General features: G+C 41.8%; 1 protein-coding gene across 2 annotated transcripts; it reads left to right on the forward strand.

The window, feature by feature from the left end:
* The first annotated feature begins 3082 nt into the window (after nt 1–3082).
* Nucleotides 3083–40050, forward strand: SSR1 (signal sequence receptor subunit 1). 2 transcript variants are annotated; one of them, XM_075555239.1, is made up of 9 exons: nt 3083–3247; nt 7811–7923; nt 11281–11368; nt 12485–12747; nt 14903–14979; nt 15258–15336; nt 16527–16620; nt 20775–20838; nt 39383–40050. In XM_075555239.1, the coding sequence occupies exons 1-9, from the start codon at nt 3169–3171 to the stop codon at nt 39408–39410; spliced, it is 885 nt and encodes a 294-aa protein (XP_075411354.1). In that variant the 5' UTR covers nt 3083–3168; the 3' UTR covers nt 39411–40050. The 2 variants fall into 2 exon arrangements, with proteins under 2 accessions (XP_075411354.1, XP_075411355.1); XM_075555240.1 differs by lacking the exon at nt 39383–40050 and having other exon boundaries at nt 3084–3247; nt 20775–21075.
* Nucleotides 40051–54648: the final 14598 nt, after the last annotated feature.

Genomic DNA, 54648 nt, shown 5'->3' on the forward strand with positions numbered 1-54648 from the left:
ACATGCCAAACATTAGAGGCTATTTGCCAGCACATGGTGGGAGGTCAAATGTATTCAGCCTTCAGACTACTGGCTGGTCCCACCACAGGTGGAGCCCACTCCCTGCTGTTAAGGAAAATGGATTACTTCTCCCTGAAGGCTTTCAGCCATCAGTCTGGTCCAATGTGGGTGGGGTTCACACCCTACTGATAATTGTTTCCATGGAGAGCCAGAGAACAGGTCAAACCTGTTCAGTGACATCCAGTTAGGCTGCCATCCTGAATCTAGGATCTGTCCATCTTGTCACATGTGTGGCCCCAATCTCTCCCCTTCCTATTGCGTGTATACCCCTAGATCATCTCCCTCTCATTACTGTATTACCTATAGTACAAACCCTTCCTGTGACATATGTCTTTACCTACAATTAGGGTGCTTGCACGCCCTCCCCCCCAAAAAAAGATATATAAGCCTTGGTTAGTAGTAAAGAGAGCTCTCTCCCTCTGGCTCTCTCCCCCACCCTCACTCACCTGTCCCTCTCTCCTTGTCCTCTTCCCCCCCCCCCCCCCCCCCGCCCCATCTCCTGCCCTCTGGCCCTCTCTCTTGCTCCTGCAATTCCCACCTTCCACATCCTCATGTGGACCACCGAGCGAGCGGGGCTGAGGTAAGCATGCTACTATGAAATGTGTCTGACTCCATTATTTCAATCTCTCTTATTCTCTATGACTTTACTATAATCTTTACGTATTCTCACTGTACAATTGCGCCTACTAGACCTGTGGTGATTTGTTAGGGGCTGGCTACCCTGACACTGGGCAGGATTTTATAGGATGGGATGCAATGAAATCACATTGTTGCCCAGTGGAGTTGGGCAACCCCTACCTACTTCATAACATTTTCAAGGCTGTGACCTTTCAAAAGTTAATCACCAGCCTTTTTTTTTTCCTTTTTTGCCTATGCCTCTGGCTGGGTTCTATTTGAGCTCTTAACCATTTAATAATTTAGTAGATGAAATTCTTAATTCCAGAAATGAAGGATTGGAAGTAAATGCAGGGAGAGCTGTGGGTGGGCACCGAGGAAAGCTACTGATTGTGGGAGAAGGCAGATTGCAGTCAGAAGCCCTGGTGATGGAGTACATTAGTTGGCTGCTAACAGCAAGGTTAGCAACTCATACTCAATTAGTTCTGTCTGCTCTTTGAGACAAAGATGAGGCTTTCTACTCTTGTACAGATTATAGCTCCAGAAACCCAAGGGAACAGTTCTACCCTATTCTGAAGTGTCACTATGACTCGGAACCAATTCAATGGCAGAGTTGAGTGGATTCCATCTGATAATACAGAATTGGTGATGACTGAGAAGAATGTCTTAATCCAATCCTCCCAGAAACCACATCATTGAGTTGGTTCCACCTCATAGCTATCTTAGAGTTTCCGAGGCTGTAAATCTGTATGGCAGCTGATAGCCTCAACTTTCTCTCGTGTAGTGACTGGTGGGTTTGAACCAGTAACCTTAAGGCTAGCCATCCTATGCTTATAAGTCAACACCACCAGGAACCCTTCGCTGAGCCACATCCTCCGGCTTTTTATACTAATTGCACAGTCATCGGTCTCTCTTTTGTCTTTATTGTTTTTCCTAATCTCATCATTAGGTGCCCTCGTGGCACTGTGGATTAGGCATTGGTCTGCCAATCATAAGGTTAATGGTTCCAACCCACAAGATGCTCAGAAGGAGACAGAAACTATCTGCTGCTCCTGTAAAAATGCAGTTTCAGGAAAACCTACATATGGTAGCTATTAGCACAAATCCACTTGATGGCAGTGGATGCTTGTTTAAGAGTAGACATACTTTATGTGTCCCCGTTGTACCTTCAGTAGCTGATTGTGTGAAATTCAAGTCTCAAATAAAATGGATAATCAGTCATTTGGTAAATTAATGGAGGGGAAGTCACTGTTTAACTAAAATGGGATATCCTCACAGATTCAGATAATGCCTTAGGAGCTAGTGGGAGATCTACTAAGAATCACTTAAGCATAGGAATGGAGGGCACCTCCTCCACCCAACCCATCTCACCCCTGGGGAATCAATCAGTCCTCTGGATTTTTGTTCCTTACTAAGGAGAGAAGTTATTTTAAGTACAGTACAACATCTATAACTTGTTGTTCCAGCCACCATTTCTCTTTCTGGTACAAGGTGAGAGTTATCAAGTTAAGTGGGAGATGTTTGTCAAAAATCCTTTCACATCCAGAGCTTAAGCTGGGTCTGATTTGAAAGTCATGAAACAAAGTCCCTCAGAGTTAAGGAAGGTGCTTTGTCCACGTTAGTGGAGAACACAGCCATGCTGGGCCACATCACAGCAAGGTTCGAAGTCCCGAGGCTTTGGCACAGTGTGGCAGCTTTGGCGGGGCTCAGGGGCGGAGGTAGCCAGGGGCTTGGAGGATGACCCTCTCTGGGAGTCCCTGGTGGCATCCTGTCAAAGAATCTGGTGGCATTGCACTCTGGTCCAATCCAACGCTACGTGGCATTCAGATGAACTGCACGAAATACCAGCCGATGGCAACCAGAGCAAAACGCACAACGGCCTCGCCTCGAAGGAAGTAAGGAAACTTGGTCACCCATTGCTGCAGGTTTCCTACAAGCCAAGCGCTCTTTTCGGCTTTCCAACGTCTGGACCCAGTACTCAAAACAGCACACACTGATTAAAACTGCTTACTTTGAAGGAGAGTGTGGGCAGATAAGGGGCAAAGATCTTGGCACAGTATCTGTTTTTATGCTTCCTGCATTCGTTTGAATTAAAAAACAAAGCAGAAACAAATTCGGTTTTAAATGCCCGTTGCAAGCAAACCGTAGCGCAGGCGCGGCGTCATTGAAATACAGTCTCCAACGCAGGCGCCCAAAGGGCGGCCAGGCAGGGAGAGCAAGCCGCCGCGAAAGGGCGGGACTCCAACGGGAGTTCGGCTCTCGCGGGAATTCCCGGCCGCCGGTCACGTGACTCCCGCGCCTCCCAGGTCCCGCCTCCCGGAGCCCAGGAGCCACGTCGGCGGAGTTGCTGGGCCGGGGGCGGGGCACGCACCACGCTCGGGTCCGCCATGCGGCCCCGCCCCTCCCGTCCAGGGCCCGGATGAAGAGTAACGCCATTATCGCTGGAGCCCGCGAGCACTCACGCACGGCGACCGGACACTGGCCGGCCGCAACATGAGACTCCTCCCCCGCCTGCTCCTGCTGCTCCTGCTCACGTTCCCTGCCACCCTTCTCTTCAGAGGCGGCTCTGGAGGTATGGCGGGGGCACTGGGTGGTGGGCTGGCGGGCAGGGAGACCGCAGCGACGGCAACTTTGAAGTTGGCGGCGGCCACGACTGGGGGGCCTGGAATCCACTTCCCACCATGCCCCGACCCACAGGAGCGCCCAGCCTGCTGGATGAGGCCCGGCGGGGGGCAGCCGTCCGCCGCCACGCGGAACGCGGGGAGCTTCGCCCCGCGACCTGGTCCCTGCGGCCTGGGTCTCCTGAGCTTGCTGCGGGGGCCCGGGGTTCGGCGAGGGCCGGGCCGGGTGGGCTCGCGCCGAGTGGGCAGCGGGGGATGGCCTTCTGCAGCCTCTCGGCCCGCCCCCTCGGCCTTGGGCTGACGTGTCGCTAGTGGCCGCGCCAACCGCTCATTCATTCATTCATTCTCCCAGCTCTGCTGCTTTGCTCCCTTCAACTCTTAGAAGCGAGGCTTTTATTCCGGCACCCAGTCTCCCTGTGTGCCTTCTCGGCGGTCTCGAGCCCGGAAAAAGCCCCCATCCTCAGCCCTGTGCCCGTTCTACTCCCTCTGCTGTAGGGTGTCTCGATTCCCCCCCCCCTTTTCTCCAACTGTCTTTTGTGGAGAAACATCATTTTGTGCTGGAAAAGTAGGCTTCGCAGTTGATGGTTCCTTTTTTACACAGGTTTATTCACGTTCAACAGTTAACGTGGTCTGAAAGTAACTCGAAGAGAGCAAACCTCTCACAACCTGGATCCTTGACTTCTTTTTTCCCTCCTCTTAATACAGACGTCCGGGTACGTTATGTATCTGTAAAAATGAAAGTACTGCGCCATCTCCGGAATTTCTCCACGTTCTATAAGTAAAGCAGTTGTTTGGAAAAGGCAGAAGCCAAAGCTGCTAACGCGTTCGTTTTCAGGTTGAAAGAGAAATTCTTTTCCTCCAAGATCTGCTTGCTGGTTGGTTCTCCTGTACCATTTTATCAAGAAAACTTGTTTTAGAATCCAGACTAGTTTCAGGTTTTCAAAACTTTACAGAAACATCAGGTCTGTCTCTAACCTAATATTTTGTAAACCTTTTTGTTAAGGAAGTATCTTCAGAAAATGTTTTCTCGTTATTTTCGAAATTGAATATTGTTAGATTTTTTTAGACACAAAGTCATGTTGGTTAGGATTAAAGTTTTTAATATCCAATGAAATGTAGTGTGCAGAGCGTGTGCGTGTGTGTGTGTGTGTGTGTGTGTGTGTGTTTAGAAGCCCTCAAATTTACCAGGGTGAAACTAAAGATCTTTTATGGCGAACATGGATGTTGGTTTTTGAAAGTGATTGAAAGTTATGAGCACACTCAACGTTTCTGATCAGCAAGCAGTAGAAACTGCCTAGTTCATAATGTGATTGAGTGGTAGTGTTCGGTAATAGTTTTTGCAGAAATCCTAACCAATAAGAACTCAAGGAAGTAAGAGTGCCTGGGGCCCTTACTACCAGCTGTTTTCCCTGGGATTGCAGCATGTGCAGATGCTGCTTTTCCCACATTTTCCCCACCTCTACTGAATTGCCACATCATCATTCTTTGTGAGAAATACTGAAAGACTCACTAAAACTGATACTCTGTTTAGGAACTTGCCTGAAATACATTTAGTAAGACTTAGGTAAAGTGCTTTTTAATATAACGTTATGATTCAGGATTTATTGCCATTACAGGCAATAGTCAACTTTTGTTTCATGTTGCTAAGTGTCAGGAAATTTTTGGAAGAATCTTAAGACTGGTTTGAAGCCATATGTACCAATTGGTGCATTATTTTTTACCCCTGCTGTTAACTCGGGAGTTACTAATGCAATTTTTACCCAAAAGTATGTGTTTAATGCAAGCTTGATTTTTAGCATGGGTAGTGTAGTCCTTGGAATTATATGCTGTCAAACTCAAGAATTTTAGCTGTAGCCAACAGTAATAACAATGATTCTTACTTAGACTTCGAGAGGACTGTTTTCTTTAAGACTTGAGCTTTTTGTTTACTGGTAGAATTAATTTTTAATTAATTGTTTAAAAGAACCACTTGAATTTAATTGTTTTCTTTGGTTTAAGGACACTTTTGTCCTGTAGTTATTTTTCAAACTGTGTAGTACTTACTAAAACGTTTGCTCTTGAAAGGATCATGCATTTGTTAATTCTATTAAAATAAATCTTATTAATATTTTTATGTGCCGTATAATCTGATATTATTCAAGTCAGCTGGAAGGTTACTGCTGTGTATACTTGAATGTAAGCTAACCCGAGTATAAGCCGAGTTACCTAATTATGACCTGGGAAACCAGAAAAACTGATTGACTCGAGTATAAGCCTAGGGTGGAAAATGCAGAAGCTATTGGTGAGTTTCAGTTACCAAAACAAATTAAAATAAAATTACTAAAAATTGAGACATCGGTGGGGTAATGTATTTAAATATTTGACAAGTCATTTAACATTAGTAAACCAGCACAGTAAGTGGAAAAATAGGTTCAACAAAAACAATAAGGTATCAACAATGATACGTTAAGAGTACTATTCCCTGAGCTAAATCAGCAACCAAGCTAAAATGTAAAGAGTTAAAATCCTTCAAAACTGGATTCCTCATCATCATCCGTATCCCAATGCAGAGATTCGGCTGGTGTGAGATCATAGACACTGTCCTCACTGAGATTGCCATCATCATCACTGCTGTCATTTTCATACAAAGCGCAGTCTTCACTGCCATCCATAGCATTACTAATACTACATTTCTGGAAGGCACGTCTCACCATGTCTTCTGGAATGTCTTCCCATGCATCTCGAACCCACTTTGTCAGGCTTCATGAGATTTGCTCCTTTTGTTAGTCGGACTTGACCGGATGACATCCATTCATGCCACATCCTTAGCACACGGTCTTTAAAACGCTTATTCAAAGATACATGGTCATAGGACGGCTCTGATTGGTTAGATGTGAGTAAACAGGCATTCAAAGCCCTGCAGTGTCAGCGGAGCTTTGAATGAACAGCGGAGAAACGGTAATCACCCGTGACATAAGGGGAGAGGGCAGCAAAATGTTACACCTTGCTGGAGTACCACTGACCCGTGTATAAGCCGAACTCAAGTTTTTCAGCACATTTTTTGTGCTGAAAAACTCGACTTATACACGAGTGTATACGGTACATTTCTTAGGGAAAGTTTGGTTGCCTATGTTGTTACAGCGACCCTGTGTACAATAAATAGAAGTAGCTACTTCCCAGTCTTGGGCCATCCCCACAACCTTTGCTACGTTGGAGCTCCATTGTTGCAGCCAGTGTATCAACCCATCTCATCAAGGGTTTTCCTCTGCACCAACCCATTTTCTACCAAGCAAAATGTCCTTCTCCCAGGTCAAATCCCTTCTTATCACATGTCCAAAGTACCATATATACTCGAGTGTAAGCTGACCCGAATATCAGCCAAGGCACCTGATTTTACCATTAATAACATGCTGGAAAATTCAGCTTTTACTCAAGTATATACGGTATATGACATGTCTTGCCATCCTCAATTCTAAGGCACACTATATTTCCTTCAAAGCAGATATGTTCTTCTAGGACTCCATAGTGTATTCACTGTTGTTTTGCCAACACCATAACTCAGAGGTATCAGTTCTTCATTCATTTCCTAGCATTAGGCAGCTGAAAAATACCATAGCCCTCAAAATTACACTTTTTACATTTAACACTTTAGAGAGGTCTTTTGCAGCAGATTTGCCCAATACAGTACTTCACTTACCTTCTTGATTGCTGTTTCCACGGGAGTCGATTGTGGATCCGAGTAAAATGAAATACTTGACAAAGTATTTCTGTTTTGAGGACGCAACTCTACCTCACCCTGAGAGACTCTTGTAAAAGACAATGGTTTCCATGAAGTTGTCAGGGTTTTGTTGTTGTTTTTTTTTTTTCCAGATCACCAGGCCTTCCTTCCCAGTCTTCCTTAGTGTGGAAGCTCCACTGAAACCTTTCTATTACGGGTGACCCTGCTGGTATTTGAAATGCCAGTGGCCTATGTTCTAGCATCACAACACACAGCCACCACAGTGCAACAAATGGATAGTCTGGCTATAATTGTCTGTACCCATCAAAAGACAAATCATTGTTGTCATGTCAATTCCAACTCTTAGTGATCTTATAAGAAAGAGTAAGATTGCTCTATAGAGATTCCAAGGCTATAAATCTTGACTGTAGCTAACCGTCACATCGTTCTCCTTTAGCTAGTAGATTCAAACCACTGACCTTTAGGTTAGCAGCTCAGTGCGTAATCCACAGCACCACCTGCATGTATTCCTGTTGCCTGCATTCATTCAAAACCAAACTCAACTGCTCTTGAGTCACTTCTGACTCGCCAGCTCTATAAAGCAGGGTAGAACTGCTCCTGTGGGTTGCTGAGACTCTAACTCTATAGGAGTAGAAAGCCTCATTTTCCTCCTGAGGAGCAGCTGGATTCAAGCTGCTGACCTTACAGTTAGCAGCCCACTGTGAAACCGCTAAGCCACCAGGACTCCTATTGTCTGTACTAGGTATTAGGATCTTTTCAGGGCAAAGTTTAACTAGCTTGTTTTATATTTTGTTAGGCTCATTAGCATTGGCTCAGGATCTTACAGAGGATGAAGAAACTGTAGAAGATTCAATAATTGAAGATGAAGATGATGAAGCTGAGGTGGAAGAAGATGAACCCACAGATCTGGTCAGTGTTGTATGTCATATAGTACATCTAGAGTGAATATAATACAAGGGGCATTCAAAAAGTTCATGGAAAAAATTCTTGAATTTGTCATCATTTTATTGGGTACTCCTACAGCTCTTATAACAATTCATACAATTTTATCAAGCTCATTTGTACATAGGTTGCCATCGTCATTTTCAAAACAATTTTTTCTATTTGATCCCTTGGTATCAGTTCCTCTTTTTTCCCTCTTTCCCCACCCTCCCACCCTGTGAGCCCTTGATAAATTATAAATTATTTTTATTTTCATATCTTCCACTGTCTACTGTCTCCCTTCTTCACCCATGTTTCTGTTGTTCGCCCACCCACCCCCAGGGGTATGGGAGAGTATGGTTATATGTCGATCATTGAAATCAGTGCTCCTTTCTCCCCCCATGAACTTTTTAAAACCTCATAAATCTGGAATTTCTTTGCTATAGAAACATTTGGTATTTAAATTCATGCTTTTAAATGCCTTGTTACTGTAATCAAAGTGGATTAAAATTAGGACATGGGACCATTTCACTGAGGGTAGATTGCAATTTCCTAAAACAAGGATTTTTTTTTAATCAAAGAAACATTTATTAACAAAAATACCAAAATATAAATGATATTGTTTGTGGACATATCTTCCACTTGGGTCTATAGACACTTCTGAAATGGTGTTTCCATATCTCTAATCCTTCCCCAGAGTGTTCTGCACTCTTCGATCTCTACAAGATCAAAATGACTCTTGGCATCCTCTCGGGACATTCACATTTTGTGTTCCTTTGAAATGTTACTTGAGTTTTTTGGGAACAAAAACAAGTCTGAAGGGCAAGATGGAGGCTGTCGAGTGAATGGGATAAGGTTTACCAATGCCGTTCTCATAGGACAGTGCTTCCTACTCTCAAAGGATGAGCAGGTTCACTGTCCTGATGGGAAAAAGTTCCTCAGTGAAACGTCACTGGTCTTTTTCTCATCAATGTAATTTTGTTCCCAATTTTGTTAAAACTTCTTTCCAATAAACCCCCATGATTGTCCAGTGTCCTTTGATAAAATCAAGATTACCCCTCTGGAATCCCAAGAAACAGTCGCAATAATATCTGAGATGATCTTTCTGCCTTGATTTTAACTGGCTAGCAGATCCCTTCAAAAGCCATTGTTTTGGTTGGTGAAACAAAATTTTTTACCTCTAGGACTTATTTCTTTTATTCATTCAGTTAGCAAGTATTTATTGAGTGCCTTCTAAATGTCAGGCATTTTTCTGTGTGTTGTGGGATGAGGGACAGACCAACTTAAAATAGGTCCTAAAGTGAATAACAGGGATAGAAAAGAATTCTAAAAATTCTTTCCACGGGGGAAGGACAACCGCAAAGTGGGTAAAGGGAGACGTTGCACAGTGTAAGATATGACTAAATAATAATTTATAAATTATCAAGAATTCATGGGGGAGGGGAAAAATGAGTTGGTGCAAGGGCTTACATAGAGAGCAGATGTTTTGAGAATGATAAGGGTAACAAATGTACAAATACGCTTTATGCTGTGGATGTATGTATGGATTGTGATAAGAGTTGTATGAGCCCCCAATAAAATGATCTTTTAAAAATTGTTTTCCACTCCAAAATTTTCATTGTAAAATTATACACTGACAGTATGAACATTGAGCTGGAACCAAGATGAAGCTTCGAGCAAACCTACCCTACACAGTTTTTTCTCTTATGTTGCAGCGGCTATTTACCGCTTTGAAATCTGTTCACTGCTGTTCAGTCGTAGCAACAGCATTGCTTTCCATGCCAGAAATGGAAGGCCATCAAGGGAGAATTCCTCCATATTTTCTCCTTCTAAATGTAGCTCACCCGCCCTTTGTACATCTTGTCTTTAAGGATGATGAGTAATCCTCGCTTTCTTCCAAAGTTGACCTACCGTCTGTCCTCTCGTTTCTGTATACTATGGGATCTTGGTCGAAATTTCCTTTCCTGCGTAACTGCCTGCATTGATTCTCTTGGTGACTTGTTCCTATTAAGCTACACATGTGTTTCTGTGCTGTGCTGCGACCTTAAACTACCCCCCACTTCTCGTATCACTAGCACTCTTCCAAGAGCAGTGTGTACAGCTTGTCTCCACTTCTCACTTCATGCTCTGCTCTGTTCATGTGCCCTGGCCTCATGTCTCAAGTAAAACACTTCTCACAACCTGATTGCCACCTTCCGGCTCTGTCACCTGTTTGAGCTCCTTTCTGTAACCCCTGCTGTTAGTATTTCCTGCCCAGTGCTGTTTTCTCTGTGTTCACCTTAATGATGTGTTTCCTGTAATTCTGCCTTTGTTGTTGAGTGGTTGGTTTCTCCATTTATATGTCTTCCATTTGGTTGCTTTATGCCCTCACTGCCACACTGCCATCAAGTCAATTCCAAGTCGTACTATGTTATAAAATTTGTTCAATTTTTTTCCAACCTTATTGAGGCATAATTTACATACAATAAAATTCTCTAGTTTTATGTATACTGTTCAGTCCTGCCAAGTTGTGGTACTAATTATCAGGAAAATTATATTAATCAGCATAGAAATCTTCATAGATAACAACTCAACTCATGGCCATTGAGTTGATTTGGACTCATAGCGATCCTGGAGGATAGAGTAAAACTTCCCCCTTTGGTTCCCCAGACTTACTCTTTGTGGGAGTAGAAAGCCTCTTCTCCCAAAGAGTGAGTAATGATTTTGAACTGCTGAGCTTGTGATTGAAAGCCAGTGCTGGGGGTCAGCAAAATGTGGTTTCCTTAGCCAAATCTGGACTTGACCATTTTTTTAAACAAGCCCTGTGCCATTGAGTCCATTCTGACTCAGAACCACCATGCGTACAGTTTCTGAGACTGTAGAGCTTTTACAAGAGCAGATAACCGCACTCTTCTCTTGCAGAGCAGATGGTGGGTTTCAGCCACTGAACCTTTTGATTTGGTATGCAAGTTGCAGCAGCAGAATTTAGTAGTTGCAACAGGGACCTTATGGCCTGCACAGCCTAAATGATTTACTGTCTGGCCCTTTACTGGAAAAGTTTGCCACTTTTTGCCCTCGAACCTTATGGCTCAGAGTTGCCAGTTCCAGTAGCGTCAGTGATTCCTGAGTGCTTGCTGGAAGTGCAAGACTTCAGCTTTCACCCTAAACTTGAGTCAGATCTGTTAGGTCCTCCAGGACTTAGTGTGCATATTATAGCCTGAGGTGCCCTCAGTGATGACACACAATGAAATATGCCACTGCTGTTTCCAGCAAAGCTTAGGAGATGGAGCATTTTATCCCAATTCTCTTAAACATTCGTGTGTTTTTCCCACAGTGTAATCCCTTTTTAATCCTGTTTTTTCTTAGGCAGAGGACAAAGAGGAAGAAGACTTGTCTGGTGAACCTGAAGCTTCACCAAGTGCAGATACAACTATCCTATTTGTAAAAGGAGAAGGTAATAGAGAAAAGGGACAGATTCACTTTGTGCGAAATACCGGTGATGCTTAAGGAAGTTTAAATTAAAACTGTACATGAATGAATAAGCAAGCATACCTGAGAGGTAGTATTCCTAGCATTTAAACTAAGAGGAAATAAATAATGCCCACTTTAATTAGAAATTGTCTTTCGATTGTGATTTTCTAAATGTTTTTCCAGTTGTCATAGCACAGCAATTTTGTCAGAGTTTAAATGATAAATACATTTTTAGGAACAGACGTATGCTTATAGTTTATTGAGGGCTACGTGCTGGAGTGTTCTCAAATCTAGGCAGGTGTTAGGTGTAAGCTTAACAGTAACCCAGTGATCATTGTTTCTTTTATTTCCATTTTCTACGTAAGGAAATGGGTTTAGAGAGATCACAAAAATGTATACAGAGTTACCAAGTTAGTAAATAGTCTGTTGTGGAGACAGGATTCAGACCCAGATTTGTTTAACGCTGAAATCTGTGATGGACGGTTCTGCAGAGGACAGTTTACTAGAGACTTAATAAAAAGTTTTTTCATTTTCTTGCTCTTTCTAACTTTGTTTTATTCCTATATACTGTCCAGCCTTGTTCCTAAAGAAATACCATTTGTTTAAAAATTCATTTTTCTATTTTTGTATCTGCCTGCTTGGATCTTACTTTCAGGTTTGTATTTGACTGCTTTCTTAAAGTATGCAGGTATCGTCTGAATTTATATAATACAGTGGTGAATATTACCATTTCAGATAAGGTTCATGGAGCCTCTTAATAGACTTATCCTGTCATTCTGTTTTGCATTATCTGTGTGAGATATGAGATACTAGTCTATTAGAACTAAACATCACCTTAGATCACATATGCGTGGTTTGGATATGATCTGGTCTAGAAATGAGATGCTCAGTTGAACTCTGAGGTTGGACTATACTAGCTTAGAACCAGCATCCATCAGTTCTTAGCTAGTGCCTAACTGGAGTGCTTTATTGAAAAGGGTACCAGAAAAGGTAGCCACACAGAGAGGGAAAAGGTGCCAGCATCCACTAGTAAAGTTGAGTTCATATTTTATACTCATTGAGTGTTTCCTGACTTGTCTGCCTCTATTTTGTTTCTTAGATTTTCCAGCAAATAATATTGTGAAGTTCCTGGTCGGCTTTACAAACAAGGGTACAGAAGACTTTGTTGTTGAATCACTCGATGCTTCATTCCGTTATCCTCAGGACTACCAGTTTTATATCCAGAATTTCACGGCCCTTCCTCTGAACACTGTAGTGCCACCCCAGAGACAGGCGACTTTTGAGTACTCCTTCATTCCTGCAGAGCCCATGGGTGGGCGACCCTTTGGTCTAGTCATCAACCTCAACTACAAAGATTTGAATGTAAGGCCCTCTAAATCTATTTAAAGAGATAGGAGTGGAGTGGGGAAATTTGTGTTTCCATATATATACTCTTATATTTGTGCATGGTATAGTGCCTGTTTTGTAGATGGCAAAGATAAACTGCTTGTCTGTGTCTTCTGGTCAGAATTCACTGAAGAGATACAAACAGGCACCATCACACAGTGGTACCCAAAAATGGGTGGGTGGGGGGATTACCTCACTGGCATTGAGTCAGTGCTGACTCATAGGGGCCTCTTGTGGGCTTCCCGAGACTAACTGTTTAAGGGTGTAGAAAGCCCAATTTTTCTCCCTCGGAGGAGCTGGTGGTCTCACACTGCTGAGCATGCGGGTCACATCCCAACCCATGACCCCCTACACCACCAGGCGATAAGTGATAAAAATTGGAGATGGTGCTATATTACTAGTCTTTAAAGGAAAAGATTATATAGGATGCCACATCCAGAGGGCAGTATACTTATTCAGATGTTAATTTAATGCCTGTTCATGGATTTAATGTGTGCCGTTGATACTTGGATTTTTGTCCAATTTTTTCCCATTTACTGCTTCTGTTTGTAAGTTTGGGGAGCCCTTGTGGCATGGTGGTTAAGTGCTCACCTGCTGTTCAAGCCCACCAGCCACTCTGCGAGATGAAGGCGTGTCCCTCTGCTTCTGTTCAGGTTACAGCCTTTGAAACTCTATCAGGCAGCTGGTTTGACTCTGTCCTATAGGGTAGCTAGGCATTGGAATTAACGTTAGAGCAATGGATTTTGGGTTTGGTATTTTAAAGACTTTCTGAAACTGTTCCATTATTTCATATATTTAATAGAGAAAATATAGTCAAATATTTTAAAGATAGTTTTAACAGCAATTTTTATGGTTAAAGTTTTAATTGTTGTGAACCAAATGGCTTAATACAAGCTCTAATTTCATTTTAATGATATTTATTGTGTATATTTTATAGCCAATGAATGAATGAGGGAAACTCTGGAACTTTACTGCTGGCAATCGATCTCTCTAATGTCAACTGTTCTTTCCTTCCAGAGAACCCGTTTAAATCATTGCTTTCCAAAACTTTTTCAGAGAAGGAAATTATCTTCTCTTGGAAACCAAACTAATCTTTTTATTATCCTGATGTCCATGAGGCTTTCTGCTTCTGTAAATAGTGAGAGTCTCAGAACCCACAGGGCCGTGCTGTTCACTCTGGCCTCCATGAGTCAGAATGGACTTGATGGCTACATGTCTTCTTTTTGTCTGAGTTAAACTTACCTTGTTGCAGTGGACTTTTCTTTTTATACCTAGAGGAGAGGAAGGGGTTTTGATTCTTCTTATCTTTCACAGTAAATAGGTTGAGGAATCCGCTTTCACTTTGCTTTTAGGTCAAATTAACAACTTTAAGCCTCCAGGAAGTGTATACAGGGTTCAGTCCATGTTAATTGTGACTTTCTTTCATGTGTGCTGATCCCTGGAGTTGTCTGAAGTAGAGGAATGAATGCAAATTACAGAGTCATCAAGTGAAACTTAGAGTTTAGCGATAGATGAGCATTTTGAAAAGGGACTAATTTTGTGTGAAGTACAACAGACCCAGAGCAGTGATGGAAGAGTGAAATAGGATATTAAGCTCACACAAAGATCTCTGACAGTTAAAGGATCACAACAGAATAATAATTTGGTAAGTGTTGACAATCATCAACCCATTCGTTACGATTAATTTTCATTCCTTTGCCAATTGGGATCATGAATTTAAACTTTTGCTCAGGTCAGGTTTGGGGAATGATCCACTACTACAGCAGTTTTCATGTTTATTTTTTCCTTATTTGCAAGCAACTAAATTAGGATTTCTTATTTTTATTCTTATTTCCCAGTTTTCTCGCATGATTTACCCATTATTCCCTCAGAGACAGTGAGGGAACGCTTTAGCAGAGTGAGAGGAGGTTTTTGTTTTGTTGTCAAAGAAAGTAACTAATATTTAGTCCCTGACATGGAGCTAGCTGTGTATTAATTTTGTCTTTAAATTCGTCTTCTTGGCCTTCTCAGTGTTTGGTATATTACTGTTCTGTTGGTGAGTTGGTTTTTTTAAATCAGCAGTTTTCTTCTTCTTTTTTTTTTTTTCCATATATTTCTGATTTCTTGAGAATTTTTTCCCCCTTTCAACCAGGGCAATGTTTTCCAAGATGCTGTCTTCAATCAAACAGTTACAATTATTGAAAGAGAGGATGGGTTAGATGGAGAGACGTAAGTGAAATTGCAATTTTAAGTAAATCTTGAATCTGTCGGGTAGGATTAGAAAACTTTTTTAAAGTGATAAATCATATGGACTGTAGATTTAGTGAAATTCTGTGTTGATACCAAGTTAACTATCAATTTATATGATAATTCATTTTAGATTACAGATTGGAAACTTTTAGAATTAAGTATCTTTTCCTTACAAGTTACTTAGAAAACATGTTAGAGTTGTAATTCACTATGGGATTTCCTACTAAAGCAAATGTATTCTTTTTTTTTTGTATCAGAATCTTTATGTATATGTTCCTTGCTGGTCTTGGGCTACTGGTTGTTATTGGCCTTCATCAACTTCTAGAATCTAGAAAGGTAATTATAGATGAACACTGTGTTCTTGTACTTGCAGGTGTGTTACCTTTTTAAAGGAAGACCTGAAGATTTATTGTAGTTTTCCATGTATTTTCTATATAAAACAACCAAGCCTTCAGTATATATGTTTGGATGCTATGGAGATCATTTAAACAAACTGCAGTGATAATTCTTGAAAAGACATCTTTTCATCTGAAAATGGAAAAAATAAAACTTGCTGTATTTTGTCACTGATACTTCTTGCTAAGGGACAAAATGTTAACATTAACATATCTGCTGTAACCCTGGTTTCTCACTCTGGCTTAGTAGCTCTTTCTTCTGCTATGTCCTCCTTCCCCTCCCCTCGCCTTTCGCTCATCCTCCACCATCAGCGCTTTATACATTATTCCTCTCAATGGAACAATAGATAAATATATGAAAATAAACAGGAAGCGTTGTGTAAGTATTTTCACAACAAATACTTAGTGCTTTCCTTATTTCCATAACTTTTTTTGGCCCGACTTTCATAATAATCAGCATTTTTGTTACTAGGTTCAACTGTATCACTGAAGCCATTTTTTAATCACCTTTCTTTACATTCAGAACTTTAATTTGTGGGCTGGTACATAGATAGCTTTGGGGTACTTGTGAGATGTTTAGTTTAAATGAGTTTTTATCTTTTTGTCTTGTATATGCCAATTAAAAACATTTATCTGACAGTACAGTAACTGCCTTCCAGCAACATTTTGGTAGTTACCCTGAATTTTGTAGAATGTGAAATAAATATTTTTTTAATTAAGTTGGATTCACAAAGGGAGAAATATAGAATTTCTGATTTGGCTTACCAATTATATGAAGCTTTACAACAAAGGAAAATAGTCTTAAGCTCAGAATAAATAATTGCTGTATATGCTTGAGTATAAGCCAACCCGAATATCAGTCGAGGCACCTAATTTTACCACAAAAACGTTATTAAAAATGTGCTGGAAAACTCTGCTTATACACGAGTATATGTGGTATTGTACTTTATTCTGTTCTTTGGATTTATTCTGTTCCTTATAGATAATCATGACTTGCCTCTACTTAATAAAATGCTTGAATAAGGATATATTTTAAAGCTAGAGAGGAACGTTTTTGTCTCAACTAAGTTACTTAAGTATATGGATCGATTTTTTTTTTTAATTATAGTAAACATTTTCATTTTTTTTTAGCGCAAGAGACCGATACAGAAAGTAGAGATGGGTACATCGAATCAGAATGATGTGGATATGAGTTGGATTCCCCAGGAAACTTTGAATCAGATCAGTAAGTACTCTTAAAACTTTGCTGGGAAGATTTTCCTCTCATTGTCTTAGATTTAGCAAAAAATGTTTGGTTGATGCCATATGAAATTCATCTCCATTATTTCTGTGAGTCTAGTATAAATGATTATTATGATTTTAAAGACTTCGTTTATTAGTTTTTTTATGCTTTTAATTTAGAAGTGCTTCCAAACTTACAGTTGATGTACAGATATATGAAATCTCTATATTCTTAATCCTTTTCCTGTCTTTTCTTTCCTGTTGCTTCAGTGCAGAGTAGAAGAGGTGAGGCGATTTATTTTTTCATAGTGTCTGTAATAGCACTGGGGGCTATTGCATAGCATGTGGATATAGCAAGTTTAACGCGTGACAGAATGGTTTTCTAATACAATATTTCCTGGGAAAACTAATTGCTAACTACACTTTGAAAGAGTAAACCTAAATTCAGTTTGATTGCATATGCATTTAGTTAAAATACTAATCTGTATGAAGTTTTTTTCCTCTCTAATTATAAAAGTCTTTAAAAAAATTTTGTTGCAAAAATAATATGACCATCCTGTAGAAATCTAACCAGTACAAACGTGAAAAGCTCAGATCCCCCTCCTTTTTCCACTAATCCCATTTTGGTGTTAAGTCTGTATGCTATTTCAAGTGTTTGCTCTACATATATAAACATGTGTCTGATTTCTCTGTGAATGTTTTGTACAAATGGGGTCATTCTGTTCGATTTTTCATGCTTTGGATTTCTTTATGCTGGTTACATATACATTATTTTATTTCTTTTAATAACTACGTAAGAATCCTGTGCATACACATGTGCTGATTGTTTAGATCTGTTCTACATTGCAGGATATATGCTATTGAAGTTATTTTCAATTTTTCATTACTACAAATAACACTAAAATGTGTGTGTGTGTGTGAGAGAGAGAGAGCGAGTGTGAGAATTTATAGGTTAAGTTCTTCAAGTGGAATAGCTAGGGCAAACAAATGGGAATTCCTGGGTCTTAGCTAAGGTGGTATAAACTTGGTATTCCAAATAGAAAGGAGTCGAAAATGTTTCACAAGTGGAGCACACAGGGCTGTAGGTGACTATCTGACTGACATGCATGCCGAGCAGGGTGGAAGAGATACCATTCATAGTCGGTGAATGCAGGACAGGGAGCGCGGATGACTGAAGAGAGTAAGTTTGGATTAGGTGTATGAGGCATCTGCAGACATCTAGATATGACTGTCTGATAAAAGTTGGCATTTTGGAGCCCAGTGAACCAAAATTTGGAAGATCCTGGGATAGGTAGCGTAGGGGTTCATAGTGGAAGGTAAGGAATGAATCATGTTTCTCAATAAGGTCAAATTGCTCTTATTCTGACAGGTTAGCCCAAAGTATGGACTGAGAACTGTGTAGAGTTCACCAGAATTTCTTAACATTAGAGTATATTTAAAAGTCATTAAAAGAGAAATTTAAATATCTTAAAAAGAATTGTCTATCTACATAAAACGTTTTTTAAAAAGACAAATTATAACGATTTTGAAAAATGCACTTTTCCAAAAGAATTCTTCCATGACAAGTGTACTGGGATGTTATTTTATTCTTCCAGTCTCCCTGACATTGTCCTCCATGAATAAGAATGACTGCACTCGGCGAGTTGTAAATCTGTCCATAGATAATGAGTACTGAATCGTACTAATATGCTAGAACCTGAATGGTATGCTAACAGATATTTAGGATATTACTATGTTCTTGGGAATTTATATTCCTACTTGAAGAAATAAAACACATTTAGGTATTAGTTGAATAATCGAAAGTGATGTGTGATTAGGTGCTAAAGTGAGTAAAAAGACCACTTGTGTAAGTTAGGGAAAGATATCCTATAGAGTCAGGAGAGTGTGGGAGCAAAGAATTTAACATAGATCTGATGCCTTCTCTGTATGTGACATTTACTTGCAAGGTAAGTCACTGTTACCATTTACTAATGAGAAAATGCTTCTCCAAAAAAGTTAACCCCCGGCCAGACTTTGCACCTGGATTTGTCTCATTCTAAAGTCCATGTGTTTTCCTATGCATCATGCCAAAGAGGTGAGAATTTATGCTCAAAAACGGTAGAATTAAAGTTATTAGACTTTATAACTATCTTGCTCAAAATCTGATTGTGCGCCCTGAGTTTATTTTAGGATCGTGGATACAGCCACCATAGATCCTTCTATTCTTTCATCCCTTTAAAATCCTAGGTTTTCAAGAGCTTTCACAAAATAGTAGCGGTTCTGCACAGCATGAGTTATTAGAATTATCCAAGTAAGATGCTAAAATTTGTATCAAATTTAAGGAACTTAATGTTGCATTATTCTCTGTAAGTTAATCTCTTAAGATTTGCTCATTGGTTTGGGAAATTTGAAAATAACTGAAAGTCATGCAACATTCATTCACAAACATGCCCCTTTCTGTTAGCAAAGTCTGATAATCTGACAATTCTAGATGCTGCCTCATCCTGAAAAATTAAAGGAGTCTGGAGAATTGAGTTGGGGATGTAAAGATATAAAGGAGAGAGTAGACAGGAAAAAAAAGTGTAGTTAGCACAGATATGATTGTTTGCCCTTTTAAGTGAATTTAAGTTCCTTAAAAATTTTTCTTTTGTTTTAAAAATGAAAAAAATTATAATGACATATAATCCTACCATGAGTCTGAATTGACTTGACATTGATTTTGGGTTTTGACAGTGTTATGTAAATTTCCAAAACATCTTTTTAAATAGACCCAACAGAGATTTTCAGACCATTATAACAGCGGAGTGATGCATTTCATCTTGCCTATGTTGTATTTCTTTTCCATATAATTAAAGGTTTTATTTTGAAAGCGAAAATATTTTGGTCTTCAATAATTGTTGGGTTTAGTTTTTTAACTCTTTGGGGAAATAGTAGGTGGATAGCATCATTATATACATGTAATTAGTTTTTCTTTGCAGAAATAAAATGCTGCTGTGGGGCAAAATGACCCCCAAATGTCACCTTATTCTGGTTCTCACTTAACCTGCTGCTGAACTTTGATGTGGTAAACAGCAGATCAAGTGTTTCAGTTGAGTAAGGGTAATCGGCCGGCTGAGTATTGAGTAGGCACTGCAAGACTGCACAGCTCCTTTTCACGTGTTCCCTATGTACAGTCTTATTCAGGTGACTGAAATTGTTGGAAGTCATTGAGCACGGCAAAGAAATGCCGCTGCACATCTGGGCGGTGGCCTTCAAAAAGTTTTGGTTGGGGGGATTTGACTTAAAGATGATGAGATTTCCCCTGAACCTTCTAAAATCTCCTTGTACTTGTTCACATGTGATGTTCATCCACATAACTTTAATTTTAAAAAGTATAATCACTTATTGCTAATAATCAGACTATTTGATATACCCGTAAGCAGACTATACTCACTTCTCACATATCCATTGTTTTGTTCTGACATTTCACATTTACTACAGTAGCAGAAAGTTTGTTTTGTTTGTTGACCAAAATGCATCTAGTAGTAATGGACATCAATATCCAAGACAAGAATGACACTAACTGGTGTGATGGTTAAGGCTATGTGTCACCTTGGCTGAGTCATGATTCCTAATGGTTTGATAGCCATGTAATGATGAAATTGGGTATTTCTGTAATGATGTCACCCTCATTTGGCAAAGTAATAGTTTAACATAAGGAATAGAGGAAAGGAAGGACGATGTCTATGTGTGCAGGGTGGTTTTAGTATTGAAATATTGAATCACTTCCTTTATCCTGCTTGTTTGTAAAAGTACCAAAAATTAAACCCAATGGCATGACTGTATTTGTTGTGGATATCTAATCTTTAATCTGTGACCAACCTAAAATTTTTGAGCTGCAAATTCATACCTTTTAAAGTATTGCTAAAACTGTTCACTTGTGCATGTTAACTTGGAGAATTAGAGAAGTTTTTGCATGGTGTCTTCAACATTATAGAACCAAGGTTTAGATCTTTTGACACTTTATTACCAAAGTGTTTGGTTTCAATTGTTACTTTAAAGATGTCTAAACTTTTAGCTAGATGAATTCATTATTAAACGGTATTCTTAACATATGTGTTATGTTAAACTGAATGATAAAGCTGAAGGAAATGCTTACTAAATAGTCAGGAAAGCGTAAAACTTTCTCTTTTCTTCCAGATAAAGCTTCACCACGAAGGTTGCCCAGGAAACGGGCACAGAAGAGATCAGTGGGATCTGATGAGTAAATGTTCCTTTGTGCAACAATTCAGTCTTTACTTAACCTGCCCTAATGTTTTTCGGCCTGATGGAAATTAATGCAGAGAAGCCATATCACCATAGACGGCACCTACTACTTATGTGTGGATTGCGCAGTCAGAGTCTGTGGCGAGAAAATTGCTGAAAGTGCACTGCATTCGTTTTTCTAAAGTAACAAATTTGGTTTTTTTTTAAACCATTAAAATTTATGTGTGTGCGTGTGTATGTGTGTGAGCAGTCGGTATTACCAGAAACATTGTTGAACTACCTGAAGCATGCTTTTAGAATACTACGTGTCCCGCTGTTGTCTCCTCGTACTGATCGTTTCGGATATTCCCTTCCCTCCCAACGCAGTCGCTCTTTGCTCAGCCGGATTAGAGATGGCATGCTTTCACCTGTTCTAGAGGAAATCATTTCTTTCTTCTGTAGAATAATTCAAATCCCCATTGATGGCACAAACTGGCATTTTGTTTTCATTCTTCCTGTCTTATGTAGTATTCTAAAGGTATAAACAGGAGTAGCTGCTTTTTAGCAATAGAATTGTTTCGGTATTTTGCTTCTGTTTATTACAATACGCACATTCATAAAACTCCTCAAATGAACTGAAGGAATTTGGGGACCTTTAGAACAAAATTGTGAAATGTGGAAATTCCGCTGACTTTGATATCTTTAAAACTCTACTCAACCCTTCTTTTTAGCAAACAGGAAAGTAGTATCTATACCACCTGCCTTGGGCTGTCTGTCGTCGTTCTGTTTCTGAGCAAGAGGAGAGGTCTGCAATGGTTTCTAGATCAATTCAGTATTTGTGTTGTTTTAAGAGACCTCTCTTTCTCTTTAATAAAAACCTACTTTAAAAAAAATTTACATTGGTCTGAAGACTAAGCAGAAAGTCAAGTTACAGACCTAAAGAATAGTCTAATTCTAATCTAAAGAAAATGACTGATTTTTTAAACTTGTCAACCAATTGGTGATTTTGATTGTGGCGTGGAACTTTTTTGGATAGTCTGAAAAATGCTAAAAATGTGAACACTTATAATTGTCAGAGCAAAAATAAAGGTGGACTCATGAGTTTCCCTATAAACAAAGGGTCAAGTAAAATGGTAAGGACGCATAAGAGGCTTTTCCTTTTGTCTTTAAGCCATATTCTCTCAAATACATCTTCAAAAGGAAATATTATTGTTTGTTTAATTTCTGACATGTCTTTATTCTCAGTATAATCCCCCACCTATCTGAGCCAGAACCAATGAAAACAGAAGTTATTCTGTAGTCCTTAATCACTTAGCAAGGAACAGGCTAAGATACATTACCAATATGGACATTCCTGGCCTATAAGCTTCTATACCAGCAATACAACACGTTTGAGTTTTTAATTAGGTTGTATGATCAGTAGTTCGTTTTGGAAAAGCTTATGAGTGTTAAGACATTGCATGATTTGTTATTTAATGTATTATAAGAGACCCTCCACTTTGTCGAAGAATATATTCTAAAATATTTTTGTAGATAACCAAATTGGTGAATTTATTAGAACATAATAATGCAAAGAAGTATAGTTTCCAAATGTAAATGGCTTCTAAGGTGTTCTGTTGGCTACCAGGTAGCAAGTGGGCAATGACAAAGCCACACTCAGTGACTGATGCCCAGCCTTCCCCCTGTACCTTTCAATATCAGCCTTTCCCCTCTGAGGCCCAGAGTAATGCCCCAGAAACATAGAGTTAATTCATTATCTTGCTTGCTATTTGTTTTTTCCCCCTCAAGTTTAGAAGGGGAATAGTTGAAAGTGCTTAAAATCCAGATGTCAGGGGTCTAGCATTAATATTGTATTTAGCAGAAGCTAACTCCATATGATTGGAATTCAATTCCACACATGGTTTGTTCAAGCACACTTATAAGTAGCCTATATTTTTAATGTCTTTTGAAAATGTAAATACATGGATGAATTTTTGTTTTGTTTTGATATATTCATTTTGCTACACTAACTATGGTTTCAAAATTTACCTTTTGAACAACTTGGCTCCCTAATCTGTAAGATGAATTTAAGGATCTGTATATCACACCTGTCTCTCAGCTATGCGAACATAGTGTCCTCATAAGACTTGACTCCATCTTTATGGTATAGCTTCATCATTCACTGTGGTCTGTCTTGCTGTTTGCTGTCAGTGGCTTTTAAGACTTCCCTCTCAAGTGTTGTCTGAGGAGACGGTGGGGGAAATGGAACATCAACTTTAGAAAGGTAAAGAAAAGTAGAAATCAGATGGCAAGAAACCTTGACTTGGCTTTTAGTGAGATTTCTTAAGTAGAGATCAGAATATAGTAGCTGATTAGGAGAAAAAGGCAAATTTAAACTTTAGGGGAAAATAAAACATTTAAAAGTACTTCCCTAAAAGATATGTTCTTAGTGAATCAAACTAAAAATGGAATTTTGGCTCTCAGGAAAAGGAAAGATGGCAAAGTGGCATTGAAGCTTTGGTTTAATGGCTCATGTTATTTTGGACATGCACTAGGTGGGCAAAATGGTACCACGGGTCTTCAGCACTCATCTCCTGTAGTATAGTGATCTACAGGCCCTTTGTATGAAGGGAACTTTTCTTGGTCATTGCATTTGAATAATGAAATAATTCACCACGGTTTTTAGTGGCACCAACTATAGCTCTAGTTCTATTAAATAAAATCCCACTGCCTTTGAGCTGCTCTCTGGTTTAGTGCCAAGCAATCTACTCTGTAAGCAAGACCTCTTTTACCAGTGCAAGTGGAGTATTAGGTTTTGCTAAGCTGGTGAAAGCATGCCTTGAAGATACTGCAGGTTTGCTTCCAGGTTACTACAATAAAGCCAGTCATACCACTTTTGGTTTTCCAGTACATATAGAAGTTACATTTACACTATACTATATATAGCCTATTGAGTGTGCGATAGCATTGTGAAAAAGTTCTAAATATTCTGAGAATTACCAGACTGATAGACACAAAAACAAGCACATGGTGTTGGAAATGGCACCACTTACTTGGCTTGCTTCCCAACAAGGTACTCCAAGGCCTTCAGGTTTTTGTTTTGTTTTAAAGCTTCAGTACCTTGAGGCACAATAAAGTGGCGAGTGCCTGTCTTAAAACATCAACCTTAAAAGATGGGGGAACTAAAGCACTGGGAACCCTTGAAATAACTTCTTGAGGACCTATAATGAACCTTATTAATATTTGTGTAATGTTTTCATCTTTTCCATTTAAACGAAAGCGTGGGCTTCTACAGTAGTTTGTATCCTCTAAAGTGGGCTCTTCTTTAGATTTCAGAGCTATTTCAGAATTGGCTCTTCGGTTTGCGTGCCATTTAAGTACTCTTAAAACAGTGGGAAGGGAGCTCATGTATTTCCTGTGGGCCGTGTGTTCTCTGATGGACCTTTGCATTCATTATCTCTGAGCCTTCACAGCTACCCATTGAAGGAAGAGGACCGTGTCCTTTCATAGCTAGAAACACCAAAGCTCCATGGTGGAAGAAGCTTGCTCAAGGTTACAGATTTATTTTGGATTCTGAGCAGATTCTAGAACTCGCACGTTCTTTCCCTAGCACTGTGTTTAAGATGGAAATTTTCTAAAACTTAGCATTTAAGATTGATTTTCCAAAAGGCAAGCATCCAAAAAGAAAAAGATGGGGCTTCCTACTCCTGTAAAGAGTTACAGTCTCAGAAACCCACAAGGGCAGCTCTTCCCTGCCTTATAGGGTCGATGTGAGTTGGAATAGACTCAATCGTTTTTTTGTTTTTGGTTTTGTTTCTAGTTAAGCAACCAAGTTCAAAAACGTTCTTAACCAAAACCAAATTCTAATGGATTCAGACCCATAAAAACCCTGTACATGATGTCTGAGGCTGTACATCGTGATAGAAGCAGACAACCTCATTTTTCTTCAGCAGAACAGCTAGTAGCTTTGAACTGCAGCCTTTGTAGTTAACAGCCCAGTGCTTACCAGACAGTGGTCCCAGGGCTCCATTCAAATCACCTCAGTTGTGACTATATTACACATGTGCTGTACTGCACAAATGCAAAGAGGTAACAATTAACCCCAGAACGTTCTACCCCTCCAAAAGTTTTTTGAGCTATTATAACTTGGTTGTTAATACTTATGGTGTATATATTTAAAATTTGACGCTTCATTTTTTTTATACGATGATTTCTTTTAACCACAAGACCTCTCTCTATCAATGACATGAGTCTTTAAAAACACTTTCTTCAAGACAGATTTGATAGGCTGATTGATTGGGTTCTGAAGTAGTAAGAAGTTGAGAACAGTTCATTTTGGTGTTACGAGATGAAATACAGTATAACCAGTCGGTGGTAGAACTGAGTACAGGTTAACTCTACTATCTGGTCTTGAGAAGTCAGCCACTCAAATACAGATTTCTCTCCAATGTAAGGAGACCTGAAAAAAATCCTGTGTATCTAGCAAATGGTTCCTATCGCTGTTATTAGATGATTAGACTATGCCTCCTTTGTCCCCACACTGGCCCAACATATCGTAGTAACTGACTGTCTGTTACTTTGTTGACCTTCCTCCCTCCCTCCCTCTAGCCCGTGAACTCTTCTCTGCCTTTTATCCCCAGCTAAGTGTATATGTACATGCAGAAAACTGTCACTGTTTTGAAAGGAAGAACACAGGATGATTTTCATTTGGCATCATTATTCCATGTGGTTGATGTGGTCCAGAAATAGTCCTGGGGCTAACTCAGTTTCAGTGACTTTCTGTGCTTCCAGTGTAAGTCTGTGAGGTTGAACAGTGTAATTCAATGAGCCTAGAAATTACAGAGATGTCTCGGTACTAATTACAGAGACCGTTGGGAGGCAGCTAGTCTCCATTTTCTGTTTTTCTACAGACTGACAGCAGACCAACTGTGCTGTCTTACACACACTTAGTTAAATCTTACTGATTATTTTCAAATCCAGCTGCTTATACAGCACAGTTGCTGTTTAGATATGTATAACACCGTTTGAGGGCCATGCTGGTCAAACATTGATTACATTCCCCTAATGTCATGACTGGAACTTCTCTTCCTGGTATCGGTGATTTCTCAACCCAGTCTGCCAGCTGGGTGCTCCCCACCCCTAACACAGCAAAAGGAAACAACTAAGGGATAGAATGAGTTCTGGGGTCAGACCCCAAAACCAGAAAACCAAACTCATTGCTACTGAGTTGATTCCAACTCTTAGTGTGCAGGACAGGGAAGAACTGCCCCTGTGAGTTTCCAAGGCTATAACTCATGATAGGAACAGAAAGTTTGCCTTTCTTGCTCAGAGTAGCAGGTGGTTTCAAACTGCTTACCTTTCGGTTAGCATCCCAAAGCATAACCCACTATGCCACAAAGGCTCAGACCACCTAGATTCAAATTCTAGGTCACTTAATTGGATGCAAGTTAATAACAGTGGTGCTTCCATTCAGGGGACCTGCTTCGTTGTTAGGAGTTAGAATTTGTGAAGCGCTCTGAATGTTGCCGATCTACACACAGTGGTTAATGATAAATGGTGTGGAGTATCATCCTGTGACACATGAAAGGAGGGAGTGTGTGTGACCCCTTTTTAGATTCCATTGTGGAAGAGTTGAACACTGGATATATAAGCTAACTGGTGTTCTCTGCTCGCCCCCACGCCCTCCCCCCCAAAAAAATACCTAAAGAATGAAACTTAAAGTGGGCGTGCACAATAGCTACTAGATTTAACAATGAGATTTTTTTAAGTCTGCCATTTAGTCCATTTGACTCAGGTGGTAGTGGTTATACATTGGGCTCCTAACCACAAGGTCAGCAGTTTGAAACCACCAGCTGCTCCATGGGAGAAAGACAAGACTTTCTACCCCTATAAAGAGTTATAGTTTGGGAAATCCCCGCGGCTGGTCCGCACTGTGCTTGGAAATGAGGTAGGACCAGCGTGTGAAGGTAGCCATGGGAGTTGATTTAATAACCTTCCCAGGGTTCCCTTTCCTTCAGCCTACTGAGTGTTTCTTACTAGAGTTGCTGGTGCTTTTGAGTTTTTTTTCAGTGTGGTCTGCAGTGTATAGCCTCCACTCAGTGAGAAGTAAGCATGACAGCAGGCTGTACTCTGCTTGTACGGAGATGGTAGGCAGTCTATACATAACCGGTGGCTGCAAGATGACTCCAAATGACAGAGATTTTTTTTCTTCCTTGAATTCCATCTGAAAAAAATCAGAGCTGTTTTACAGCAAAGGCCCTGCCTGGAAGCACTCTGATTTCAGGCAGCATCAGTCTGATGCCCACTGTCACTACAGTGGCCTAATGGATTTGGTGTCCAAGACAAGCCTGTTCGATTGGGCTCATGTTGAGAGGGCTGTGCCCTGCCACACAGTGGAACTGGACTGTGCCGCCTGCCCCAGGGAGCCTAGAGCATCACTCCTTTTGTGGCCAGGTTCTGTCTCTTGAGAGACTTCTGTGTCCGGACCGGCACCTCTGCCCCTGGTCCTCCATCTCCCTGCTTTATTTGCTTCTGTATTGGGGGGGGGGGGGGCGGTGAGTCTGTGGAATCCCATTGCCTCTAGCTGCAGTCCTCTGTTTGCTTGGTTTTCCTTGGTGAAAACATCTCCTGTGCAATGGCTCCCTCATCTTCCCCTGCTTGGGGTCGCTTCAATGTCCTTCACTTCAGCCGATCTTTCAGGAGCTCCTAACTCAGAGCCACCTTCATCTTGGTTTCCAGGCCACAGGCACTGAGCTTTGACACCCATCTGAATCCCACCCTCTCTCTGGCCCTGCTCAGAATTCTTTACACAACCCCGCACACATCTGACTTGTTCCTCCCTCCAGGACTGCTGGAGAGCTCCGCTGCTGAGGAAATGACTGCCGGTGATTCGTTTTCATTATAGTAACCCCGTACTCAACACCTACGAGCTTCTATCCATGAAGCTCCCTGATCTCACTTGTTTGTGATTAATATGCCCCCCATTTTTGCCACTGTCCAAGGACAGTGCTCTGCATACAACTACTTAGGAGCCCTGATGGTGTAGTAGTGACAGGTTGGGCTGCTATCTAAATGGTTGGCAGTTCCAAAGCACCAGCAGCTCTGCGGGAGAAAGACTGGCTTTCTACTCCCGTAAACAGTTACAGTTTCAAAAACCCGCAGGGGGTCACATTAAGTCAGCATTGACTTGATAGCAGGCAGTTTGGTGTTTGGGTTGGTTCTGATGGTAGCTCTGCTGTGAATAAAATGAGTGTGCATGTCAAATCTGACAATTTGCAGAACTGTTGACAATCAGAATTCCTCAAAGTGAAACAGTGCTATTGGAGGTGATTAGTTCTGGTTCAAAATATTTTCAGTTTCATAATTCGCTGCAGAGAGATTTGTATCGCAGTGTGGATTTTCATGCTCAGACCCTGGAGATGCAATTTCTGACCATGCATTCCATTCAAAGTCCTTTGTGGCCAAGCTTCTTTTTTTCGCTGCAGCGTGAGAATTTATAGGTGACTGACCATGTTACTGAGCTGTCCTGGAGTTGACTCTTGAATGCAAGTTGAGGTGATGAAGTCATAAAGTTTTTGTGTGACTTTGAGAAACAGTCCTCGACAGGCATCCAGAAGCCCCATTTTCCAGTTTGGGAATCCAACTATGAATGAGCAGTGTTCTCCTGTTGTGATTAAACTGATCCAGGAGAATGGCTGTGCGGTCAGATACAGCTTTTTACTTACGGATGCCTGACTTAAGCATTCATGTGTGAACAGAAATATTCCTTAAGTGCTAGCCCCACATGACTGCTAGGTCATAACGTGAATCTAAACTATGAAGTGAAAGAGCCCAATCGTTTGTTTTTTTTAAGTTTTCCATAGAAATTGGGAAGAGGTGGAAATACGTTCTGCATCTAAAAATCTAGACATTTTAAATTACCAAGTAGTGTCTTAAAATAAGGATGATTGAAGACAACTTTCATGTGTCTGGCCATTAGCTAGTTTACTTAATAAATGATGGTCGTAAGACCCATCCATGCCACTCCCACCCCTTTGTTGAGAGCTCCCGGGATTGTGGAGGCTGCATCATCTGATGGTTTCAAGTAGGCAGAGATGGGTCTTTGATTTAACTTCTTTGGTCTTGAATAGATAATCAGTAATGGCTAGGGTTTCTTTCTTAAACCTGAAAGTGGAATTCAAAATTGTTTTGTTTGTTTTGGTTAGAGGCTGTGCAGACTTTGAGATTTAATTTGCATGATTGTAATGCTTTTCACTTTTTTTCCACTGAAAAGAAGAAACAATGCTTTGAAGAATCAGAAAATACTGTAGTAAAAAGAGGATTTTTCACTTTTTCTCTACGGTGTTTGAGACTCAGTGTTAAATAAATTTCAGCTTCATCTGAAGGCTAAAAGGTACCAAATGCTGAAGAAGTTTATGTGTTAGGGTGGTGGGTTTGGGGTTTTTCCCCTATTCACATTGTAATGTGCTTATATTTTATAATGGAAGAAATAAATGGAAATGTTAAATTTACCCAAGACTCCTAGAATGAGTATGCTAATCACAGTGGGTGTAGAACAGTTTTTCTGCAGCCCAAGAAGAATGAACCAGTTTTAAAAACTTGAATGTATCGTACCTGTGCTTATTGAAAGAAAATTGAATTACATTATTGTAGCTGTGAGCACAGATGCTCGGTCAGACTGCCTTATTTTTTCATTGCCCTTTGTTTGGTGGGAGAAATTTACATTTTCCTTTTCTGACGGGTGTCCACTTCACGGGTTCTAGCTTTCACAGGTCTTACTGTTAATCGAAACCACCTAAAAAGTATTTTTCCCATTGTGTTAGTCTGGGTTGATGAGAGAAACAAATTCAGACACATGGGTATAAGAAAGAGCTTTATATAAAAGCAATTATATATTGAGAAAACAGTCAAGATCAAGTCCATAAGGCCGATATTAGCCCACGTGTCCTATACTAGTTCATAAATTCCTTTTTAGATTCATGCAATACATACAATGATGCTGAATGCAGGAAGATCCAGATCAGTGGGTGAAAAGTTATGGATCCAGTGGCGGTGGAAACATCTCAGCACTGTCTTGGGTCTCCATGTGGCTCCCCCAGCTCTTTGAGGGTCTCAACAGCAGGAAAGGGAAGGCAGAGAGTGTGAGTGTGTCCTGTCTCCAGGGAGGAAGACAGGAGTTCCCAGAATCCTCAGGAGAAGGCCAGCCCACACAGAGTCATCATTGGCTATGACCTGATTGACAGGCTAGATAGACTCCACCCTTTAATTCAAGTAGACAGAAGATTGTAACTGCTACACCCATAAAGGAGCATAAACTCCCTGTAAGAGGGGTCTTCAACCAGTTTATGAAGAAGCTCTATTATCTGTTATTTCCACCTTTCCGTTAGTGTTGAGCCCCTCATATGCTGATTGTTTTGAAAGTAGTGAACGCACATAATAATTGCTTGGTTCGTGCCAGGCTCTGGATTCACCTCAGCTGTGTGCCTCAGCACCCCTGTCTATACAACAGCCATGTGATTCATTGTGAGCAGAAATCAGTTGTGATTTAGGGTGACGTCTATTCACACAGATGAATTTCAAGACTTCCCAGGGGTCCTACAGGGTCTGCCCTCACCTGCCTCATACCCTTGGGCCTTGCATTTAACTCCCGTGCTTCCCTTCACCCACCCGGCCACCTCTCTGTACCCTTAGCTTGCAGCCTCTTGTTTCAGCATTAGGGCCTCTGCTGCACTTCCTTCTCCAGAGTGCCAGCCCCACATCTTACGGTGCTGTTCTTTGAACCGTCCAGGACCCAGTTGGCACCAGGACCCATGTAGAAATGTGTGCCACCCCACTACCAAGTTTATCTCCATGCCCTTACCACAGTCAGAAACGACCCTTTCTGCCCCTGTGCCCACCTGAATTGGAAGCTTCACAACAGCTAGACTTTTGTATGTTTCAGTCACCATGTCACCTGGCTGTAACACACCACCTGGCACAGGCTAGGTGCTTAATGGATATGAATTATTTCATGATCGCAACCAAACAATGCCATTGAGTCGATTCCAACTCAGCAGCCCTTTAAGACGGAGTAGAACTTCCCCTGTAGATATCTGCGACTGCCAATCTTTATGGAACTAGAAAGCCTCATCTTCCACGAAGCAGGTCGTAGTTTCAAACTGCCAACCTTGTGGTTAGCAACCTAATACAACCCGCTACACCAACACAGTGCCTAGGATGATACAAAACATGGCCGAGCGGAGATTCAAATCACAGGCTTGTATTTCCAGAGCCTTCCATGTGTGTTTAGACTGCTACTGCCCCCTAGGGGTTCTCCAGGTTGACCCCTGATCACTGAAAACCAAGGTCAAATTGTTTGAATTGCTGTGGATTCACAAGTGCTGCAGTTCTCTCTCATGGGGAGCTTCCAAACTTCTGTGACTGACTATTGAGTAAAGAATGGTAGGTAGACAACTAAGACTGCATTTTGACTAGGAAGCCTTTACCGAAACTAAAACGCAACCAAGCCCACAGGACTTCCAGTGAGGCATATCTGAAATCAATTCAGAAGTAAAATTGTAGGGTGATCACCACTGTAACTTCAACATGAAAAGCCAATTCTTATTCCTACTTTCCTTATTCCCCCTGAGTCCAGCTGGAAAGCAGAGTTAAGTTTATGATTATGAAATAAAAGTTAAACAATAAAAAAAAAAAAAGAAAAGCCAATTCTTAAATTATGAGTGACTCTTAACCTGAAGTGTTTTCTCCTTAAGGCCTAACCATATGACACCCCGTGTTGAACAATGCAGTAGACTACAGCAGGCACACAAAAACATCAGGAGGAAAAGACGAAAGGGGAAACGGTTTATGGAAGTTCAAGCCCAAGTATATAGTCGGGAGACTGGCTGTGTCATGAGGAACTTTTTAAAATCATTAATGAGTTTCTTTTCATTTGTTTCCTGGTTTATTTTTTCATTCTATAACTTTAACTCAGTAATATTCTCAGCAAAAATTCTCCAGATGATAGAAAAGGATTTTTAAAACGTCACCAGTATCTGTCCAAACCCCAAGCCAAATTACACATTGCCTTTGAGTTGGTTCTAACTCAGCAACCCCATTGGGCAGAGAAGAACAATCGTTAGGGTTTCCAGAGCCATGGTCTTTACAGAAGCAGACTGCCACACCTCTCCCAGGAGTGGCTGGTAGATTCAAACCACCACCTTTTCATTTAGTAGCCACATGCTCAGCCACTGCACACCAGTTAGTCCCCAAACTCCTTGAATGCATGTCTGTGTGGGTGTGAGTTGCTGCCCTCTGCTCTGTGGATAGTATAGCAGCATTGGCACCATGAAAACAAGGGTGTGCTAGCTCTCTGGAATTTAACTTCCAGCTCCAGCCAGCCTCCACATGCCTCTGCTTCACCCCCAAAATACTAACCATCAAATTAGAGTGTACAATCCTGCTATGGATTACAATGAAGTGATCTTAACTTTTTGTTACTCTAATGGCTTTGTGTCAGAAAACTTTATGCTGTGAGACCTCCTCTCTCGGTCCTGGGAGAGCTTAGCTGACCACACTCAGAATGTGTTCTTGGGGTGCATCTTGTCTGCCCCAGGAAGAAACGCAGGCAACCAGCCTGCATATAGCCCAGACGTACGTCCCTCCTCAAGTGTTTCCCCTGGATGAATAAAATACTCTCACTGCCTTGCCATGACTGTAGTGAAATAGTTAACTAGCTGCTGAAAGAATCCCTCATTTGCTTCAAGATGACCACATGCAATGGCTGGGTAACCTTGGTCAAGCTACCTAGCATTTCTCAGCCAGTTTCTTCATCTGTAACATAGAGTTAATACTTAGAGTTACTAATGAATCTATACACCCATCACTTATGTTGAGTGTTTTATTGTATTGTTACAACAACTGTTAACTGGTCGACCAACCAAAAACCCATCAACAGCAACCTTTTTTCCCTCAGAACTCAGCAATTCTGCCTGAAAGATGTGGCCCTTTCTTCCCCCCCTCCCCCCAACCCCCTTAACAGAACTTCATACGACAGAGTTGGAAAGACTCTGAAGAATCATCGGGTCTAACTTTCTGCCCAACGCAGGCGCCTCTGGGCTCCTGCATGTCACTCCACCTGGCCCCAGGGCCAACCCTTCTTCCCACAGCACAACTATTCCTTTGCGCAGTTTCTGGAAAACAAATCAGCTTCCCTCTTGACTTTGTCCTAAAGTTCTGCTAACAGATAATCTGAAGGGGTGGGCGAGGGGGGAATTTGCCACGTGTATTGAGAGAGAGCAATCGCATCTCTCATCAGAAATCCTTGGGGCTAACGTAACAAACAGTAATAATCATCTCAACTTACATAGGTATTTTTTTCTAAGATTTTCATATATCTGAGTGAAATGGATATATATTTCCCCTAAAGCAAACCTGCCTGTGTAAGATGAGGGGCATTGCCTGGCCAATAAAATGCTAAACAATTTGTTGAATTATGTGAACGAAAGAAACCAGATGATCACTTCAGGTAAAGAATGTCGATAATCGCCCTTAGTGTTCTTCCAGAGTGCTCCTCCTTCAGTAATTATTTCTTGTTAGAAGACAACCTTCAAAAACGTTCTTTGCCTGTGCGATTGAGGGCAGAGTTCTGGGCGGTGCTTATGAGATGCTGATGGGGTAGTTGTGGGTGGAGCCCAGGAACTTGTATTTTAATGAGCACCACTGGTGCTCCCAGAGCCATACTATAAACCTTACTGGGGAGAGAGGGATTCCACCTGAAACACAAGGAGGGGCAGTCTGTGCCGCTGATGGCACCCTTGTGCTGGGGAAACATGGCTAGCTGCATGGCGTAAGTCTTTACCTTGGCCTGCCGCCCCCATTGTTCCATGCCTGAGAAGCTCACTGAAACGGATGTGCTTAAATAGAAAAGAAACAGGTGCGCTCCTCTTCGCGGAGCACTTTTGCAGATCCAGGCACTACCCATTTTATTTGTGCTCATACTGACTCGTGATCAAAGCAACCAGTCCTGTTGGAAATAAGTTCTGATGTCACTGTTTATAAGTGAAGAAAGTTGAAGTATCTTGCCCAAGGTCACCCAGCTAATCAAAAAAAAAAAAAAAAAAAAACAACAACCAGAATTTGGACCAATGTCTGCACCCCATGTCCCAAAGGTGCCAGAGGCCCAGCATGTAAAGTGCTCAGAATCCAAGGTTTCCTCCCCACCAGCCCTGCTCCAGCCCCTGGACCTCTCCTAGGAATGCCAGACCCTCCAGCCAAACCCCCAAGGCTGCCTGCACCCCATGTCCCAAAGGTGCCAGAGACCCAGCATGTAAAGTGCTCCTTTCCTACATCACTTTCTATCACTGCCCTCTGGAAAGTCCCCTTTGAGATGTGCCCCTCCATCCTTCCCCTGAACTTCAGCACAACCCATGTCCATCCCTGGTACCCATCCTCTACTAGTAGATATCACCATGATCCGTGGAATATTGAACAACCCTCAACAGCTGCCAGTCATCACCATGAACTAGTGGCTATTGCCTCAATCACTAACAATTTCTGACCCAGGTCCCCAGCTTCCATTCTAGGGTCCTCCAAGCACACCGGTCACAGACTGCTGCTAGGATCAATGCAAGTGGGCTTCTAGACACTGAAACTCTTGCTTTAACCAGTCAGGAGTCTCCAAAGCCAAGCTTTCAGATAATGGCCTTGGCCTAATTCTCAGACCTGCTCTCTTCCTAGCCCTACTAGGAACAAGCAGGAAGTCGACATAATTGCACATATTTACACATAAACACATAGGTAAGGGTAAATAAACGATTGTTACAAATGCATCAAAACTTTTATGAAACAAAAATATCAAAGTATGAAGCTATTGTTTCTCGACACAGCCTCCCTCTAGGTCTACACACTTCAGAAGCTGGCATTTCCATCTCTGTAACCCTTCTCTGAAGAAATCTGTACTCTTCGGATTTATACCACAATAAAATGGCCGTTTCGACATCCTCAAGGGACTCAAGTTGTGTTGCTTTTAAATGTTCTTTGAGTTTCAGAAGTGAAAAGACATCCAAAGGTGTAAGATGACAGCTGCTGGGTGGATGGGGTAAAATTTCCCAAATGAAATTCTCATAGAACAGCCCTTGAGGAATGCGCAGTTGAATTGTCATCATGGAATAAAATCCACTGGTAGAACATTCCTGGCCTTTTTCTCACTGATGCAGGTTTCTTAAACGAAGTCATAATCAGCCCCTGCCATCACCAGTGCCCTTCAATAAAACATCAAGGTTACTCCTTTGGCATCTCAAAAACTAATTGCCATAATGTGATAGTTTATTGTGCCGGCTCTCTAGAGAACCCTGTCCAACACACATAACTTTCTAGGCTGACCTCTCGTAACTTGAATTTAACTGGCCCAGCAGGTCACCTCGAAACAACTGTTTTGCCTAGACATTTTTTTCCTTAGGCTTCTTAATGAGTCTAAAACTGCACTGCCGAGAGAACTTGTCTCCAACCATCCAGTATTGCGGAGGCATGTTTAAACATGTTTTGTTTGGACTCAACCCATGTATGCATAAACTGGAACCCTAGTCATAACACTATTTTACTTACTCTAATATATCTATATCTTACTCTAATATATCTAGTCATAATACTATTTTACTTTAATATATCTATGTATTTGTGTATGACCTATTTGAGAGTAAATTTTAAGCATCATCCCCTATCCCTAAATATATCCATGTTTATTTCCTCAAAGCAAACACATTCTCTTACGATTCACAGGAACTTTAATGTTGGCACACTGTTTCCTAACCTAGAGGCTGTGTGGTCAAATGCTCCTAGCTGTCCTGTTTCTTACAAGCTTCCCCCCCCCCCCTCCCCTTATCCAGGAGCCAGCCCTGGATATAGTCGCTTAGTCGCCCCAACTTTTTAAATTTCTTTTCTCAGAAACAGTTTCTCAATGTTTCATGACACTGACCTGAAAAGTACAGGCTGGTTGTTTTTCAGAATGCCTCCTGATTGGCTTTTGTGTGCTGTTTTCTCAGGATTAGATTGAGCACATGCCTTTCAGGTAAGAAAGCACAGAATGAATAGTGTGCTCTTCCTGGTGAAGCAGCTCAAGGAGTACTGTGCAAATGCTACAGGTTTATTCCATTATTGGGGGTGTTTATTATTTAGTAAAAGCGGTACCATATTTATCTACATAACTATTTTTATTTACTTGGTATTTGTTGAGAATATAAACAGCAAAATACACCAGAATGCAACAGTTTCTACCTGTACTATTTAGTGACATGGATGACAGTTTTGAGTTGGGCAACCGTTTTTATTCTTCGGTTCTGATTTGTTTCCTCCTTGTGAACATAAATTCACTCGCTGTTGTCTGTCTATTGAATCACATATAGATAATTTGTAAAATAAGGCTCAAGATGGATCTTTTTTACCAGTAAGTTAAAAGATTGCTCGGTTTTAAGAAGACTTCAGAAGATTTGGGATTTTAAGGCTATCTCAATTGTACGAGCCCCCAATAAACTTTTTTTTTTTTTAAGATGATCTCAGGGCAATCGTTTCAGGTTTAATCCAAGCTTCCATGACTTCGGAAAGCCTTCTGAGTTTCATATTAAGTGTTCCTTGAATTTGACATCTGAAGGGGTAAGATCATGAGATTTGAAATGTCCCACTCTTGATCACGATTCTTCTATAAAATCTTTGATCAAGAGATTCAGTAATGATGACTGGACACCATCTAGTTCTTCTGGTCGCATGACAAAGGGGGCAATTATTTATGGAGTCCATTTTTTCATTCTATTCTCAAATCCTTACTCCTCTGCTGCTCCTGGTAAATAAAGACCGTTTGTTGTACCATGGATGGCCTCTTGCAAGCTTTCAAAGCCTGAGACACTACGCAATGAACTAGGAGGTAGAACAGACGCATTAAACATTATATTAGAGAAAAAATATCGTATTAGGTCAATTAACAAGGATGTCTCATAACTTCCAAAGCAAAGAACTAAATACCATGAAGTATTTGGTTGTACATAAGTAGTTGTGCTGCTGTATCTATCACATACTTTGCCAGTTTTCCAGGTATGTAATTTATTGATAGCAGTCACATTAATTAACCATGTAACCAAATCCTTAATATGAGTAATATAATAACAATGGTATATAAGTCTCTCCTTTCAATTCCTGTGAGTCTATACCTAGCCAGGGAAATGCTGGCAGTTCTATCTCTAGATTGTTAACACTAGCACACTGTTTTCTATAATGAATGCAACATTCGGCATTCCTACCATCAGTGGACAAGGGTTCCAGTCTCCCCACACCCTCATTAACATTTTGGAAAGGGGTGTTGTTTTGTTTTTATCTTAGTGAAGATGACCTAGTCACACTTTTTGATTCGTAGTTCTCTGAGAGCTATTTCACCTGAGTATCCTTGCATGTGACTGGTAGCCTGCTGAGTGTGCTATTTGGAGAAATACCTATTCAAGTTTTTTGCCCATAGTTTGGGTTATTTTTTTCTCATTGTCAAAGTTATATAGATTATTAAATGGTGAGATATATGGTTCTGAAGATATTCTCCCAGTTGGAGGCTTGCCTTTTCTTCTGTGTGTGTGTACGTGTGAAGTCTTTTAGAGAACAAAAGTTTTTCATTTTTATAGGTCTTGTTTTGTCTTATTCTGTTGTGTTTTTCTTATATTAGATAATCCATAATTGGAAAGAAGACCTGGCAGCATTGCCCCTGCTTGTTCTTTTAAGACTATTATGGTTTTAGTTTGAACAGTTAGGTCGTTAATCCATTTTGAATTTGTTTTTGAGTGTGGTGTAAGGCATGGATCTTAAATAATGTTTCTGCATGTGGAAATCTAATTTTACCAGCACTGTTTATTGAAAAGACTCTTCTTTCCCCCCGTGTGGTGGTACAGCACCATTGTCAAAGTTCAGTTGCTCGTAGGTGTGTGTGTGTGTGTGTGAGAGAGAGAGAGAGAGAGAGAGCAGTGGGGGTGTACTGCCATCTCTATTCCAATGGTCTGTGAGTCTCTTAGACTTGTACCAGTCTGGTTTGATGATTGGAGATGAATAGTATGCTTTCAAATCTGGAAGTATGAGTCCTATTTTCTTCCCTTTCAACATAGCATTAACTATTTGGAGCCTCTTGCCATTCCATACTAAGTCGGGGATTGGTTTTTCTATTTCTGTAAAGAAAGTTGTTGGAAAAAAAAAAAAGTTGTTGGAATTTTTATCTGGATCGCACTGAATCTCCTGATTGCTTTGAGTAGTAGTTTAGCAATATTAAACTTCTTTCCATGTATTTAAGTCTTCTTTCATCTATTTCAGAAGTGCTTTATAGTTTTCATTGTTATGAGTCCTTCCCATGCCCACTTAGATTTATTCCTAGATATTCTCCTAGATGATGTTTTAAAATAAATTATTTCTCTATTTCCCTTTCAGCTTTCTCATGATTGGTGAGAACTGATTTTTTGTTTGTTTGAATTTGCTCTACTAAATTGCGCTATTTGCTCTAGAAGTTTTTTGGTGAACTCTTGGGGGATTTATGTATATGGGATCATATCATCATTCCCCCTGCGGAAGGATTCTCAGACTTCCAAGTATCCACAGCAGTGGTTCTCAACCTGTGTCTCGTGACCCCTTTGGGGGTCGGACCACCCTTTTACGGGGTCGCCCAATTCATAACAGTAGTAAAATTACAGTTATGAAGTAGCAGGAAAAGTAATTTTATGGTGGGGGGGTCACTATATTAAAGGGTCGTGTCATTAGGAAGGGTTAGGCTACAGGTTAGGCCAGGTGTCTTTATTCCAAGAACGCTCTAGGGTAGTGCTTCATTCCATCGGTGCCATCATGGCTGCAGGGGGCACTCTCCTCCCCCACCTTTCTCTGTGTTGCATGAAAGTAACCACAGCATCATACTCACTCTGGGAGCCACGTTGCCTGGCTGGGGGCCTGGCATGCATTAGACACCATCAAGAGTGGGCCACTGAGCATATTGGGAAAGTAATTCAATTAGAAAGCAGATCCCTCCAATTCTTTCCAGAGGAAGCCTGGTCTTTGCGGTCTCTCCCGTTTTCGTGGAGCATGTCTAAATGTTTGCACTTCCTTTTATGACGGATTCTCATCCAAAGCATGGCAGGTTGACTGAATCCTGCTAAGGAGAACGTCCTTCCCTTTGGGAGACACAGAATAGATCCATCTATACACTTTGAACCCATCCCACACATTGCCACTTCTTTCTCTGTAGGATGCAGGGAAGAAGTGAGAATGAGTTCTCTGAGTCTTGTACAGTAAGAAACTTCGGATTCTCAAGAGTCCTTTATTGTAAGACCTTGGAAGGAAGCCTGGAGATCTGCTGGGGCAGGGGGGTGGGGGAGGGAGGGAATAAGCCATAGAAAACACTGGAGCATCGTGCTCCAACATACATGGGGGTTGCCTTGAGGTGGAATCAACTCAAAGGGAAATGCTTATCATAAGATGGGCCCTCAGCTCTGTGGCCTCTGCCCAGCCACATATACTTCACAGTAGGAAACACAGTAGGAAACTGCCCCAGAGGTCCTGAAGGCTCTCAGGAGATCACTCTCTCCTTTGTTTTCCAGGCGCAGCAGGAGGAGGGAAGCGCACTGAGGCTCTTGCAAGACCTCTCCCATGGCTCTTCCAGCTCCAGTGCCACCCTGCACCCTCCAGCTACTGTCGTTCCGAGAAGCACCCAGGACTTGCAGTTTCTGGAGAGACGGCCATTTTTCTGCTCCCTTTTGCCATTTGTGACATGAAAGACAGCACAGGCCTCCTCAGCTCGCTCCTCCCTCACCTAGGTCACTGTCAATGCCCTGCAGGGATGGCTGTGCATGTAGGGCTTCTGGGCTGCTGAATAACAGCCCTTGTGCTTTGTTTCTGGGGGGGACTAGTCAGTCAGCAGGAATTGACTGTGAGTTGCTGCCTGCAAGTCCCATGTGGACTAGGTGACTCCTCTGTTTGGCTCGCTTCTTGCCTCATGATCATTGTGTCGGAGGCCAGGAGACAAAGGGCTGCGTGAAGGAAGCCCACGAACCCTGTGATGTGATGGGTGCAACACATGCCATATCTGCATCCACCTCCATCATGGGGCAACATTCAAAAATGAGTGTCCCTTGGGGCTGGTCAGAGAGGACTGGGGCTGTGTCCAAACAGGTGGGCCAGCAGAACTCGCCAGGAACCTGGGCAGAAATGCATTTGGGGTCCCAGCTGAATAATGCTTCCTGCAAATAAAAGCTATCATCCCTGACAAGTGAGTGGGCTCCTTCCACACAAGGCTTCCCCATGGTTGGCATTCTGAAGTGGGAATGACACTGCTTGAGTTCCCAGGAGGCTCCTCAGGACACGGCCTGATTTGAGATCAATTGAAATGAATTGAGTTGACAAGCCTACAAGCATGGACAGTCCCTGCCCTGGCAATAGCTGAGCGGCTGGCTATACAGAGTGTGGCACAGTGTGGCTCGGTGGTGGAATTCTTGCCTTCCACGTTGGAAGCCTGCGTTTCACCACCACTCTGTCTATTGAGGATTGTCTATTGCTTCGATGCTAAACTGGTTCCCGCAGAGCTTCCACACAGACAGACTAGAAACAATAGCCCGGTGATCATCTTCCAAAACTCATCCAGTGAGAACCCCATGGAGCACAATTTCCAACTGATCATCGAGGCAACACAAGATAGGGCAGCATGTGGGCCATGAGTCTGGCCAATTCGATGGCAGCTCCCATTACCAATAACTGACTGTGATGCCATGGACTTACAAGAGCAGAGTGAGCTGGGGAGGCACCATGGGGAAGAAAGACATCCTCTCATGGAGATCATCTCTGAGTCTCTAGTTAAGGAGTGGGCATAAGAGCAAGGGGAAAGTCTAGACGGACATTGCAGACACAATTAGCAGGTGCAGCGTTACGTTGTGTTTGAGGAATAGAGAGGTGATGAAGCAGACGGTACCTGTGCAGCTTGAAGATGGAACAGGAGTACATTTGTAGGTACATAGTCCCCCAATCAGAGTTGCAGGGTATGGCATGGTCCCAAGAATATTTGAATTTGCTGTTGGGGAAAGTAGAGTCTACCGGGTGGCAGGGAGCCACTGAACGATTTCCAAATGGGTATTAAGCGGGTGATCCTCACATTTCCATGCACAACAGACTCACCTGGGGGCCTTGTTAAACCACAGGCTTCTGCGGCCCCTTCCCCACCCCACGATTCTAATTTAGTAGACTTGGCCTAGGACCTGGGAACTTGCATTACAGACTGAAGATGCTGCTGGTCCCCCAGGTGATTCTGAGAAGGACATTGGTGAGAGATTGAGGATGCCAGGCAAATTGAAGCAACCCAAAGTGATCTGCACGGTTGGCAGTTCAAAACCACCAGCAGCTCCATGGGGAAAAGACGGGGGGTTCTGCTCCTGTAAACAGTTATGGTCTCGGAAATCCAGAGGAGCTCACCAAGAGTTGACATTGACTGATGGCAGAGAGAATGATTCTTAGCACTCAGATCTGACCATATGCCCCTCTCTTATCTGTGCTCCCGTCTAATTCAACCCGTTGGAAAGAGAAATCTCATGCTCTAGGCCTGTGGTCAACATCCAGGGTTTGCCGAGCTTGGGGACAGCCTAATCCAGGTGGCCCAGTAGGGGCAGCCTGGGTAGTAGGCCCTGCAGAGCAGCATTTCTAGGGACCCAGGGCAGTGCCTCGGTTCCTGCAACCAAAGGCCTCAGGGTTTTACCAGCAGCCTCTGCTGAATGGAAAGGAGCCCTGGGACACGATGGTTAAGTGCTCAGCTGCTGACAGCAAGGTTGGTGTTTCGAATCCACACAGTGACTCATCAGGAAAAGACTACAGCCCCTGCCCCCCCCCCAAACCCTATGCAGCAGTCCTACATTGTCATATGGGGTCACTATGCATTTAAATTAGGAGAGAGACACATGCCAATTTGAACAGAGAAAGTTTCATATAATTATCATGGATTAGAGTTATGGGGTATTGACTTGTAAGAAGTAAAGAGAACTCTTAACAATATAGGAATGGGATATCTAAGAGGCAGACATTATTCCCAGGACTGAATTAGAACACTCAAGAAAGAGTGCCCACTCCCCTCCCTACCCTCAGGCCTCATTTGAAAAGACAGTTGTGACTTTCTGAGTGTCTATGAGTAAGATTGGAGGACGCCCCACTATAAACTGGATCAGGGGCTGTGGGAGGAAGCTGCTGGTAGCTGCTGACTACTGTGCCCTGCTGGATAGTGCCCGCACCAGGGCAGCCAGCTGCACTGCCCAACCTGATGCTGGGAAAGTTCCCTGTCTGTGGGAGTAAGAAGTGAGCACATGGGAAGCAGGAAGGAAAACTCCTTCACGCTAACAAAGCTTAACATGGTATTAGCCAACAAAAGTAAAATATTTAAGGGCCAAGATTAATTCTCAGAAGAAAGCAAGGAATGATGAATCTGGAGCAGAGCAGGACTAAATTGGTAAGTGGCACAATCTCCAAAGATAGTTCTTAACAGAAGAGTCCAGGGTATAGGACTATGGCGAGACTTCTTTGGTTAAAGGACTAGAATTATAGACTTGGAAGAGTCCTTAAGAGTGCCTATGAAAAACCTTAATATTATGGATTTTTAATGATTTCATCAAGGCCATACAACTAGTTACAACTTGGCAGGTGGAAGACAGTGTGCACTAAACCCTGTTCTCCCCATCACCTCACTCTCCTCAAGGTATTGCCACTAAAATAGACGACTGGACCGGAAGCATCCATTATAGGGATAGGAACCTAGAGTTTTAAAATCTCACCTCAGTGAACAAACGTGACCACCCAACAAGAGCTCAAGTCACAGGTATGGTGCTTGGTCAGAGACATCTCCTACTTTCCAAAAAAAAAAATTCTTTCCGGCTACTATGAAAACATTTTTAATGAAATGCTCAGAAAGGGAAGTATGAGTGATGCAGCCTTGTACATAGCCTGCTTGGCATCTTAGAGCCTGGCAAAGATTTGTTGGTTTATAGCGCCACCCAGCACAGGCCTTAGGGCGACTGCACTTTTCATGTATTAAATGATTATGACCACCATGACAGGCATGACGGTGACAGTTCCTGATCAGACTTTCCTCAGAACCTCCTGAGTACCCAACCCCACTGTGTGCTTTATAAGCAGAAGCTCAGAAAAGGACAGTCTTTCTTCTGCACTTGTTAGGTGGCTTCTTGCCTTCCAGTCGTTTCTGACTTAAGGTGGCCTCATGTAAAGCAGAGCGAGACCTGCTCAGTCCCTGCCATCATGATTGTGGGTTTACCTGTGTCCATTATTGTGATTTTCCTCCCCACTAACACTACAATAATTCACTTGTCAATTAATGGCCAAGGTACACACATGAAATCAGACCAGGGAGGTATTTGCTTCGCCCATTGTTTAAAATATAGATGTGGGGGAGGGCGCTGATTAATCAGCTAAGAACTACCTCCCAAAGTTAGTGTAGCCTTTCTTATAGAAAGAACTTAAAACTTCACCATCCAGTTAATTTTATCGTCAAAATTAGATGGTGTCCCAGCTATCAGATAAAATAGTGTGTGGAATCTTCAAGGCTTGTCTCCAAACAAGCAGCCATCTAAGTGAGTTGTCAACTAAGTCCACATGGAAGAAGCACACCAACACTAGTCATCGAAGGATTGTAAATCATATCATCCAGACTCAAATGAGGGAATAGAATCAGAGCCTAACTTGTAAGGATCTGGTTTGCCAAAGACTATGGATGACACTGGGAACCCAAGATACATTTGTGGGAAGTACATGGGAAATAAGCCTTCAGTGATCTCCCTGTATCCATAATTGAGGGATGGGAGGAAAGTGGTTTCTCACCAGAGAGCACTGGAGAGATGACTATAGAAGATCAAAGGGTACAGCCTCTGCCCTATCCAGTCCATATGAGGGCTGGAGGTACAGGGAATCCAGGGTGGATGATACCTTCAGGACCAAGGGTGTGAGGGGCGATGCTGGGAGAGTGGAAGGTGAGTGGGTTGGAAGGGGGGAACTGATTACAAGGATCCACATGTGACCTCTTCCCTGGGAGAGGGACAGCAGAGAAGGGGGGAAGGGAGACTCCGGATAGGGCAAGATATGACAAAATAACGAGGTATAAATTACCAAGGGCACATGAGGGAGGGGGGAAAGGGGAGGGAGGGGGAAAAAAAGAGGACCTGATACAAGGGGCTTAAGTGGAGAGCAAATGCTTTGAGAATGATTGGGGCAGGGAATGTATGGATGTGCTTTATACAATTGATGTATGTATATGTATGGATGGTGATAAGAGTTGTATGGGTCCCTAATAAAATGTAAAAAAAGAAAAGAGGAGAAAAAAATGATTAGGGCAGGGACTGTACAGATGTGCTTTATACAATTGATGTATGTATATGTATGAACTGTGATAAGAATTGTATGAGCCCCTAATAAATTGTTAAAATTAAAAAAAATAAAAATAAAATAAATTTTAAAAAAAGAAGAAGATCAAAGGGATAAACCTGCCTTGAACAGTTAAAATTCTATCAGTTGATCTCCCTTCTGTTGCATGTTAGGCATAATCTGGTTTTCAACTTTTCCTGTATTTTTAAAAAATTTGTTTGTACGGGGATTTATTGCAGATGTGCTGTCATTGGGTGTCACCCTCTTGATTATTTATGTTTTCAGTACATGAAACCTATAGGGACAGGAAGTAGAATATGGGTTTTGGGGGGCTGGGAGGGTTCCAGTGGGGGGGGGCAGGTGGTGAAAGGGAGCTGATATCAGGGAGTCCAGGAAAGAAAAAAATGTTTGGGAACTAATTATGGTAGCAACTGTACAATATTGCTTGATGTATTGAACTATGAAATGATGTCTGTATTAACCGCCAATAAAATGGTTTTGAAAAAATATTTTATCTTAAGATAAGCATATAATGCTTTCTGACTTCGAGCCCTTGGAAATATATGAAGCCTCTTCCTTTTTTCTTAAAGGTTTTATTGACACTTAATCCACTTATCATATAATTCAATAGTTAAATCATATACGAAGAGTTGTACAATCACTACTACAATCAATTTTGGAACATTTCCTTATAGTCATTGTTATTCATGTAGTTATTATTAAAATAATTTTAGGGGAGCTCTTACCGCTCTTATAACAATCCATACATCCATACTATCCATACATTGTATCAAGCATATTTGTACATATGTTGCCATCATTATTTTCTAAACATTTCTTTTATATTTGAGTCCTTGGTATCAGCTCCTCTGTTTTCCCTCCCTCCCACTCTCATAACCCCTTGATAAATCATAAATGATTATTTTCATATCTTACACCAACTGCAGTCTCCCTTCCCCCATGGTTCCTCTTGTTCATTCCCCTGGAGGCGGGGGTGGATGTGGTTATGTGTTCCATTGTGATCCATTACCCTTCCTCCCCTACTCTCCCCACCTTCTCCTTACCCTACTGATATTAACACTTGCATTCCTGTTCCTGGATCCCGGATGTCTTGAGCTCTTGTTGTTTGTTTGTTTTTTTATATTTTTAAAAAATTGTCTTATTAGGGGTTCACACAACTCTTATCACAATCCATACATACATCAATTGTGTAAAGCACATCTGTACATTCATTGCCCTCATCATTCTCAAAGCATTAGCTCTCCACTTAAGCCCTTGGCATCAGCTCCTCATTTTCCCTCTCCCTCCCCGCTCCCCCTCCCTCATGAGCCCTTGATAGTTTATAAATTATTATTTTGTCATATCTTGCCCTGTCCGACGTCTCCCTTCACCCACTTTTCTGCTGTCTGTCCCCCAGGGAGAAGGTCACATATAGATCCTTGTAATTGGTTCCCCCCTCCCCCTCCTCTACCCTCCCAGTGTCTCTGCTCACACCACTGGTCCTGAAGGGATCATCCGCCCTGGATTCCCTGAGTTTCCAGGTCCTATCTGTACCAGTGTACATCCTCTAGTCTAGCCAGACTTGCAAGGTGGAATTGGGATCATGATAGGGAGGTGGGTGGGGGTGGGGAGGAAGCATTTAGGAACTAGAGGAAAGTTGTATTTTTCACCGTTGCTACATCGCACTCTGACTGGCTCATCTCCATCTCCTCCCTGAGACCCTTCTATAAGGAATGTCCAGTGGCCTACAAATGAGCTTTGGGTCTCCACTCAGCACTCCCCCTTAGTCACAATGATAAGATTTTTTTGTTCTGATGATGCCTGATTCCTTTGGCACCTCGTGATCTTGCAGGCTGGTTTCCTTCCATGTGGGCTTTGTGGTTTCTGAGCTAGATGGTCACTTGTTTACCTTCAAGCCTTTAACATGGCAGATGCTATATCTTTTGATAGCCGGGCACCATCAGCTTTCTTTTTTGTTTGTTTGTTTAGTGAGTGAGTGAGTGAGTGAGTGAGTGAGTGAGTGAGTGAGAATGTAAGTGAGAGAGAGAGAGTGAGTGAGTTTGAGTGAGTGAGTGAGTGAGTGAATGAGTGAGTTAGAGAGTGAGAGAGTGAGTGAGTGAGAGAATTAGTGAGTGAGTGAGTGAGTGAGAGTGAGTGAGTGAAAGTGAGTGAGTGAGAGAGTGAGTGAGTGAATGAGAGAGTGAGTGAGTGAGTGAGTTACTGAGTGAGAGAGTCTCAGCTTTCTTCACCACATTTGCTTATGCATCCATTTGTCTTCAGCAATTGTATTATGGAGGTGAGCGCACCATGATGTGATTTTTTTATATCCCACATGAAAAAAAAAAAAAGCACACCAGCATGTGTGATCACGAAGGCATCAAAGTACAAAAAATCATATCATGGTGTGCTCACCTCCATAAGCTCTGGTTTCTTATCTGTACCTGTGCACATGCTCTGGTCTAGTTTGCAGTGAAAGGCATGACTGGGGTCATGATAGTGGGGAGTGAGAAAGGCTCAAGGAACCAGAGGAATATCGTGTGTTTCATCGGTGCTTTACGCTGCCCTGGTTGACTCATCCCTTCCTGTGACCCTTCTGTGAGGGGATGTCCCATTGTCTGCAGACAGGTTTGGGTCTCTGTTCCAACCCCCTTTGTTCTCAACAATATGGTTTTGGGCCCAGCAACACCTCATGATCGCACAGGCTGTCCTGTTTCTTCTCTGCTAGATGACCGCTTGTTTAAATTCAAGCCTTTAAGACCCCTAACGCTATATCTTTTGATAGCCAGGCACCATCCGCTTTCTTCACATTTGCTTATGCACACGTTTGTCTTCAGTGATTGTGCCATTAGAGTGAGCATCACAGAATGCCAGATAGTTAGAACAAATTGTTCTTGCTTTGAGAAGGGCTTAGCAGAGGCCCGAAAGTCTATCCAATACCTCAGCGGATTGCCATATAAATATATGTACATAGGACAGTACCACTAATTTTATGAATTAATGTATTGACATATGTACACACCTATCCTTATACCACTATCCATAGCTTTGATTCCTAGATCTTGCCTCTGTTTCCTTTTACCCTCCTCCTGCCCCACCATCACGCTCACCCTTCTTCCACCTCTTAGTAATTCCACTCAGCTAGATTGCTGTTGTTCTAACATCTCTGGGTTCTCTACCTCCCCCTTATTGCTTTTAATTCCCTAGTTGTTCCCGGTCTGTGGTGCTGTTTGCTCACCCGCTCCCTTCCCCTACCTCCTTCTCTCCCACGCCCCCCTCCCCCACGTCCCATTGATCCGTTGCTTTCTCCTTTAGCTTGCTTCCCGGGCCTTTCTTTTATGTGTAAGCAAGTCAATAATAACAGAGACTAAACAAAAAGGTTAAAAAAAAGAAAAAGAATTAAAAACACATAATTCCAGGTCTGTCTACTGACCTTTTGACTAGCTCCCCACTAGTCCTGGGGGAACTCTTGGAGCTACTCCTCCTAGCCTGAAGTCTATTTTGGGGGCTCTTCAGGGACTTTGTGGCTTGACTTGGCTCCCACTGCCAATCTGTTATGTTCCCTTCTTGGTTCACCCCGCCGTAAGGGAGTTCAGAACGGACTAACTCCACACTCTGTGTTCCCAGTATGCTCCAGGGAGGGGACATGTCTTGAGCTGTTGTCACCCTTACAGTCCTCTTGGCGTCTTAGCAATTCCATGTAGGGATCAGTTCCATGCCACCAGCTCCTTCTCCAACACCCCTTACCCTTTTCTCCCCACCCCTTCCCCCCTCTCCCTTTCTTTGTGTTGGAATAACATATACCTCCTTGGGTTTGGTCTGACCTCCACCCAACTGCCTGTACCTCAACCTGTATAGTATGAGATAAGTGACTTTTCTTCTATACCTACTCATGTTGTACTTGTCCTTTTGTGATTGGCTAACTTTGTTTAGCATAATTCCCTCCAACTCTTTCCATGAAATGACATGCTTCATGTGATCACCAGTGCTTTTTAGTGACACATAGTACTCCATTGTGTGTATATGCCAGAGTTTACTAATCCACTCATCTATACATGGAAATTTAGGTTGTTTCCAATTCTTTGCAATTGTGAATTGCACCGCAATAAACATTGGAGTGTAGGCAACTGATTGTGGTTTATTTCTTACCTATTCTGAGTATATGCCCAGTAGGGGGATAGCTGGGTTATAAGGTAGCTCAATTTCCATTTTCTTTAAATATCGCCAGATCGCTTTCCACAGAAGCTGTACATATCTACATGACCACCAGCAGCTGAGTAGAGTTCCTATCTCGCCACACCCCCTCCAACATGTGTTGCTCTCTGATTTTCTAATTTGAGTTTTCCTCAAGGGTGTTAGATGGTATCTCATGGCTATTTTAATTTGAATTTCTCTGATGGCTATTGATCAGAAGCTTTTTCTCATATGCTTATTGGCCATTCAGGTTTTCTCCCTAGTGAAACTTCTTTTTAGATCTTTTACCCACTTCCTCAGGGGGTTAACTGCTTTCTTCTTTTTGTGCAAGCAAGGAGAATATTGTAGATTTTAGTAATAAGCCCTTTGTTTGTTGCGTCATTGCTAAAAATCCTCTCCCAGTCTGTGGGTTCTCTTGTTACCCTCTTGGTGAAGTCTTTAGAGACATACAGGTGTTTTGTCCCTAATATATCCCACTTGTCGATTTCAGGTTCACCTGTATGTGTACACTTCCTTATTGCAGTTAGCCTATGTATTCCTTGTGCCAAAGTACTTAGGTTTGTCCCGATTCTTTCATTGATGGTTCTGATAGTTTGGGGTTTTACTTCTAGGTCTGTGATTCACCTTGAGTTTGTTCTTGTGCATGGGGTGAAGTAACAATCTTGTTTTCATTTTCTACAGGTGGATATCCATTGTTTCCAGTACCAATAGTTAAAGAGGACATCTATCTGCCTCCCACTTGATGCTTTGGAGGCCCTATCAAAAATCAGTTGTCTACATGCTGATTACTTTATTTCTGGGTTTTCTGTTCCTTTCCATGGGTTTGAGTATCTGTCACTATGCCAGTACCGCACTATGTAGTAGGTGTTAAAGTCAGGTAAAGCAAGTCCTTCAACTTTGTCCTTCTTCTTGAGGAGTTCTCTACTAATTCTAGGCTTCTTCCCTCTCCATACAAAATTGGTGGTCAGTTTTTCCAATTCTTTGAAGATAGTTGTTGGTATCATGATAGTGTTAAACTTATATAGTACCTTGGGTAAAATGACATCTTTACTATATTGAGTCTTCCGACCCATGAGCATAGGATATTCTTCCATTTGTGGAGGCCACTTTGGGTTTCCTATAGTAGGGTCCTGTAGCTTTCCTTGTATAAGTCTTTTATTTTATTTGTTGTGAAATATATTCCTAGATATTTCAATTTGTTCTTGGCTATTGTGAAGGGTCCTGGCTACTTGATCTCCTCTTCCTTGGTCTTGTCCGATGTATATAGCAAACGAATAGACTTCTGTTTGTAGATCTTGTGTCCTACCACTTTTACATATTCCTCTATTGCTGTCAGTACTCCTGTTGTGGAGCTTTGGGAAATTTCAATGTATAGAATCATGTCGTCTTCAAATAGCAATAGTTTCATTTCCTCCTCTCCCAGTTGGATACGTTTAATGTCCTTCTGCTGTCTTGTGTTGCTAGCTAGGACCTCCAGTACGATGTTGAATGGAAGTGAGGACCAGGGACATCCTTGTCTGGTCCCCTTTTTCAGTGGGATTGCTTTCATTTTTTCTCCATTGACTATGATGTTCGCTGTTAGCTTTTCATGGATAGCTTGAAGTAACTTGAGGAATTTTCCTTCCATTCCTATCTTCTTGAGTGTTTTAATTAGGAATACGTGTTGGATGTTGTCAAATCTTTTTCTGCATCTATTTATTTTATCATGTGATTCTTATACTTCTTCTCAATGTGGTATATAATATTGATGGATTTTCAATGTTAAACCATCCCTGCATCCCTGCGATGAATTCACCTGATCATGGCGGATAATATGTTTTATATATTTTTGTATTCTGTTGGCAATATTTTGTTAAGGATTTTTGCATCTATGTTCATTGGAAATATCCTTGCCCTGTTTGGGTAGCAAAGTTATACTGGCATTGTTGAATGAGTTTGAGTTTGCCATCTTTTTCTATGTTCTGGAATAATTTGTGGAGGATTGGTGTCAGTTCTTCCCTGATCGCTTAGTAGAATTCTCCTGTGTGAAGCCACCTGGTCTTGGAGTTTTTTGTGTTGGTAGTTTCTTGATACTCCCATCAATTTCTTCCTTTGCTATGGTTCTGTTGAGGTTCTTGACCTCTATCTGGGATGATCTAGGGAGGGATTGATTTTCCAAGTATTTTTCTATGTCTTCCATGTGTTGAATTGATTAGAATACAGACTTTCAAAGTACTTCATGATTTTCTTTTTAATCTTGTAGGTGCCTGCTGTGATTTCCCAAGTTTCATCCCTCATCCTGGCTATTGATGTTTGTTCCTTCCTTTCCTTGGTTAGGCTTGCCAATGGTCTGTTGATTCTGTTGATCTTTTCAAAGAACCAGCATTTTTCTTCTTCCACTTGTGCAACTCTGCCCTGATATTTATTCTTTTTCTGTTGCTATAGGAGGGATTGCTCTGTTGACTCTGTTCTAGTTGCTGGAGGTTTTGTGATAGCGTATCAGAAAGTCTCTCTTTTTCATAAATGCACTTATCACTATCAAGCTACCTCTGATAACTGCTTTTGCAGTATCCCATAGGTTTTGATACATTGTATTCCCATTCTCATTAGTTTCTAGAAACTTCCTAAATTCCTTTCTAATCTGGGCCAGTACCCATTCATGTCACTGAAGATCATTATTCATCCTCCAATTTTTTGCCCTTGCTTTTCTGGTTGTCCTTTTATTGATCTCCATCTTTATGGCATGGTGATCTGAGAAGGATGTCAGAGTAATCTCTGTGTGTTTGAATTTACTGAGGCTTGACTTGTGCCCTGGCATGTGGTCTATTTTGAAAATAGGCCATGTGTACTTGAAAAGAATGTGAATTTTTTTTTGCATTTGGATGGAAAGCTCTATAAATGTCTCTCAGGCCCAGTTACCTAATTGTATTGTTTCACTTTGTAGCCTCCTTGCTGAGATTCTTCCTCAGTGATCTTTCTCTGATAGCAGTGAATTAAAGTCACCTACTATGATTTTCGGATCTGTGATTTCTTTTTTATCTCTAGAGTAGTTTGACAAATTTCATGGGTCTCTTGTTAGACAGGTATATATTTCTTATGCTCTCTGCTTCCTGGTTTACTGATTCTCTGAGCATTGTATAGTGTCTCTCCTTGTCTCTTGTTATGGTTTGCATCTTGAGGTCAATTTTGTCAGATTTAGGATTGCAATCCTGCTTTATTTTAAGTTGCCATTTGCCTATTATATTTTCAACCAGTCTATTATTCTTAGTCTGTGAGCTTAAGATGTGTCCTTTGCAGGCAACAGATTGATGGGTTATGTTTTCTGAACCAGTCTGTTGGCCTTTGTCTTTCAATAGATGAATTGAGGCCTTTGACATTCACACTTATTATCATGATCAGTGGATTCATTGCTGTCATCTCGTGTACCTTTGTGTTGGGTGTTTTCCATTCTTCCGTGATATCAGTGTGCTGTGTTTGTGTGGGGGACTTTTTTATCACCTCCCTTTCCCTCTGAGACTATGTTATCTTGGTAACTGTTATAGGTGCTTTGGCTTCTGGGTGGAGTTGGGCTACTTGTGCTTGGTGGATGTCAGTCTTCTGACCATTGTGAGTTGGTGAGGATTTTCCGGAGGGTTGGGTGTCTTACGGTGTATTCTTTGAGTTTTTCCTTTCCTGGAAACCATTACCTTGCCTTCTATCTTAATAGGTAGTTTGGCATAGTAGAGGATTCTTGGGCAGGCTTTTTTTCCTTCAACTTTTGGAAGATGTTACTCCACTCTCTCCTCCTCTTTATGGTTTCTGCTGGTAGGTCTGAGCATATTCTTACCTGAGCACCATTGTATGTCACCGCTTTTTTTTCTCTTGCTGCTCTTAAATTTTTCTTGTTCCCCAAAGCCATATACTTTAACTATTATATGCCTTGGTGAGTTCTTCCTGGGGTTTAGTCTAATTGGTGTCCCCTCTGCTTCCTGTATGTGTGTTTGATTCTCATTAATTAAAGTGGGGGAAGTTTGCTTCTAGAAGTTCCCTCGTTAATTTAGCTGTTGACTTCTTCATTTTGTCTTTTTGTGATAGACCAATTATTCAAATATTGTTCCTATTCATAGCATGTGTCATTGACCTCAGGTTTTCTCCCGCCTCATTGATTATCTTGTTCGATGGTCTTTTCCATTTGTTGAAGTCTGCCTGATTATACTGAAGATCGCTGGTATGATTACCTGCTTCTTCTGAACTATTTATGAGCTCTGTGATCTTGTGTTTTGCTTTTGTTACCTCACCCATTAGCTCTTGTATTTCTCTTTGGTGTGTGGATTTCATTCCCTCTAATGTGCACTTCATTCCTCTATCATTGCATCCTTATTCTGCATTGCTTCACTCATCTCCCATATTACTTCAAGCAGCCTTTTGAAGATTTCTTTTTGTGGCAGATCTACATCTGATTCTTCTATGAGCATTGTTAACTCCACTCCTGTGTTTTGTTCTTGTTTTCTTGTTTAGTGTGGTGTGGTATGTTGCTGTTTGTGTGTCATTTGGGAAGATCTGGGTGACATGTTTCTGGGTGACCAAGGGGCCCAGACCTCTCTTCTGTATGACTGGTAAGAGTGTTTGTGAGCACAGCCTGTGGCCTACTATGGTGGTGGGTCAGACTGCTATGTAGGCAGTGTGCCGCATTGACTCTGTGGCTAGCAGCATTAGGGGGGCCTCAGAGTCTAGGGTGAGGCTGGTGACTGTAGGTGTGTCCCTGAGCCAAGTTGGACCTGGCCTGCAGCTTGGGAGCGGGTCCAGTTGGGGCTGTCAGGCTGCAATTTGAAGCCTTTGAAAGAGTGGTAGGGTCTGCTGGTTTTTCCCCTTTTGTTGTGTTAAAATCCTAGGCTTAAAAAATCCTAGGCTGTTCTCTGAAGATTATCTCTGGTTACTTTGTTATGTTGATGGATGCTAATGGACAGAGTTTTGCAGGCTTACTTCAAAGTTTACACAAAGGACCACAGCCTGGAATTGAAAAGCATTTTTTAAAATCTTTTTATTGGGGCTCATAAGGCTCTTATCACAATCTGTGCATACATCAAATGAGCAAAGCACCCTTATACATTCGTTGCACTCGTCACTATCATAATTCACCTTCCACTTGGGTTCCTGGAATCAGCTAGGTTTCCCTTTTTTTTCCCCCCATCCCCCTCCCTCCCCGATCCCACCCCTGGTCCCTTGATAGTTTATAAATAATTATTATATCTTATCTTACACTCCCCGGCATCTCCCCTCACCCGCCTCCCACTTGACAATCTCCCAGAGAGGAGGTTACACATAGATCTCCGAGATCGGTTCTCCCTTTCTACATGCCCTTCCCTCCTGGTGTCGCCTCTCCCACCGCTGGTGTTGAAGGGTTTGTCTGTCCTAGATTCCCTGTGCCTCCAGATCCCCACTGCACCGCTGTACATCCTCTGGTACAACCAAGTCCGCAAGGCAAGGTAGGATTGGGGTCATGATGATTGGGAGGGGAGGAAGCGTTCAGGAACTAGAGGAAGGTTTTGAGTTTCATTGTTGTTACACTGAACCCTGTGTGGCCCATCTCCTCCTCACTACCCCTCTGGAAGGGGTGTTCAGCTCTCTACAGGTGGGCATTGGGTCCCCATCATGCACTCCCCCTCTTTCACGGTGATGTGATTCTCACCACCACCCCACCTTTGATGTTGGAGACCTGGTCTCCTCTGTCCTTCATGGTCGCCTATGTTGGTGTGCTGCTTCCGTGTGGGCTCGGTTGCTTCTGGGCTAGATGGCCGCTTGTTTGCTTTCAAGCCTTTAAGTCCCCAGACGCTATATCTCTCAGTAGCCGGGCACCATCCGCCTTCTTCACCACACTTGCTTATGCACACTTTCGTCTTCAGCCATTATGTGAGGAAGGTGATCACACAATGATTGTTTTTGTTCCTTTGTATCTGCTACATGGTCCATTCAACACCTTGTGTTCGCTTAGGCCTTGGGGCCTCCTCATGCATAATCCCCCAATACAATAGCACCTCGCCCTGCTAAGCAGCCATTGCAGGATACCCATCTTCCCGACATGATCACTGAAGACAGCCGTGTGTGTAAGCAAATGTGGTGAAGAAAGCTGATGGTGCCTGGCTATCAAAAAAAGATATAGCGTCTGGGGTCTTAAAGGCTTGAAGGCAAATAAGCGGCCATCTAGCTCAGAAGCAACAAAGCCCACAGAGATGAAAAGCATTTTAACAAGGAAATATTTTTCCCTTTTTATAATGGGCTTGTTGGGTGCCCTAGCAATGGGACTGTGGAGAAC

This window comes from Tenrec ecaudatus, chromosome 7 (genome assembly GCF_050624435.1).
Source record: "Tenrec ecaudatus isolate mTenEca1 chromosome 7, mTenEca1.hap1, whole genome shotgun sequence".
Taxonomy (NCBI): domain Eukaryota; kingdom Metazoa; phylum Chordata; class Mammalia; order Afrosoricida; family Tenrecidae; genus Tenrec; species Tenrec ecaudatus.

Bases quoted from the DNA above. Each gene is read 5' to 3' on its own strand.
- SSR1 (XM_075555239.1), top strand. From the start codon at position 3,169: ATGAGACTCCTCCCCCGCCTGCTCCTGCTGCTCCTGCTCACGTTCCCT. The intron at 3,248-7,810 runs GTATGGCGGGGG...ATATTTTGTTAG, and splicing joins CTTCAGAGGCGGCTCTGGAG to GCTCATTAGCATTGGCTCAG. The intron at 12,748-14,902 runs GTAAGGCCCTCT...CCTTTCAACCAG, and splicing joins TCAACTACAAAGATTTGAAT to GGCAATGTTTTCCAAGATGC.